Raw genomic sequence first — 72,089 nt, forward strand, 5'->3', positions numbered from 1 at the left:
GGTCAGATGAGTTGCTGTTGCTTACCAAGAAGTAGAGGGGGAGGGTTGAGGTGGCGGAAAGGTTGGTGCCGTGCAAACCCAGCGGATTGGTTCCACTGATGCATTTGCACTGTGCCAACCTCACTGACGCCTTGCCCCTCCCCCTCTGCCTCCTGAGAAGCAGCAGCAACGCGACTGACCCAAAGGTCAAGGGAGTGCTTTTGAGCCACCGTGCCATCCGCTGCTGCCACGAAAGGAACAGCTAACCGTTTATATAAGTTAATAAACTTAATGAGAGAGACTCATGTAAATGAAAAATTGGTAGAAAACAAGAAACAGTTAAAGAGGATGAAAGGGTGTTGCAAACCACTCTCACCCCTTGCCTGCCTGCCAAAAGAAGGTGGGAACTTGCAGGAAAGACACTGACAATAATTGATACAGATAGAACAGTGTTTGATTCAAGTTAGGCCAAATTTAGGGCAGAGTGACATATAAGAATGTGGAAAAAAGAAATCTGAGGGAAGCAAAGGTTTAGTGTTTCTAAAACACAATAGAAATGTAAAGATGTATAACCATATAGAAAGTTTGCATAGCAGACAGAGGGTGGCTGATGAGAAATTAAGAAAGATGCCCTGGGAGAACAGCAATGTGTGGCACGCTGCCTCCTAATGACCCTTGAAATGACGCCTCTCACTTTTTGCTGCTCTCCCAATGTTGTCAGTGCCCTCAGGCCCTCCATTCTCTCTGCCACAAGCAGCTCAGCCTTTGCTGGAAAACAGCCCTTTCCTTAACAGAGGTAATAGCTGCAGCATTATGGAAATCAAGGCCATTTACATAATTTCCTTCATGGGCTGGCTTGAATTCATAGCTTCCAGCTGGCATCCACAATCCTTCCTAAGAAGATGGATGCGTTTGGGCTGTCATTTGTCAAGGCAAACATTTCCTATGTGGTATTAGTAAAGTGGGATCTGGGGAAGCTGCCCAAAAAAGAAATGACGGCCAAGAGCAACTTAATGAAAAGGTTGGAAGGGGGAGCTGGGGTCTGGGCATTACGGCGCAAGTTGCAGTAGAAGAGGAGGCAGCCAGTTCAGATCCTGCAATTCCATAGAGCTGTGGGCTAGGAGTAGAGTCCTGCTTGCTATAGCAGGTGTGGGAGAGCATAGGTGTGAGGACAGGTAAACACAACCGGAGAAATGCAAATAGGACCTGCAACAAAATGTTGCAATGTTATCTTGACCTCCCCCCCCCCCCCAAAAAAAGAGGAATGCTGTGGTTTAGCATGCTAGGCAGGCTGGAACGGGCCTTGTAGTAGTGTTCAGGCCTCTGTATATGGAGGGGCATCTTCCCTTCTTGAGGCCTCTCCCTCCTGTGCTGTGTAGCAGTAGAGGGCACCCAGCCCCAAAACTTGATTGTTTTATAGCCAGTGTTTCCCTCAGGGCAAGACTGTTTGGACAGCTGTCCAGGGCCTCACTCAAAAGAATGAGCAGGAGGGTCTCTAAATCAGTAAGTCTGGTTGATTACATTTAGAAGTAAATGATGTAATTAATACAATTACCATCTAAAGAGGGGTGTCTACTGTTATCAATTCTCTGTAATAGGCAGTTAAACAAAATCTATTTTTCTTTAAAAACAAATTTACAAATTTTTGTACTTCTAAAGATCGAGGGTGTCTACCAAGTATGTAGAAGCCACAAGAACTTTATTTTTTGGGTGGCCGTATTTTGCTTCCATCTTCGTTTGCAGTTCACAGGAATTATGGCTGTATGCTCTCCTGCTGCCGTGGAATGTTTAAAGGGATAAGCAGGATCTTGTGTGTTGTGATGAGGGCTGATCGGTGTCCTCTACAGCACTTGTGAAACTGAAAGAATCCAGCAAAGTCAGTTTGAAACTGGGTAGGGGGTGGAGGGGTCTTTTTCTTTCTTTTTTGCTGTGGAACTGAAAAGTTGTTGTTATATGCCTTCAAGTTGATTATGACTTATGGCGACCCTATGAATCAGCGACCTCCAATAGCATCTTTTATAAATCACCCTGTTCAGATCTTGTAAGTTGAGGTCTGTGGCTTTCTTTATGGAATCAATCCATCACTTGTTTGGCCTTCCTCTTTGGTCTTCCTCTTTTTCTACTCGTTCTGTTTTTCCCAGCATTATTGTCTTTTCTACTGAAAAGACATTGAGTGAAACGTAGTACCATCCAGAAAGCTCTGGATGTCGTCTTGCTGTTCTGTCCATTTGTTCCTACTAAATTCCCATATTTAATCTCATTATTCAGATTTCTTGACGTTGAATCTCATTATTCCAAACAAATGCCTTTAAAAAAAAAAAAAAAAAAGATAAAATGAGAACAAACTAATTTGTTCTCTTCCTACAAAGGGCATTTGGTCTTCAATGTTATCTCTTAAAAGGGAGAAATAAATAGAAAGGTTAGTAGTTTAAATAAGAAATTGCTCATACTGTCATATTAAAAGGAAATTGCCATTTATGAAGGTCATTTGTTGAAATTAACTTCAGTTAGGCCCCCATATGCTATGTGATGGTTTCAACCTGCTGGCAACATCTATCTTGAGTTAATTTCTGGCTTCTTTTTTTAAAAAAGAATTTTAACGTTCCCCCTCCCCGCCGTTTTTATTGCAAGTGACCTAGTATGATAGAAAAAGATCTATGTCACCTTTCACAAAAGTTTAGGTCAGTACTTCTCAAATGCTGGGCTGTGGCAAACATGGATGAATCGCTCTCTCTGCAAATGATGGGAATGCAGGGGTATGAGGGGGGACCCTCCAACCAGGATTGCAAGGTGCAGAACTACGGCTTTTCTTTCCTTCTTCTGAAGGCAATGAAGATTTATTGTAGAGCATTATTCAATCCTGGCATCTCCAGGTAGGGCTGGAGAAAGATGGGAATGCTTTCTCTAGTAGAGGCCCAGTATTTATTCCACCCTACAGATCAAGCTGTGCCCATAGACAGGACACTACAAGTGACAACTTCAAGTACATATGGAGCCACCAATTGTTATACCAACAGTCAAGCCAATGGTTTATCTAGCCTATTACTATTAACAATGGATGAATGAATGAATGAATGAATGAAATAGTTTCCAACCAGGCTACCCAGAAAGATCTTTCTCAGCTCTGTCTCTTGGAGATGCTAATAAGTCTACCCCGGGCCTCAGGCAACTCATAATGTGCTCTAGCTTGCCTGCCCACTTGCTAAACAAAAAGTGAGTATTGTTATATCAAAGAGACCCCTTGGCCACATCAAAGAGAGCTATAATATGTCAACTGAGCCCACAGGAGTGTGCCACAAAGAGCAGAGTTGAACAAAGGGCCAGTAATACCTTCTGGGCACGGAATGCACTTGATATACATCAATTCACTCGTTCAAGTAAATGAGTCTTGGCGAACTCTGGTGTAGAGGAAAGTAGAAAAATTTCAGTGTTTCAAATATAGTGGGCCCTGAGCATAAAAACAAAGCTCATCATGAATTCATCATGCTCATTAAGAAATGTTCACCTCCAACACAAGGCAAAACAGATTACTTGCATTTCTGTACCCCATCCTGCTGATTTGATCCCAGCATTTTATAACAAATCCAGAACAAGTCATCGAAAGAAAGGCTGAAATCCTATATAGTTATATTTCAGAGTTGCCAGAAAAGAGTTGGCAGGACTTGTCCTGATCAAATGTTAGTCAGATAGCATATGGTGATTCTTTTCATCCTGATGGGAGCCAAATATGTAATTATTATGTGATAGCCTTTCTCCAACAGTGTTCGGTATTGTGCCAGCAAAGGCAATGAGTAGCAGAATAATTCATTTTCATTGGTTCATTCTCAGTTTGGAGTGTTGCATCCATGGCACCATCTCTTTAAATCACTCTTATATCACTTTAACTGTCATGGCTTCCTCCAAAGAATCATGGGAACTGCAGTTTGTTTGTCACAGAGCTACAATTCCCAGCACACTTAACAAACTGCAGTTCCTAGGATTCTTTGGGGTATAGCTTCAATCATGTCAAGCTACTTCCTCTGTATTTAGGCACCTTCTGCAATGCATCTGCTGTTTGAATGCAGAGAGTGGTTGGTCCAGGAGATGCTAATGGGAGGGTGGCCTTTTTCCATGGTAGTGGACTAGATCACATGGTCAGTAACGCCAGCTTTCAGATTCTACTTTCTTGTGCAGAAGGGAGGACGCCTGAATGCTACATTGCTTTTTACAAGCAAATTATTCCTGAACTGGCAAGTCCTTTTTCCTTCTTTTCCTTTTTATCCAGGCAAACCCAGCCCATCACTGTCTCCCAGAGCAGGGAGTTCCATAGTATGCTGGATGTGGGGGGAAAATAGTTCATTTTCCTTTTGGTATGGTTTTAGTTCCCTTAGCTCGGTTATCATGTAGATTATGTATGCTGCTTGATCCCCAGTGCCACTTTTCAAACCTTTCATAATTTTATATAAATGATCACATCTCTTGCTACCTCCACACTTCCAATCTGTCTGTTTGGCAAACTGAAGAGCCCTTATCAGAAATGAATATTTTTAAGAGGTCAAGAAACAAGTTCTCCTTTCTGGATTGAAATCTCCAGGGCTCTTTTAAGTCTCTTACCATTCCTTTCAACCATATGTTGAAATAAATGGGAAATAGCTTGTGTGGGTTTTTTAAAAAAGTATTTCTAAAGTTTTGTTAAGAGTTGCAAGCTTTGAAAACTCCACACACACACACACAGACTTTCTTTACACAGTAAATAGGAGGAAAAAGTATCCTAACAAGTCTTCCCAGAGCCAAATTAATTATTACATCATAGGGGAATTACCCTTCACTTTGCTTCATGTCTTCATTCATTCATTGGTGTAAACATGTCAGTTCCTCCTACTCAAAACCTGACTAAGCAAGGCATTCTGCCGCCATGATGGGGCACTGGTTAGTCTTGAGTCCTCAACTGTATTCTGAAACAACTGCCCAAGCGCAGGCCTGACACTCATCTCCTGCATGTTGCATCACTTGGCCAAATGGTCAGTGTGAAACACAGCACTGAGAAAACATAGATTTGCTTTAATTGACTGGGTTCTGTGATGGTGTTGCTTTTCTGGAAAGACAGAGCATCCTCCAAGGTTGAGATTTCAGAGACAAAATAAAGACAACATCTTTGTTCCAACGGTTACAAGCCTGTAGTCCTCTGACCACATTCCTACATTTAATGGCATTATCCCCATATCATCATTTTTTTCTTTTTCTTTCTAAAGGTTTGTCAGATATTTCCCTACACAGGGTTCTGCTGCCTTAAAAATGAAGAGAAGCTTTGGGCAAGGGCCATGGTTCAGTGATTAAGAGCACATGCATTGTATGCCAAAGGTCCCAAGTCCAATCCCTGGCATCTTTACACAGGGCTGGGAGAGACCTCTGCCTGAAACCCTAGAGAGCTGCTGTATCTTTAAAAGTTGTGCAGGGGAAAGGGAGAATCCAACCTTGTGGTTTTTCTCATTACAGTGTTGCAAGAACACCTGCACTTGGCTGACTTTCTCTTCTCCTAAAGATACAGGATCAGTCTCAGGCCATGAACCAGGCAACCCTAGACGGGAGAGAGGCAGGGGCCTTGAAGTGGCCCATCAACATTTAGCCCCTGGGCAGCAGATTGATCAGGCACGCAGGGCACCGCATCACAGTTTTCCTTACTACAATGAGATGTATTGTCTTTCTATTTAAATCAGAACAACTATTTCTAAATTTGCAGCTATGCATATAAAGTGGCATATGCAAATCAGTGCCATTTGTCATTTTGTGTTAGTGGTGCATTTCCGAAGGACACTGCCAGTGCTCAGCAGAGCAGAGCTACCGAGCTGAACACAACAAACATCTCATCAAGAAACCAGTGGCAGAATCAGCCACGTCACCCTTAGGGTTGACACTGGCTTTTTTAAAAAAAAAAAAGGTTGTGCTCCTGTGCCTTTAATAGCTCAACAGCAAGAAGAAATTCAGCTGGTGAAGTTTTCTCTCTCTCTCTCCCTCTCCCCCAACCCACATCCCTGTGGTTGAAAAAACTTACAGCTGCCAGCTCCTGTTGGCTGTTCCCCTCTATGTCTTTCCTTGGCAGCTGAAGAGGTTCTTTATCTGGAAAAGCATTTGCAGGCTACTGCTGCATTCTCTTCCATTTGAGCTCCTTGAGCTGACAAACTGCTCCACTCTCTGCTGGTTTTAAGATTGTATTGTGATTTTAATGCCATATTGTTTTATTAGTTTTTTAAAAATGACAAAATTGGGTGGGAAAGATGACGCCAACATTTTATAAATAAAATAATTGCATTTATACATTTTATATACTGTACTACTAACAAGCTCATCCTTATGCAGCCCAAATGGCAACATCCACACACAAGAGGGAAGGATCAGCAGCCTTGGGAATGCCAAGGTTTGCAGGAGTACAGAAAAATCCACAAAGGGAGGGTGAGTGAGTCTAATAAGTACTGAGCATGCTTTTTGGGCATGGAAAGCTGGCTGACTGTTGGGGGAAGGAATGGAAAACTGAGTGGAATGCAATATCCTGGAAGACAGCATGGCTGTCTGGCTGTCCACATTTTGTTGTAGGTCCAATAGTAAAAAGCATAATTCCCAGACTAGGAGGGAGGTGGAGGCATTCTAAAAGGCACCGTTCAGATCCTTGCGTAAAATGTAAATAATAGCTGAAACAGCTTATTTGATTATACAAAAGCCCAATCCTGTGTAATATTTCTGAGCTCTGTGACTAATATCAAAGGGGGTGCTGTTTGCACTCATCTGCTGCTGGGAGATGCAGAACAGATTTGTGGGACTGATGCGTCATGCTCCCCTTTCACTTCGCACAGACATCCTTTATGGGAAGGGGGTAGAGCTGAGTGGTACAGCACATGCTTTGCATACAAAAATAAAGGAAAGTTCCATATTCAATCCAGTTAAAAAGGAATCAGGTAGCATGTAGTAAGTAAAGCGCTCTGCTGGGATTCTGGAGAGCTGCTGCCAGTCAGAGTAGACATTATTGAGCTAGATGGACAAATACTCATAACCTGGTAAAATGAGGAAAGGTTGAAAGTGATGGGTATGTTTAGCCTGGAGAAAAGATGGTTAAGAAATTCTGGGATAGCAGTCTGATAGAACAAATTTATTTTATTTTGGTCCAGAGGGGTTACATTACAAGAAAGTGGACTTTGAGTCACTCAACATTAAGAAGAACTGCTCTTCAGTGTTGGAAATGACTACCTCAGGTGGACTCCCCTTCATTAGAGATTTTTAAGCAGAGGCTGATGTTGTAGCAGCAAATTTCCTGCATTGGCAGGGAGGGAGTGGGAGAAGAAGACTTGAAATCCCTTCCAACTCTATAACTCAATTCCTTTGAAACCCCGAGATCCAGATGCGATGAGACGTTAGTGGACTTGCCAGTCAAAGCTGCTGGAGTGGTGCAAATAACTGCGGATAGCAATACAATGGAAGGAAATGGATGTTCTCAGCATGGCACACAAATGAGCACATTTTAATAACTTGTTCCTTGGTTTATCTCTAAGCATGCCGAAGAGAAAACTAGAGTTGCAATGGATTAGTTAGTGGACGATAAATGTGTCGTGAGTGAGCTTTACATTGTGTCAATTTATTACTCAATATTTCTATTTACCATTGAGATAAACAAGTGCTGGATTCTGCAATCCCAAAATTCCAGAAGCAGAATATGCCATTGATGTAGAATCCCCGGATGCTAAGGCACACAGGAGCCAGGGCACCAGAAGCTTATGAATCGCTATTGCTTTCTAAGCAGTGCTCTGGGCCCCTGTTCCTTATCCTGCTTGCCAAGTCTGTCCTGTGACATTCTAAACTCCTGCCCTATAAAAATCTGCATGGCTCTGTAATATAAATACTTGGGAGTTGATTTGGTCAGTACATTAATTAGCTAAGACTTTCATTGCAGATTGTCCCCCAGTTAATTGGTGAGACGGAAACGGAAGGGCACACCATTGTGCAGGCTGCAGAGAACGCTTCCACGAGGCCACCTCTCTTACTTACTCACAATCTGCCTTTTTGATGAAGTCCTTGCCACAATCCTAACCCCACATACTTGGGAGTGAGCCCTATTGCATTCAACAGGACAGTTCAGAATAAACATGGTTAGGACTAATCCCCATATCCTGCATAAGCCTAGGTATTTATAACTGCAGCCACATATTCTTCCCTTATTTACTCCTGCTTCCATTTACTTCTGCTTCCCCTGGACTTCTCCAGATGACCTGTTCTTTGAGTATTCATCCTGATTTGCTTGCACAAAGCTTACGCAGAGATTAGACTATGCCCAATCTTCACTGAGCATTCATTCTGATTTGTTTGTGGACTGGTTAAATGACAATGAATATTCATCCTGATTTACTTGTGGGGTGTATATCTGTCTTCCTGTTAATCATTTGTTCATTCCGCACTTTGCAGTGCATTTTCCTATAGCTTTCCTAACCGCAAACAGCCCTTCAGAAAAAAAAAAGAAAAATCTGCACTAGGGCCCCAGAGCACTTTAATCCCCTCCAACTGCACAAACCTACATTTCCTGTGTGTGTTTGAATACTTCCTGCAAAACAGTGACAGTCTGGAGGCAACCTTAACGTCAGTTTCAAGCTTTCCAGCCATTTGGGGAAGAGACCTATCCTCTCACTCTTTGTAAAGTGTCATACACATAGAGGTTGCGCTGTATGTGTGTGTCACATACTGTATGTGTGTCAAATTCTGCCAGATAAACTAACGTTTTATCACATGATCAGTTTTCTTCGAAGTTTGCCCTCAAGCAATGGAACAGTATGATACACATTTAAAACAAGGACTAATGCATAAATATGAGTGGGCTTTCTAGAAAGAAAAAGAAAAATGGAGATGAGGTGACAAATCAAGCTCAAACCCTTTGCTTCCAAAGCCTCTAATGCAGCTGCTGGTTGTAATATGAGAAATCACCGATCATCAAAGAGCCACATATAATTCAATTATCTTTCCCTCTTTCACCATGGTAGATGTTAATCACCTCATCACATGGTAGAGAATGCCTCCTCGCCCCAAATCTCATTTTGAAAGGCGTGAAAGATAATGCTGTGTGCCATGAAGGATTAAACTCCTTTTCAAAAAATGACAAGTTTATAGAGCTTTTTTACAGGATTAGCTTGAATGGTGTCAAAAATAAAATGAAGCCAGAATATACAGGTAAATTGCAATCAAATAAAACTCTGATGAGGTGACCAGAAAATGAGTGCCTTATAAAGACGCAATGGCTAAAGAATGAATAAAGATGGAGAAGAAATTATATATTTTCCCCCTCAGTAGCAAGACTCATTTATACAACAAAGAATTGTTGAAATTAATAAAAAAATGCTTTCCTCTATAGAATTAACAATAACAAATACATAGATGATTGTCATAATTTCTTGAAAGTGGGGCAGCTTATCTGTGTTATTTTCCCTCCCTTCTTTATGTCAGGGACTCTGAGGCTTAAATTGGGAACCTCATGACCCCATACAGGAACTCACCTTAACAATCCCTGGCCTGGGACTGTGTAGGACACAAGTAGCCAATGTGGAGCTCTCCAGATGATATGGACTACAATGCCCACCATCCTTGACCATTGAATATATTAGCTGGGAATGATGGGAGTTATAGTCAAGAATAGCTTGAAAGCACCACAGTGGCTACCCCAATGTAGAACATGGGTGGGAAACCTGTACATTTTGCCACCAGGATTCTGAAAAACTGACAGAGACATGGGGGAGGGGGGAAGCAAAATAAGTTGGTTAACTGTTGGTCAAACAGGTAACTGTAACTTAAAGTCAAGAACAAAGCAGACAGCACCAGTCAAGGCCTGAAGATAAATTAGGTTCAGTTTTCAACTTTCAAAATTACATCACATAGCTGAGCTGGAAAAAAACATTCAACTACTCAAGCCTAATTTAATTGTATGGGGGGAAACTTTCATCTCCTCTCCTTGGACAGACAGTAACTCTGAGGCAAGATGCCTACTTGATGGGCAATTACCTGGCTCATTGACATTTGAATAAAAAATAAAGGCCATTATTAGAAAAAATGAAAACAATAGGTAATTTCTTGGCAATGGAAAAGGGTGAACTGGGAAAGGCAGAGATAAGGTAAGTGCTAAACTACAGTACAAAGGACTGTAACCAGCTGCCAGTTCGTCAAAATGATAACTGAACCAGCACCAAACTGTGAACTACATCCATAGTCCCAATGGACCTTGGGCCGGAGCACACACACAGGGTCCAGATATGGTCCTGAGTCCAACTAACGCTGTAGACACCACCTGTAGATACCATTGCCTGACAGAAGCACTGCAGTCTGCTCTTGGCTTCACAACTGATCTTTGAGCCTTCTTTTTTAAATCGTATTTTTATGTTCCTGAACCCAGGCCCTGTAAGTAATCCCTCTCAGGGTGCCATTTAGGGAGGGCTGGCTTGGTTATCATCACCCCTCCCACAGTCCATTTTTCTGATCACATGTGATTATCTAGAAACGGCTTGCTCAGTTGCTGTTGCTTACCAGAAGAGGGAGAGGCAAGGTGTCGGGGAAGTCAGCATGCCACAAACATGCTGGCAGAGTGCCAGATTGGCTCTGCTAGTGTGTTTGCACCATGGCGACTTCCCTGCCACGTCTCCCTCTTCCTTCTGGTAAGCAGCAGTAACCCACCTGCTGAGCAGCTAGCATAGAGGCTGCACTCTACCTGCTGAGCTGCTTCTGTGATTATCCCTGATATGCACATGATTAAGTATAAAAAGCAACAGCAACCTCAACAAAATACTCTTAAAATATGTGGATTTGGGGGGAAATTCAGTCTTGATTATATCTAAGAGTAGGCACCCAAGCCTGCGAATCTTGCCCTCCAGCTTCAGTGGCTCCCCTGCTGGTTCTGGTGGCCTGACCAGCGTGTGGGGACAATGGAAAGGTAGACCTTTTATGACTGGTGATACTTTAGCAATGCCAACAGAAGGTAATTACATAAGGTTGAATCCAATTGTGCCCTTTCATTCACAGAAGGGCTTTTGACCCAGCAGAGGCTTCTGTTCGCAGAACTTGGGGAGGAAAGTGTGATTTCCCCTGCACCTCCAAATATCTGCTCTGGAGGATCGGTGGACAATCTGGAACAGCATGGTAGGTGGTGGTAGTGGCTGCAGTAGGAAGGGATGGATCTGTGAAAATAATCTCCCCTCCCCTTACGTTAGCAGATGCGAGCTTGCTAGATCAATAGCACCACTGGATTCATGCAAACCTTCCAATTTTACCATTTTCTCACCATGAGGTGGCATTTCTTCCCACAATCTAGCAATACAGTTGAAATGGCAAACTATCAGGCCTAGTAGGAGCTCTGACTGCATTTTCTTTTGAAAGAGGTTCAGTCTCTGCACTGCCAATAGCCTTCTTCAACCTTGGGTTCCCCCAGATAACTCCTATTGGCCCTGACCATTGACTAAGCTGGCTGGGGAGGATGGGAGTTGTAGTTTAACAACATCTAGGGGTGGGGCCCAAGGTTGAAGAACCCTGTCGTAGTATATATCTCACTGACACTTTATGCATTTGATTCTGGGGAGAGCTGGGCCCTCCTGTGATGCTAGTTCTCTTTAAAAGGACAAACGGCTCGCAGACCAGAATTCAATTAGAGAGTCAACCAGTTTAAACCTAAAGCCCTCCTTCTCCTGGTTCTCTTTTGTAGTTAATGCAGAGGTGACCCTGGCCTGAGCCAGAATACTCCACCAAGAGTGGTGATGACAAAGCAGGTGTTCCTCAGAGGCTTTAAATAAATAAATAAATAATAACAGCTTTTATTAGTTTCCCAGAACCTTTTCCAAACAATGATACAAACATACCACTAACAGGACAAAAATGTTTGTGTGTGCGTGTGTGTGTGCAGATCATTCTAATCAAAGAGCCATCTTACATCTGACAACATCAAATACATATAGATCTGAATATGAAGTCTAACGGTTATATCCAATGAAGTTGTCCCGTTAGCATGGGGTGGACAACCTTTGGCCCATGAGCCAAACGTGGCCCGTCATATCTCCCCATTTAGCCTGTGAGGCTATTTTCCTGAAACTATGCCCACCTGCCGCTCATCTGATGACATGGCTGCAGAAAATAGGATCGAACTCCCTGCACAGCTGATGCGCAGGGAGTTCAAGCTTGCTCTGTTTGAGTGTGCCAGCCAGTTCCAGTCAGAACCTTGCAGAAAACAGGACTGAACTCCCTGCACATCAGATGATGCACGGGGATTTCAATCCTGCTTGGACAATATCTCTCCCCTCAGGGCCATATTTTACTATTTCTCCCCCCATTTTTGTGTTCCCAAACATGTGCCACCTCAGATCATCATCCACCCATTTGTTTGCCTTGTCTAATTTAACTTCGTTATGGGAACTGACCAGCAGAGGGCGCCGTTCACCCACTGGTGCTTCATTATCATGATGTCGTCGTCCCCTTGCAGAGTCCTTCTCCTATTTCACAAGTGCCTTTGTACTGCACTCTCCTATGAAGGTGCCCTTTCCAATATCTCACTCCCACCGCCAACAGGAGACTTTCAATTAAACCTAGTGCAGGTCAGCTCTGACAAGCAGCCTGCCTTGTAAATCCAGAGGGTTATCAGCCGATGTATTCCTGAAATGCATCTAAGGGAAGGCAGGGAAGAGGAGCTTTCTGCTGTGTTTCAGTGCTGATTTTTAGACAATTAATTGGTAGGTTTCTCTTTGGCTACATATATCATTTTTGCTTCTAATGTAAATTTCAGGCTCTCTTTTGTAAGCTGCTTGACTGTCTTACGAAATATTAGTAGTAAAATATACAGAAAGAGGATAACAAGACTCCTGAGGTTTCCTTCCACACCTTGAGACACATTTAAAATGTAAAAGGGGTTGGGCTCCAAAGGAATGAAGGGAAGGAGAAGAAACGGCATGCAGATAGCATTCCTGTCTCGAACAAGCCAAGGCTTTCCCAGGCATTAAAACCTGCTGTTATGTGACTTGCCAGAGGCAGAGCACTTGAAAACAACCCAGGCATGGCTTTGTCACTTTCATGCTGCGGTTCTGTGATGGGCAAAGTGAAGAGATGGCCTTCTTGTTTTAGATCTTTGTACAGCCTAGGCTGGTATTACGAAGTTGAACAAGGAGCCATTATTCATGAGTTAGTCGGCTATTCCAAGCTACAATATCACCAGTAACTGCCTGAGTAGCGGATTGGAACGCCAACCTTGGAAGGTAGACCTGAAAAAGTTTAGGTTTAAGGCGGAGTGCTGTTCAGATGTTGCTTTGAGACTGGAGTTGTATACCCCTGTGCCTGTTTGTTTTCTACTTCTTCAGCCTGTACATTTGTAAATAAACAGGCAATTAGAAGTTGGCAGTCCTCAACAAAAGATTATGTCACAAGAAACTGGTAGTCCTAAAGGTGTCATAGGATTCTTTCTTGTTAAAGCTATTATAAAGTCTCACCATCGATTTTCAATATTCTCTTGTCTCAAAAGAAACAGACCCCATAAAAGACCTCCTTGAACTTCCCACTGCTCAGGGCAGGGTGTAAAAGAGTCTGCTGCACTGAAATGGATATAGAAATAGTGTTTAGCAGAGTTGAAAGTGGGAGGAGAGAGGCATCAATTCCTATGTCCTATGGTATACACGCACATATTTGTTTTGTCTCTAGCTAAACTGAGTTTGTAAACTAAACAGTTTACAAGTTTCTGACACAAATCAAAAGCATGCAGAACCTATTTACTAGAGGCAAAAAGCAGAATAAGTGTACACGCCATGAGTAGTGATCCTTTCAAAACCATCTTCAACTCTTGGGAAAATAAAATGCCACCAGCGTCCAACCTCTGCTAAGTCTTAGAAAAAAACAAGTGCTGCTGCTACATGTTAAAACTGAGCAGGTGTCAATCTACTCAGTGCCGAGATGGGAGACTGCCCAAGAAAAAGATGAATTAGCTTCCCTAAAAAGATGACGACGACGACGACGACCTAATACTACCTTGATAGTTAGTCTCCAAGGTGCCATGCGTGGGTCAAATTATTATGGTATAAACCACAGACTAATACAGCCCTGCACAATTTATGGCCTGCCAAGCTGAGAGCAGCCCAGCTGAGGCTTGATAAAACTTTTTCTGCTTTCCTGGGACTGCAACAGCAAATCCAGATGTGTGTATTTAATAACGCCTGGTAGGCCACAACAGAAAGTTGGTGGACTGTGTTTGGCTTGAGGGGTGGTACATGTCACAAGTCAGTCTAGTGGGCCTGAATTAACACACCTGAGTTTTCTGGAATCTACATCATGAACTCCCAACTTCAAAAACACACAAAGACTGCAGATCAGGACAAGATGTGGGATTCTTCCAGTACAGACTACACAAATTGCAAATGATAAAACACAAAACTTGTCTGGTGCAGAGAAATACCACAAGAAGCAGAACTCACACTAGGATAAACCAAATATACAGTTATAAGATGGGGAATACTTGGCTCAGCAGTACGACATGCGAGAAAGATCTTGGAATTGTTGTTGATCACAAGCTGAATATCAGCCAACAGTGTGATGTGGCTGCAAAGAAGACAAATGCTATTTTAGGCTGCATTAACGGAATGAAGTACTAGTTCTCCTCTGTTCAGCACTGGTTAGGCCTCATCTTGAGTACTGTGTCCACTTCTGGACACCACACTTTAAGAAGGATGCAGACAAACCGGAACAGGTTTGGAGGAGGGCAACAAGGATGTTTAGGGGACTGGAAACAAAGCCCTATGAGGAGACACTGAAAGAATTGGGCATGTTTAGCCTTGAGAAGACTGAGGGGATATATGATAGCTCTTCACGTACTTGAAAGGTTGTCACAGAGGAGGGCCAGGATCTCTTCTCAATCATCTCAGAGTGCAGGACATGGAATAATGGGCTGACGTTGCAGGAAGTCAGATTTTGGCTGAACATCAGGAAAAACTTCCAAACTGTTAGAGTGGTATGACAATGGAGCCAATTACCTGAGGAGGCGGTGGGTCTCCAACACTGGATGTATTCAAGAGGCAGCTGGACAGGGACCTGTCGGGTAGGCTTTAGCTTGGATTCCTGCATTGAACAGGGAGTTGGACTCAATATCCTTATAGTCCCCTTTGAACTCTACTATTATAATATGATAGCGAGGTGCCAAAGAAGAAAGGCCTCCAGCACCTTTAATAGTTGCATATATTACAGTGTTCCTCAGCCTCAGGTCCCCAAGTGTTGTTGGACTACAACTCCCATCATCCTCAGCGAGCCTTAGCCAATGGTCAGGATGAGTTATAGTCCAACAACATCTAGGCAACCAAGGTGGAAGAACCCTGGTGCAGAAGAGGGAATTTCAGCAGTTGTTATGCTAGCTTTCTCCTACAGAAGGCCTGTCCTTTTTTGCATCTGGTCATTACATGTGAAACTATGGATGTGCCGTGCAAATTATGCTTATTGAAATTCTCTCTTCTGCTCAACTGTTAAATGGTGCAGGAGTTCCCTGTCCTCTTGGGCATCTGGCTATCCCAGTTCAGGATGTGTAAAGGACAGAGAGCTCAATCAGCAGTCAGGATGGCAGGGTCTCATGAAGCACCGTTGACCCTAATATTATCACAAACCTCTTTCACTACTAACAACCCCCAGAAATGTGTAGATATAGTTGAGTACTTCATCACTACCCAGTGAAGTCAATGGAAAATAATTTGAAATAAAGCTTTGGGGGGGAGGCATAAAACTTCATGCGCTGGAGGCTGACACACACAGAGGCAACTCTGGCCATATCTAAACCACCAGCTGGAATTGAAATTAAAGTCCCAGCATGCAGTGCGCTGCACAAGCATCACGGCAGCTCATCCTTTAATTCATCCTGATTCTGCTGAACAAACCCAGAGCCTTTTGTCTGCTACATTATGAGTGGCAGCAGCCTGGACCGGGAATTAGCTGAAGTTGTAGGAGAGGTTTTTCTTTTCTTCCAGCCTGGCACTTGTGGAAGGACTTTTGCCGCTGGCTGTTCTAATGTGCAGACACAGCTACTGGCTTGTATTAGTCAACCTGCTTATCTAGCATGGAGAAAAAGGCAGCTTGCCAGTTCAGATTAATGAACTTCATTTACCAGTGGCCAGAAGGAAGGATCCACACAACATATTGGCTAAGCAGAGATGTGTCTGTGGCGGAATCCAACATTTGAAGATACCAAAACATTATCAGCTGAAGCTGATGGTAAACGTCTGTGTTTTTTGACTGAAAGAACAGCAGAGCTAAATTGAGTGTAATACCCAAGACTTGAATCTCCTTAACTGCCTGTTCAAACTTACAGAGGTGGATTTCTTTCATTGTCCTGATCAGTAAAGGCTGGTCCATTAGGGCTGAAGGGGTACTGCTCTATCAGTCTCAGTCTGCCCTCGGCCAGCCCCCACCTGCCTCCCTTCTTACTTTCAGCCAGTCCAGGGGGTGGCCCTGCCTGCCTGGGTCCTCTTCCGTAGTCCCCATGTTGCCCCTTGTAGGACTCAGCATGAAGGAGGATGGGCACAAAACTAGAATTAGTTGGCTCCACCTACTGTTGGGCTTTCCTTCCTGCCTTGCACCCTACCAGTTCCACTGGCTCCAGCCACCTCTGGCCATAATGTAACCTAAAAATCTGTATTTCACCCCAAAGCGTATATTGAAATTTCTGAGCCCAACACTCTGAATTGGAAACAATGAACATAGTACATACTTTCTTCCAGGGTAATTGTCAGTTTGTGGGCTAGTGTAGTATTGTGGAAATACAGGATTTAGTTGGTATGGAAGAGGAACAGTCTTTGTTACTTATTTTATAAGTAACTGCAGATAGAGCTTTTTTGTGATAGTTTGCTGACACACAAAGCAAGCCACTATGGCACCACAGGGACAAACTACAGCTGACAAATACAGATCCCCTAGAGGTTTTTGCAATGTATCATGGCACATTACAACAACTAGGGCAGGGGCATCAACCCTTCGCTCACGGGTGCCATGGCTCCCATGAAGGCCTTCAGTGGTACCCCCAGAAGGTAGCCCAGAATCAAAACTTTCATTTATTTTTTTTAAAAAGTAAGTCTCTAGCTCTCCTAGAAAGAAAGCTGTGGAACAAAATATACAGGCACTCTTCTGAGCCATTTACGTGAAATGAGCCAGCCTAACTGCTCCTGCCTGTATTAGGCAATGAGTGAAGTAAGAGCTGTGATTGATAAGTGAGTTGTTTGGATGCCAGAAAATAGGTATCCCTGGGGTCCTAAGAACTGCTGTTCCCCCCTCCCTTTTAGTGCACCTTTCCTACTTCTGTCTTTCCCCCCCATGTCCTTTGAATCTCCATAGTTTGCCCTTCCTTTTCCCCTAGCAACCAGGATGTATCTTTCCTGTGCTGGGGTTCACCTGAGATCAGGTATGCCCAAAATTTATTTTCTGCAAATATTACTACACAGTAAGTGTGGGTGAATGTTAAAGGATCTCCCCCTGCCAAAGGCAAATGTAAAAACTTCACAAAGAGGCTTAGGCATGCCCCCTGATTTGCAGGAGCTAAAGACCAGGGACTCATTAAGAATTAGATTTAAGGTTGGGGGAAACACGGTTCTTTTGCTTTTAACAGCTGTGTGGCAGGCAGAAATTCAACAAGTCAAGCCTATGCTAGTATGGAAATACTCATTATTATTATTAATTACTTGCCCTTCACCCAAAGGTCCCAGGGCGGTCACAACAATTTTAAAATACACCATTAAAAACAGTTAAAAACAACCTAAAATCGAATCACAAAAAATAGGATGAGTCCTAAAAATATACATCTCAGGTGTCAAAGGCCAGGGTAAAGAGGTGCATCTTCAGCATTCTCAAAAAACTGAAGTTGCCAGACACACTTCTGCAGGGAGGGAGTTCCACAACTTAGGGGCTACCACAGAGAATACCCTCTCCCAGACTGCTGCCCCCCTCCAAGCTTCTGAGGATGGTGGAACTACCAAAAGGGCCCCCTCTGCTGATATCAACACCTAGAGGATCTGTAAGGAAGGAGGCAGTCTTATAGATATTTGGGAAGTAAGTTGTTTAGGGCTTTAAACACTAATGTGAGCACCAGAAATGAACTGGAGAAGCTTATGGGAAAAGCTTCACCATGATTACTCACTAATTTGTGTTATGCCATGCCTCCATGGTATGTTACGCATGGCAGCCGTGGCATCCATTTTGTGATGAATGTCCCCAGCAGCACTCTCAAAATTTGAAATGTGTCCTCTGGTCCAAAAAGGTTGGCAATCCTGTAGCACCACATATCTCTGGAAGAAATCTGGATGTACAATCGAGGAGGTTTAGGATGGCATGTGCATGGCCTCTGTCCCATAATTCATGTCTCATACCCCTGATTTATTGGGGTGCTTATTGCTTCTGCACACTGTAATTGTATAGTATTGGGATCTGCAGAACTTGAAGCAGAGGCTTTCTGATAATAAGTTAAGAAATGTTTCACTCTGTGTTCAAAAACAGCACTTGGGGAAGTTGTTCAAGTTAACCAAAACAATCCAGCTTGTCACACACTCCTGCTCTGCTCTAAAGGACCTCCGCCGGCTCCAGACTGAGGAAGGTCCTCCATGTTGCCTGACCAGCGGAATGCCATTGAACTGAGGCCGCCCGAGTCGCACCGAGCCATGGGCAAGAAGGGTTTGGGGTGGGTTTGTTTTCTTCCCCTTCTGCGTTGTACCGCCTTTTTCTTCTCCATGCTGAGAGCATATCTCTTTAGGCACCGAAAAAGCCAGCGCCTCGGTGGGGCCTGAAAGAATTAGGCAACGCGTTTATACGGATATAAAGAGGCCTGGAGGTTGAGAAATGAACCTGGAATGCCTAATTCAAGCCGCAGCTCAGCCGCAATCTCCAGTGGGAGCTTTGAAGAAGTCTCTTGACGTTCTTGTACAAGGTCAGCATGGCCAAGAGGAAATGTGTCCACTCAGTTCATTGTATGGTCATGGTGTGTGTGGGGTAAAGAGAATGATTTTGCGCTCCCCCCTTTGATCCCAACTGAATACTTTAAACTCTTTCCCAAGAATAACCTCAAACTAGTATCTCGCCAACAGCCCACTGAAGACTGGACCATGTTTCCTCTGGCTGAAGCCAACTTCTGGGCAGGCACAACAACAAAAAGGAAGATGCAATACATACCTTGGCTGGCGAAAGCACACTATGATCCCCTTGAACTGAGGAGCCCCGATCTTTCTCTCTGCTGTTTTTGGCCCCCAGCTTCGTCCACTGGAGCTGCTGCTTCAGTTTAGCAATCTAAGGAATGAGAAGATGACCTCCATTTAGAAGAGGAAAGTACTTCCCGGCTGGTCAGTCAGCTACTCCTCACAATTTCTTCTGCCCACACAAAAGTGCAGGTGGTAATTCTGCAAGGCTACATTCCACTACTGATTTGTTGCCCAATCATCAAATCATTGTGATAGGACTATTTTTTTTCTGCATAGCCAATGTCACAAGTTCACCTGCTGCCTATTCTTTTAAGTAACTGAACGCACACGGAGAGAGCCGGTTTTTAAGAGCACAGCCAATGAAGTTGCCAGGGAAGCAGCAGCAGCTCTGCTTAAGCTTCCCGTGGGCGACCCAGCCTTCTCTGGTTCACTTTGGAATACACAGTGCTGATTCTTCTGTGCCACTGATTTTTAAATACTCACCTGGCCCTCTGAAAATATTTGGGACCCTGCAAGGCTTAGGGGAATCCACCCCAGCACTGTGGTCCAAACAGGCAGAGTTGTTTTCCCCCCCAAGTTCTTCAGTGATAACCTTACATCCTTTGTTACCTAGTGGAGGGGCACTTAACTGTCTAATCCTGACACACAGCCAAGCCCACAAGCAGAACAGCACTCTCCCTACTGGCAATTTCAAGCAACTGGTAATCAGAGGCACACTGTCACTGACAGTGGAGGTCGGACATAGCCATTGTGGCTAGCAGGCATTATTTATTTATAAGAGTATATGTACCACCCTCTAGCAAAATATCAGGGCAAGCACCGTAGGAACATTTAAAAACAATACAAAAATAATCATTAGAATGACTGGCTAGTCAAAAAACATTTTGGACAGCAGAGTAGGCCTGTTGGCACAAGAAAGTCTTCAAGAGACACCTGAAGATCAAAAGCAGCCTGTAAGCAGCAGAAGTATGGCAAAACTCATCAAGAGGGCTTTAAACTAAAGCCTCTGGGGGATGGAGATGATAGCTTAAATACCGACCCAAAGACAGCAGGTTGTAAACGCAAGGATTTGAAGGGTACAGGAGACACTGGGAGAGAGAAAGGGATGCACGGCAAAGCTCAAGGTATATTAACAGAGGAATCCAATCAGGACAAAAGAGACTTCTGGTGTCTATATACCAATGCGCAGAGCTTGGGAAACAAGCAAGAGGAGCTTGAAGTCTTAGTGCATCAAGGCAAATATGACTTCATAGGGATAACAGAGACTTGGTGGGATGACTCCCATGACTGGAATATAGCCATTCAAGGATATAAACTCTACAGAAAGAATAGAAGCAACAGAAAAGGAGGGGGAGTAGCGTTATACGTCAAAGACAAATACACCTCTATGGAAATCCAAGAGAGCGAACAAAGTGGTCTGGTAGAGACCATTTGGGTAAAAATAAATGGAGAAACAAATAAACCGACATGGTAGTAGGTGTCTACTACAGACCCCATGGCCAAGAAGAGGTGGAAGATGAGGCCGTTCTCAAACAAATCTCTGAAATCTCAAGGAGGCAAGAAGTGTTAGTGATGGGGGACTTCAACTACCCGGATATCTGCTAGGAGACAAACTCTGTGAAGCACAAAACCTCCAACAAATTCCTGATGGGCCTTGCTGATAATTTCCTCTTTCAAAAAGTAGAAGAAGGAACAAGGGGATTGGTAATCCTGGACCTGATCTTAACTAACAGGGACGAATTGGTCACGGGAATTAAAGCGGTCGGTACCTTGGGGGAAAGTGACCACGTAATGCTGGAATTTGTGATTCTGGGGAAAGCCAAAGAAGAATATAGTCAAATATGGACCTTGGATTTCAGGAAAGCCGATTTTAGCAAGCTCAGGGAAATGATGGGTAGGATCCTGTGGCTAGATAGACTAGAGAAAAAAGGAGCCCAAGAAGCGTGGGAGTTCATGAAGAAGGTATTACAAAAAGCGCAATCGCAAACAATTCCAAAGAGGAAGAAAAACGGAAGACATCGGAAAAAGCCAATGGCTACACAGAAGACTGGTGGAGGAAGTAAAAATAAAAAAGAGCATGTATAAAGAATGGAAGGAAGGACGCATCACCAAGGAAGAGTACCGACGAGCGGCTCGGCCTTGCAGGAATAGCGTAAGGAAAGCTAAAACCCAGAATGAGCTGAGGCTGGCGAGGGAAGCGAGGAACAACAAAAAGGGGTTTTTCAGATATGTTCGAAGCAAGAGAAAGACCAAGGAAACGGTGGGACTGCTGCTCAATGAGGATGGCAAAATGTTGACAGATAACAAGAAAAAGGCAGAACTGCTCAATGCCTATTTTGCCTCCGTTTTCTCCCAAAAAGGGAACAGTGTGCAACCTTGCATCGGTAGCAATCTCAGTAAGGGGTCGGGATTGCAGTTCAAGATTGATAAGGAGATAGTCAGGAAATACCTAGTTAACCTAAATGAGTTCAAATCTCCAGGGCCTGATGAACTGCATCCCAGAGTATTGAAGGAACTTGCTGATGTACTCTCAGAACCTCTTGCCATCATCTTTGAGAAATCCTGGAGAACGGGAGAGGTGCAGGAGGACTGGAGACGGGCAAACATCGTCCCGCTCTTTAAAAAGGGTAAAAAAGAAGATCCGGGGAATTACAGGCCAGTCAGTCTGACTTCAATACCGGGAAAGATATTAGAACAGATAATAACAGAGCCCATTGGCAACTATCTAGATGACAATGCTGTGATTAGTAGGAGCCAGCATGGGATTGTCAAGAAAAAATCCTGTCAAACTAATCTCATCTCTTTTTTTGATCGGGTCACTAGCTTAGTAGATGGTGGAAATGCTGTAGATGTCATCTATCTAGATTTCAGCAAAGCGTTTGACAAAGTCCCCCACGACCTTTTGATTAGCAAACTGGTCAAATGCGGACTAGATGGAAATACTGTCAGGTGGATTCACAACTGGTTGGAAAACCGTACTCAAAGAGTGGTCATCGGTGGCTCTGCTTCGGACTGGAAGGAGGTTTCGAGTGGAGTGCCACAGGGTTCTGTCCTGGGGCCGATACTCTTCAACATTTTTATCAATGACTTAGATGACAGGGTGGAGGGAAGCCTTATGAAGTTTGCGGATGATATGAAACTGGGAGGGATAGCTAACACAATGGAAGACAGGAATAAAATCCAAAGGGACCTGGATAGACTAGAAAATTGGGCTGAAATTAATAAAATGAAATTCAATAAAGACAAATGCAAGATTCTGCATTTAGGCCACAAAAACAAAATGCACGGGTACAGGATGGGAAATACCCAGCTTAGCAGTAGTGCGTGTGAGAAGGACCTTGGAATTGTAGTGGATCGCAAGTTGAACATGACCCAGCAGTGTGATGTTGCAGCAAAAAAGGCAAACGCGGTTTTGGGCTGCATAAACAGAGCTATAGTTTCCAGGTCGAGGGAAGTAATAGTCCCACTATATTCTGCATTAGTCAGGCCTCATCTGGAATACTGCGTTCAGTTCTGGGCGCCTCATTTTAAGAAAGATATAGACAAGTTGGAGCGGGTTCAGAAGAGGGCGACGAGGATGTTAGCCGGTATGGAGAACAAGGTTTATGCGGAAAGGTTGAAGGAACTTGGCATGTTCAGTCTGGTGAAGAGAAGGCTGAGGGGTGACATGATTGCACTCTTTAAGTACCTGAAGGGCTGTCACATAGAGGAGGGTACAGATTTGTTCTTTGCTGCCCCAGAGGGTAGGACTAGGTCTAATGGTTTTAAGTTGCAGGAGCGTAGATTCAGATTGGACATTAGAAGGAACTTCTTGACAGTAAGGGCAGTTCGGCAATGGAACCGACTGCCTAGGGAGGTGGTGGGATCCCCTTCGCTGGATGTCTTCAAGCAGAGGCTGGACAGCTATCTGCGGGAGATGCTCTAGCTGTGGATTTCCTGCTGTGAGCAGGGGGTTGGACTCGATGGCCTACAAGGCCCCTTCCAACTCTATGATTCTATGATTCTATGGATGTACCTGAAGAAAGCTTTTTTGTTGCTTTTGGCATCTCTCACTAAATTCAGCTCATTCTCAGCTTTAACCTTCCTGATGCCATCCTTGCAATTCCGTGCTACCTGTCTGTACTCTTCATTTGTGGCCTGGCATTCCTTCCACTGTATGTGCCCTTTTTTGTTTTCAGGTCATCTCTAAGCTTTTTATGAAGCCACATTGGCTTCTTCTTCTGTCTTCCCCCTTTTTTCCTTGATGGAATTATTTGCCCTTGTGCCTTTAGAGTTTCCTTTTTAGAAACTCCCACCCATCTCTTCCCCTTAATCAACCTCATCCTTGCCATTGAGCCACTCCGAAAATTGGCTAACCTTGAAGAAAACTGAGATCAAAAGATAAGCCTCCTAATTCATAATCAGCAGATGCAGTCAGCCTTCCCATCTGCTCAGAAAGGCTTATGGAATCCAGACAAGTAAGTCACCCCTTAGGAGTCTGTAATATGCTGACTGTACGCGCGAGACCTTTATTTTCTCCTCGCCTTTGCTCTCCCCCCCCCCCCCCGGCCCCTGCCTGATTAGGAAGAAGTGTCATCAGGTTCTTGGTTTTACCAAGTCACATTGTCTAAGCCTCCCAGAAGGCACCACAGGCTGGTTCAAACACACACACAACTATGATGAAAAATGAATACCAGGTGGTTCATGGATCCATGTGCAATTTAGCACTATACACTCCAGTACACCAGAGCAGGAGAAGCAGGCCCCTTGGCCTGCAAATACTCTGAATGCCTGCAGAAGAAGGAAGCAGATGCACTCTGCACACATTTCATCTTATTTATGGTAGTTGCAAATATGTCTCCGCTGTGTTTGCAGCCCGGGGGGCCCATTTGCTTTACAGTCAAAATAATTTGCATCTCGATTTGGAGCAGACGTCACTGTGAGCCATGAGGGGAAAACACATGGACTAGGATTGCTGCCAAACCCTGCTAAAAACAAAATTTGGCTTGAACTCTGCTGTAGTTCTGTTAAAGCAGAGCAGGGTTGTGAAACAGCTGGCACACTTGCCAGGGGCCACATTCCACCATACATATATTCCACTATCATTCCACTTTAAACAGTCATGGCTTTCCCCAAAGAATCCTGGGAAGTTTAGTTTGTGAAAGGTGCTGAAAGGAGACCCCTATTCCCCTCACAGAGCAACAATTCCCAGAGTTCCCTGGGAAGAGGGACTGATTGTCAAAGCACTCTAAGAATTGTAGCTCTGTGAGGAGAAAAGTCTCCTAATGACTCTCAGCACCCTTCACGAACAACACTTCCCAGGATTCTGTGGGGAAGTCATGGCTGTTTAAAGTGGAATAATTGTGGAATAAATACATGGTGTGAATGTGGCCAAAATCTGCAGGAGCAATTTGGAGCAGAGAAGTGGCGAGAGGGGTAAGAGTTAAGTGTCCTGTTCTTGCCATTTCTTCACTTCACCCCTTCTGAAGCAACTCTTCTCAAAATAAAGAAGCCATCACATAGGTTTCAGTTGCACGTGATTTGCATGTAACATGTAGGTGGGTTCTAAAACACAAATATTCAGTTCTGGGGTGCATGGCATTCTCCAACTTACTAAGTAGGCCTAACATCATTAGCTGGTTAGATTAATTAATTGCAAATATTTTGTGGGACAAAAATGTGCACTGATTAATTGACCAGCAGATTTTTTATGTTTGTTATTTTTAATAAAGTACTCAAACAAACTGCAGATGGGAAGCACCATGTTAAAAGAAACATCCTGCAACAAACCGCAGGGGCTCTTCTAGGATGAGGTCTGTTATGACATTTCTGTTCACCTTCTGAAAACAAGAAAATATGCTTTTTGCTTCAAAACTATTGTTTTTAGTGATATGCAAATTCATTTGCTTAACCCAGGGGAGGGGAAACTTCTTCTTTTTTTGACCCAAGGTCCACATTCCCATCTGGGGAATATGCTAGTGGCTGAAGGGGTCAGAGGCAAAAGCAGACGGAGCAAGGAGTGTGAATTTTACTTGAGTCTGATCTCCTTGTTTTCTACACATGCTCACACACCCCTCTTGATCCTCCATCCAGGCAAGCAAGAGGCATGATCAGAGTTCAAGGGCACATTCCATCCAGGCAAAACCATTCAGGGTATGAAGTGAGGCCCGTGAAGGGTGTGGCCTGGGGAAAGTTTCAAGGGCCAGGTACAGGGGATTGGAGGGTGGAATTTGGCTCCTGGGTTTGAGGTTCCACACCCACAGCTTTATCAGCTAAACTCATCTGATTAACTGGCTTCGGTTTCTTTAATCAGATGAGAGACAGCGCGACCATGAAGTAAATATCAGTCACCAAAAATGAAGACAGATCTGGTCAAGCTTTATATTGTATATTCACTAACAGGGCAATTCAGAAATAAATGAGTTCCCATCAGGACCACAAAATGAATATTGATTTTTGCCTAATTTGCCTATTCATCCTTTCAGAGCTTCGACATTCAGCATTCAGCATTCAGAACCTACTCTTCTCCTATACCATCCTCAGGTATGATCAGCAATGTCAGAGATCACAGCACTGATTACCTGCTAGGTGGGTTGGAAGCTCTGCATACAACATCTGGATGCTGGATGTGCTTATTCTGTCCCGCCCCAAAGCACCATCTTCTGGTAAGGCAGATCTGTCTATAGACAGAAATGTGTTTCCGCATGAGGATAGGTGTTATTAGATTGGCCACATCAAAGTTATTTCCCAAAGGGTGGAAATTCAGATATACAGCAAATGAAACACACAGTCAAATATGAATGATGAATTTGGAAAGCTCTTTTCATGTCAAATCTATCCAGATCTGTTTGATTGTGTTTTTTTATACCATGTAGAAATCCTTTTTAAAAACAAATATCCTCATCCGAAATGGAGGTGTTTATTTTGTGTAAGATTTCTAGTTAATTTCAAAAATCAACTCACCACCATGTGGTGAGTGAGTATTATGTGACAAGAGATCTTATCCCAGCTTTGTTTTCAGTATTCTTTCTCTAGTGAATGAACCACACTCTAGGCCAGCCTTTGCCGAAATGGTACCCTCCAGATATGTTGGAGTATAACTCCCCAAGGCCTCAGCCAACATAACCTGTGCTGGTTGGGGCTTTGGGGAGTTGCAGTTCAAAATAAAGGGTACCAGGTTGGTGAAGGTTGCTCGGGACTCTTTCATGAGGACTGTGGAGCTATTGCTACATAAGTCTGGTGATGCCTGTGATGTTCCTGCTTATATTGTAAATATGTCAAGTGCTGGTTATATAGAAGACATATGATAAGTGGAGTGAAAGAGGAGGGGGAGTACATGAGCAGCAGAATGCTGGATGATTGGCCGAGCGTTTGAATGGCTGGGATTGTAAATGGAAGAATGGCAGTTGAATCAGGGTGGTGGATGTTGGAGGTTTAAAGAGGTGAAAGAGAGGTTTTGGTGGATGTTGGAGGTTTAAAGAGGTGAAAGAGAGGTTTTGGTGGTGTTTGGAGGCTGTTGTTGTTGTTGAGAGTGAGTTGGAGTTCTGAGGCAATTAATGAGAAGTAAAGTACATGTCAGAACATATATGAAACCATAAGCTTGTCAACAAAGTAATTAAGTAATCTTGTTATTTTTAGTGTTCAATAAATATTTCTTGGTTTACAAAAAGCCTGATTCTTCAGCTGGGATACACAATCCAGGGGGAATGGCAGAGTAACCAAGGCTGAACAGTAATTGTATCGAATGGTGGCAGCGGCGGAGGAAAATATATTGTATTCAGTACCACAGAGAAATCCTGGGCTGTAAGCTTCAGTGCAAGAGGCTGCAGGGGGGTTTGGGAATTACCTATACCCATAGACACAAGGTATCGAGATAGCCTGGCAGAGACTAAGGCACAGTCTAAAGGTTATAAGAGATACAGAGTGTTGGGTAGTAAGGCCTAGCAGGGGGATCTTCTGAGAACTGTGCTAGAGCTGTAAAGGGTAAGAAGAAAACCTGACGTTCTTGTCTGCTGGTAGCCACAAGTGAAAGCTTCACAGGTGGTGCCGTGGAACGACATCACAATGCTGCATCAGCAAACATTTCCATTTCCAGGGAAGAACTACTGATGACTTCTGATTAAACAGCTATAAGACATTCTTGAAAAATAGCAACTCTCAGACTTAGACTCCCCCTATGTGTGAAGATAGCTTTGCTAGTGTCACAAGTATCTTTTGCAGGGGGATGAATTTTTGTAGCTCTCTGGATGTTGCTGGACTACAACCCTCATCATCCCTGTCCATTCGTCTTGCTCTCTGGGGCTGATGGGAGTTGGAGTCCAACAACATCTGGAAGGCCACAGGTTTTCCATCCCTGATCTATTGGAGGGGCCATAACAATATGTGACATGAAGCATCACAAGATGACCACAAACATTTTGCCTGTGTTTTTTCTCATTGGGAGCTATGTCCCCACATTTCACTGTGCTGGACAGCGTGCATCCTACAATTAATTAAAAAGTAACATTTTCACCTTTGGTAATGTAGCTTACCATCTTCAGGAAAGGTAGCTTTGTCTCCTGTGTGGGCAGGAGGAGTTTGCTGCTGATAGCTAGAGCTAATACAGTACTATCATAAAGTATTACTTCAATGGGAAAAGATGTCCCATCTGGAAATCTTAAGGTTGGCTGCCATCTACTTACAGTACTTGTGCCTTTAACAGCTGCCTGACATAGGCATTTGGGAGATAATTTCCCCCTATGTATCTATATATCAAGTTAAGCTTCATTTCTTCAGGTTCTTCAGGGAAGATGTTTGTATACTGGGAAGATATCAGGACTGCCTCCTGATATCTGTGGCCTAATTCATCAATGGAAGCTCTTTTCTGAGTGCTTCTTCCAGTTGAGGTACAGAGGATGGCTACAAGAGAAAGGGTCTTCTCAGTAACTTATTTATTTATTTTATTTATTCTTTGATTTATATTCTGCCCTTCCTCCCAGCAGGATCCCAGGGCGGCAAACAAAAGCACTAAAAACACTTTAAAACATCATAAAAACAGACATTAAAATGCATTAAAACAAAACAACTTAAAAACATTTTTTTAAAAAGCTTTGAAGACTTTTTTTAAAAAAAGGTTAAAAACATTTTTTTAAAAAGGTGTAAAAGCATATTAAAAAGCAGCTCCAACACAGAAGCAGACTGGGACAAGGTCTCAACTTAAAAGGCTTGTTGAAAGAGGAAGGTCTTCAGTAGGCACCGAAAAGATAACATAGATGGCGTCTGTCTAATATTTAAGGGGAGGGAGTTCCAAAGGGTAGGTGCCGCCACACTAAAGGTCCATTTCCTATGTTGTGCAGAATGGACCTCCAGATAAGATGGTATCTGCAGGACACCCTCACCTGCAGAGCACAGTGATCAACTGGGTATATAAGGGGTAAGATGGTCTTTCAGGTATCCTGGTCCTGAGCTGTATAGGGCTTTGTACACCAAGACTAGAACCTTGAACTTGGCCCGGTAGTAAATGGGCAGCCAGTGCAATTCTTTCAGTAGCAGGGTGACATGTTGGCGATACCCTGCCCCAGTGAGCAGTCTTGTCAGCACATTTTGCACCAGCTACAGATTCCACCAACCTCAAGGGCAGCCCCACATAGAGTGCGTTACAGTAATCCAGCCTGGAGGTTACCAGCGCATGGACAACATTCTAGTCCAGAAACGGCCACAGCTGTCTTACTAGCCAAAGCTGGTAAAAGGCACTCCTAGCTACTGAGGTCACCTGGACCCCTAGTGACAGATGGATCTAGGAGTACCCCCTGACTACGGACCTGCTCTTTCAGAGGGAGTATGACCCCATCCAAAGCAGGCAACTGACCAATTATCTGAACTCAGGAGCCACCAACCCACAGCACCTCTGTACTGCTAGGATTCAGACTCAGTTTATTGGCCCTCATCCAGCCCACCACCGAGTCCAGGCAGTGGTCCAAGGCTTGCACGGCCTCTCCCAATTCAGATGTTACAGAGAAATAGAGCTGGGTATCATCAATGTACTGCTGACACCTTGCCCCAAATCTCCTGATGACTGCTCCCGAGGGCTTCATATAGATGTTAGCATGGGGGACAAGATGGTACCCTGTGGCACCCCACAGCACAACTGCCAGGGGGCCGAAACTTATGACCCTCATCTATGGAATGCTCTTCACAGAGAGGCCTGCCCAGTGCCTCCTTTAATGTTGTGTGTGAGAGAGAGAAGAAAGGTGCACCCAAAACACCAGGGGGCTGCAGTATGAGGGGAGATTTACAAGATTTGTAAGTAACGGGGAATGTGATAGAGATGTATAAAACGTGTAAAAGTGTGTGTGGCAAGGAGAAAGTGGATGGATGGGGGAGGTGTTTTCCTCCCTTTTCCATAATACTGGATCCAGGGGTCATCCAATGAAACAGTGGTGGGAGATCCCAAAAAGGAAGTACTTCTTCACGCTATTACGCTCTAACATTTCCACAGATTGATCACTACTGAGCATCTAATAAGTTTAATAAATAACAGAATACTTATTTATTTAACAGCAACTCTCTTGTAAAAAAAACAGAATCCAGGTTGCATGGACTCCATATGACAATGAGGCTCTTTCAGTCTCCTTCCCGTGTGGCTGTGTTCATTTCAGTAGAAAGTAACTGTGACAACACTTTCAGGGAGAAACTGATCTGTTATGGTTATTTCCCAGAAAATGTGGGGGACCAACCATAGGGCCTTTTAGATGAATGCCCTTGAGGGTCCTGCTCCTCCAACCCCAGTCCACCCACTAGCTACACATCCTGCCAGCAGTCACATATTTGGTGGCAGTGTGAAAGGGGGTCTGTGCTTGTACTGGTGTACATTCATACAGCTCCTCCACGGGAATGGAAAGACAGACTGGCCATATCCCACTCCTGTATGGAGAAGCTGTTGCTGGAGAGCACCAGTCCAACTTCATTTTGGCCTCCTATGTTATCTGTTTGTCTTTCAGGCTTCCATTTTGTCTGGAAATGTTACCAGGCAAGGTTTAGCAAATTAGGACAGACTGCATTTACAGATCCCATCAACCCCCTCTATTGAAATGGAAGAAAGAACGTCTCAGCCCTCTTGGAATTGCTAAAGCCAAGGCTGCAGACATGCTAGTTGCTTCAAAAGCAGCTGGTCCATTTTCTCTGGCTGCATCTTGAAACGACTCTGCCCACAGCTGGAGACATCTCCCTCCCTTCTCTGCTGCTGATTAGGACTGCCCACAGCAAACTGCTGGGAACTGCCTGAGCCTACAGCAAAGTGTTTTCATTGGACAAAGCTGGGTGGCAATGGGGTTGATGGCCAATCAGTTTTGAAGTCTGTGTGTGAAGCTGATTTCAAGGTAAAACGTACTGAAGCTGCAACTTTGGAGTAGAAGGGGTGGGGTTTGACTAATGTCATATTTCCCTGTGTTCGGAAGACAAAGGTGGAGGAGCACTGAAGTCAGCACAGCCACAAGTATGTCCCTACTCCAAATTTCCCATTTCCTAATTCGATCAACATTATGCCACTTATCAATTGACTGCTGGGCGCCCCGAGCTCTTGTGTTTCTACCAGCTAGCAATAAAATAAACCATATCGACTCGAGAACCCTCCTTTGCCAAGAAGGATAGTCAATCATCCTTCTTCTTTTTGTGCACCTGAAAATCTTCCTTCCTGTTGCCACTCCAGCCTTTTGTTAGCTTTGTCTGCAACTAGTTCTAGGTAACTGAACTCAGTATAACTCCAGGAGAGCATTTCTGCTGAGATAAACTCAGCCTGACTGACTCTCAGGTTTGGGAGTCCATCTCTCCACCTCCTCGTCCAGCAATCCCTGCCTGGTGAAGCCGCTCTGTGGGTGGGAAATGCCTGTTCTTCCTGCTTTTTTTTTTTTTTTTAAAATCACCCTGATACTCTCTCCTCCTTCCTTTGACGTCTGTTTGAACAGATCATAAGAAGGAAAAAGCATAAATTGTTCCATCTCTCTCTCTCTCTCTCTGTTTTTTCAACTATTCCTCCTTTCTCTCTGAAGTCTGAAGCATCCCCACACAGTGTGTGCCCTTTGGCTCACTAGTGCCTCACTTCTTAGTCTCTTCCTAACCCCTCACTTCTCTCGGACATTCCTCAATAGTTCATCCATAAATTGCCTATTATTTTCTCAACAAAAACTCATTTTCATCTCATCCCTGTTGTTTCTTCTTGAGTACCTGGTGAGGGAACTCTGCTACCTAGAGTAAAGTTCCTAAAGTTACACATGCTGTGCTCCTATGTATTTTGGTAATTATGCTAGTTTCTTGGTCAGCATCACTAAACCAATAGCACTGTCCACTGGCAGAAAGGAAAGGTTTCCATAACACTAGAGCTAAACTTCCACCAGTCATTCCTGTTCTGGAAAGGCTTATTCCGTGAACATTCATTCATTCATTCATTCATTCCCCACCCTTCCTCTCAAAGGAGCCCAGGGCGGCAAACATAAGCAAAGCAATTTAACAATAAAAAGAAAAACATCCTAAAAACAAACATTCCAAAACACAATTACAATTAAAGACATTCTAAAGCACAGTTAAAAATATTCTAAAACACATCTTAAAAACATTCTTTTATCAGTGATTTTCAGGTTGCCAAGAACAGCCATCAAAAGCCTGGGTAAATAAGAACTTTTCAAATTCCTCTTGAAAGTTAATACTGATGGAGACAGACATGCCTCACTGTGGGCATTCCACATATGGGGAGCCACCACAGAAAAGGCCCTGTCACGGGTCAGTGCCAACTAGGTAGTGCTCGGTGACAGCACCACCAACAAGGCCAAGTAGGTTTCAGATGTGTATAGACTATAAAGGCATTCTCCTAAGCAAGTATGGTAACAGAGCCCTACTCGCATGCATTTGTATGTGGCATGCACATAGATCTCCTCCTTTCATACCGATGCTGAAGATGTGGTTGCGGGGGCAGGGGACATGACCAGCAGGTATGCCTGTGTTAGAGGAGATTAGCTTGTGGATGCAAAACTGCTCCCCTCTCACATGGACTCATGAGGTGCTTATCTGAAGAGCTCTCATGTGTGAAGAGGATTTAGATTTTCATACCTTCAAATGAAGACCCTTCAACACAAGTGTAGTTTTTGGCAGCTGTTAGACCATTAATAGAATGGTCAAACTGTGCTGCCTCTCAGGTACCAAGATAAGGAGTTATTGTAGTTAATTTGCCACAGGTACAAAATACCCAGAAATTCAACAGGTACAGCTTGTTTTCACAGCGTGGATATGTGTTGGTGGGAGAAGCGGCTATTTTTGGATTTCTGCTTGCCATATAATTGTTAAAATCACACAAGCTCTGTCAGAAAAAAAATGTGGCAACCCTAACCGGCACTTATTTTAAGCTCCTACTAAAGGGAGAGATGAAGACAATATAAATAAATACATAAATCTTAAAAACTAGATAATGTGGACTGACAGTCCTTTCTGCCACATTTCCACATTCTGACTCAGTTTGTACCTCATTCTCCCCATAACAAAATTTTGTTTTTCATTCATAATAAAAGGGAGGGAAAAAATCCCCTCATGATTACAAGAGTGTGGGCCTCCTGCAGAATGCCTGCAGAAAATAGAAACAACCTACAAGAGTTGGTAAAGAATGGAATAATTTAGTAACTCATTTTCTATCAAGTAATTATTTCTTAAAAACTGGAATTTTGGGAAAAGTAGCTCAATTTTTTCATTAGCAGTACAGAACAAAGTGCTTGTGTAATTAGTAAACATTTGGCATGTCTGCAAATAGGTTTTTAATTACCTTAAAAGGACACTGTCAAGGTGTTTTTAACGATTTTCAACATAAATTTCTTTGATGGGCTGCTCCTGAAGAGCTCTGTAAAAACCAATTTCCAAGAGAAAGAGATATCCTATTTATTCAGCTTGGTGGTTGGTGTCTTGCTTTGCTTTTGCTGGTGTTTCCTCTGTCATGAACCTGTAAATTTGTTAACCTGGGTTTTGTATCATGGCTCGGATACAGGGAATTGTGGGAGTTACATCTTGGAAGGAGACAGGCCTCTGCGAGAGGAAAATGTTAAGTTTCGTTTCCAGCTGCAAGCAGTTGGGAGGCCTGAACAGAAACACCTGTTTATCTCTGCTAATCTGCTGGGAGCCTGGTACTCAAGGCCATACGGGCTGGAGAAGGTTGAGATCAGAGATGGGAGGGGGGCCTGCAAGGCGCGAAAAAGCGAAGAAGCTTTGGGAATAGGATTGCATCAGAAAGCCCCTGATTGGCTAACTCATCCTGAACTGTTGTGTGCCTTTTCCCCTTAAGTATAGGGGTTGTGACCCATAGCTTTGTTCCCCCTCTGGACATTCTACTGGACGCTCCTCTGGGTTAGGGTTGCCTTATTCCAGTTCCACAAATTTGGGCAGGCTAATTTGCATATTATGCAAATTATTTGCATATTATTTGCATATTAATATTTGGTGTCCAGTTGTTTTGTTTTTGTGCCTAGGAATTACCACCAAAAACTGGGGAAAGATGTGAGAAATCTTTTTTTTAAAAAAACTTAACATTTTCAGCATTAAATGCCTAGACTCTAGTTTCCAACACTATGGAATATTGATTGATTGATTAAGAGGATTTATATCCTGCCCTTCTGTTGTTAAAAACAGAGCTCAGCACAGCTTACAAATATAATAAAAACAATAAAAATACACAATCAATATAAAAACATAATAAAAACACAAAATAGCAACAAACAAAGTAAGTCAGGGCAGCAGTACGGTTAACCATTACATATACGATATATTTCAGAGATGTGGTGGGTGGAGAAAAACAAGAAGCCAAAATGTTAGGAAAAGGAGTCTTTCACACTACATGCTCAGTTGTAAATACTGTTGCAGTAAGTTTTACAAGTTCCTCCAGTATTCCACTGGTGCAGGCACCCAGACATTCAAAGTATCTGTATGTTTCTTAGGTTTTATAAAAGCAGAGCTTTGCTTAACTCAAAATTTCTTCTCCCTTTGATCAACCACATCTACATAGGTTCCACCTCCATACTCAAAATGAAACTGGGCCTGGAAGTGTGCAACAACCCCACACATACCTTGCTAATTAGATTACCAATGCCAGGATGTCTGTCTTATCGACTACTCTCCTGTTCCCCCACCCCACCCCACCCCACCGGGCATCATGAAAGACACAGTCCTGGGCTCAGAAAGAAAATAAATATCTGGTCCTCTTCAAAGTACTGATAAGCCTCTTGTTTTAATTAAAATAATTATAAGTTCTTGCTCTTATCACTAATGGGAGTTAATTATCTTGCATATGCTGCTGTTGCTTCTATGGCTGTAACGGAGTGAGGTTAAAGATAAGTGAAATACAAATAGGGGGAAAAAACACAGAAGGCAGTAACACTTTCCTAAATGTAATACCATACCAACCACAACAAGATTCCTATAAGGCAGAAAACTAAGCATCTCACATCCAGTCAGGATTCCTAACCAAAAACCAAAAATATGATAAATGAAGAAATATTTATATAAGCATGACTATCAAATATATTTATTATTTACACAAACTGTAAAGATATTTATAGTGCAATCCTAGGTTTATATATTCAGAAGCAAGTCCCAGTGTATTCAGTGGAACTTACTCAAATTGGGACAGACCTGCAACCTCAAGTGATAAGCAACTTCATTCACACAACCCAAAATTCTGAATCATGCCACTTTACGCTGTTTTGCAACTGTTTATACTTGTTTTTATGGTTATTGGATTTTAAATGGCTTTATTTCTTGTTGTGAGCTGCCTTGGTTTCCAACCCTACCTCACAGGGTTGTTGGAAAGACTACACACACACACACACACACACACACACACACACACACACACACACACACACACACACACTGCAGATGTATAAATACATACAGCCCATATAATAGTTTATTGTCAAACCAGTTGGTCATTGCAGAAAAATCAGTATTCGTTTTAAAAAAACCAGTATTAGTTTCCTACAGAATAAAAATTGTAATACCTAAGTAAGCCCTGCCTACTTGCTTTAAAATAGGACTGGAGGGGAGTGGGGAGGGGAACAGAAAGAGAACACAAACACAATTATTTTTACATGCACTCTAAAGTCCCATTGATTTTCAGCACATTCATAACCATGTCTACTCAAAAGTAAATCCTATTGAATTCAATGGGATTTACTCTGGACATATGGGATTAGCAATGCTTTTACCCCCACAAAAACAAGTATTGGGAAGGTTTTCAAAACACTGCCCAGGATCTGACTCCTACACACAAGAGGGGAAAAAACTGAAATGTATATACTTACCCAATTTATGAGATTTTCAGATAAACAGGGGGGGAAACCACAATTTTCTGGCCTTGCAATGAGGTTTACTAGACACTGCCACAGGTCAACCAAACGCTTCACTGATTGGCTGCAATCCTGAATGAGCGGGGTTAAAGCTAGGAAGTGCTATACAGTAGTTAAAAAAAAGATTTAGGGGGGCTGACGTTTTTATGTATATCTCGTGAACCGGACCACCTAGAAACTTAATTTTTTAAAAAAATTAAAACTGAGAATCCGGGCCAGCTAAGGAGCTAAACGGGCGCCGGGTGGCATGCAAAGAATCCGGGTAAAACCCGGCTAACCGGGCAATATGGCAACCCTACTCTGGGTGTTCTGGGGATACCTATATGGGGTTCCAATGCTTCTTACCAACCTGATGCTAATCTCTCTGAGGAGAGATGAGATTTACCAACAATCACCTCTTCAGTAAGTAGAATAGGCTAGTTAATTTATTATTTTCTGTTGTGTGTTGAACTCCTTATGTTATACCTAAACCCCTGGTTGGGTGTGGTTTTGAGGAATTGTTTTGCTGCTATGTCTATATTAAATGTGCACTTACATTTTTAATAAAGCTACTTCTTATTAACCTGGTGTATTCATTGAGCGAGATAAGTGGGTTCTGAATCCAGCACCTTGACCACTGACCACAAACTACCAAGAAGTTAAACAGGAGTGTATTTTGGTTTTACCAGAGGTTATTGAACAAGGAGCGTTTGTTTGGCTCTTGTCTCTTTGAACCTTGGTTTACCTATTTCTGGGCTCTGAGTTCCTCTAGCTCAGAGTGGAACCAATGAAGGGGTGGTGGCAGCCTATCTTCTACCTTGCAGGGTTGGTGTTGGTTTGCACAGCCTTGGCAAGGGGAATTCGGTGATTGGGTTCCAGATCAATTGCCCAAGGTGAGGGAATTGGGTCTGAAGCATGCAACTCGTGGTTCTTGGTCATGACATCCTCCACCGCTCTAAGCAGAGTCCTGAGACAATGTCAGTGGGATCACTGGTGTCCAGACTTTTTAAAGGGACTCAAAGTACATAGCTGTGGCCCTAAAGCTCCCTCCAAGCTTTTCTCCATGGCAGAATGTAACCATAGTTGGGACAGAGCAATACTAAGATAGTATTGGTATACTACTGTCCTGTTCCGCAGAAAAGACAGGCATACCTCAAAAGGTGGTATGAAACCTTTATGTTTGCTGTTTTTGAGTATGAAATATTGCTATTCTCAGAGGCGACTGCAGAACTACTTAAAACAAATGTGTTTTACTCGATATATCTTTTAAAAGTCTATGCTATTAAGTGTTTGATTACCTTTGCAAGAACTGAGATTCAGCACACTCTGTTAAATATGCCCACATCCCATTGGATGCTGTGATTGGATGCCCACCCTCCCCTCCATTTTGAACAAATAAGAGCAAAGAGCTTTTCTTTGTGAACTAGCAAGGTAGTGGCCGACATAAGTGCCTGTTTCCCCATTGATGAGGGGGGCTAATGGAGTTGTCCATCAACAGTTAGTACCTGGGTAGCAGTTGAGCAGGCATGCAAGTCACCTGGTCCCAGTCTTCCCTACTATGGAGAGATGGTGTGCATTTCTTTTTAAATTATAGTAACTATATCTAAATTTGAATCTATACACATAAATTAGCATATTGAAATTTTGTGCAAATCCATTTCCTCCTTTTTTGTGATATGTTTCCTCTTTTCTGGCAATATATAACTGGCCATCCTACATGACAGGGATGGGGAAATTGTGGCCCTCCAGATGTTGTTGGACTACAACTTCCTTCATCTCTGACCCCTGGCTATGCTAACTGGGGCTGATGGAAGCTGGAGTCCAACAACTTCTGGTGGGCCACAGGCTTCCCATCACTGCAATATGGCATTTGTACTTCAGCTAATTGAAAGGATATTTCCCCAACTGAGAAATATGCCATTTCCCCCCCTCACCTTAGCATGTGTGTCATCTATCAATTTTCTTGTCTCAAAGTTGACCACATCTAATGCATACTTTTGACCTTAAATATCAACAACAGCTAAGTTACACATTTTTCAGTATCAAAGATGCTTGCTCCTGTTTGATCAGAAAAATGAGTGTCTTTCTGATTTTTGTTGAATCTAAATTGATGCCATGCTGGATGATGCAACTTGCATACTCTAGAAATAGACAGATGGATCTCCTTTAACAACAACAAAAATGGTCCACCCCCCCCAAGCTTGTCCCCAGAGCCAATTCAATTTTATTGCAAAGGTCAGAGAATTCCAGCACTGTTTTATTTTTTATTTGTTTGGTACAATCCTAAATACTTTATTATTTTTAAAAAGAAATATAAATATTTTTAATATAAAGTACAAAAATGTAGACATAGCACTTAACATATAAGACAAATACAACAGCTCCAAAAATGCACAAACAACATTTCTAAGCTGCTAAATTCAGAAGATATTCAGGATTTACAGCAGTTGGGACCACTGTAAAGGACAAGTATTGCAAAGGTTTCTTTCTGATTCCTACTTCTTTTTGAAGATGTATAACCGTGCAGTCTGCATGATCAAACAGGGCCACTGTGGGTTGGACCTAGGAGACATAGAAAGCTCTCTTATACCTATTCAGACAATTGACCCATCTTGCTCAGTACTACATTGATTGGCAATGACTTTCCAGGGCTTTAGCCTTTTCTCAGTCCTACCTGGAAAGGCCGGGGATTTAACCTGGGGCCTTTTGTATACAAAGCATGCACTCTGACTGAGCGACAACCCTTCCAGGACATTCTACCCTCACCTCCCTCAGTGACATGTGAGAAGTGGAGGATACTAATTGGATTGTGTATGCGCTGTCCTAAAGAAAAATTCTGCTCCATGGTGACCCAAATCCTGTGGAAAGAAAAAAGGGAAATTTTCAGTCCACACATAGAGTTGCACACATTTGCATAACACATTTTATGTATTTATTTTTCAAATGAATATGCCAGAAGTAGTCTGTTTCACAATACAGTCCATCAAACAAGGTGAAAAGGATTAGCACCAACAATAAACAGTAACATTCCCAAATCCCAAAATAATAAAGTATCAAGAAAATCAAAGTTTCATCACCAACTTCAAAGCAGTGACTGAGATTAAAAGACAGTGTGTCAGAAGTATCAGCCAGCCAATTTTATTCTGACATCACTAATTGTGGGTTGGACTAGGATGTGGAGGCGCTGAAGACTCCTTTCTGATCCCATGGGAGATCACTCTGGTGTCTGGGTGTTGTCACCAGCTACTCCCTTTGCAATAGCAAGGGCTAAAATAGGAGAGATTCTCAGGCCTCTACACTCAGCAACAAATTTTATGTTTGTGTGGAACTGCAGAATGTATTGGGAATTAGATAGTACTAGATTTGGATGCAGCTCACTTCTGGATAGAGTTAACCATGCTTAAGCCCATTTATTCCTTTTGGCTTAGGTGTGCCTACCTCTGCATGGGCTAAGTTTTGAACATTTCTCTCTACTAATGTGTGATCCTGCAGAAGAGGACTGAACATGGGCCCCTCCTCTCCAGAAAATCCAGAATCCATGCAGTTCAAGGGAAAATGGAAGGCCTTCACATGATTTATTTAGGTTCTTTTTTATCCTATCCCTCAAACACATCCCCATGGTGTCTTACAAAGTTTCACACTAAAACAATGAAAAGAAATACAGTCACAACCATCAAAATGGACAGCATAAAACAGCAAGTGAGAGAAAATAATTAAAATAAGCAGGTCACATTTTTCATGGGGTGGAGGCATGGAGCTAAACCATCTCCTAATTCTAACTGCTGCAGATCAAACATCTCTTAAATGGACAGCTGCAGAGGTTGCTTCAAAAGTTGGCAACCTTAGAGGCCATCTGCCAAACATCAGAACGCATTTACCTCTCAGCTTCATATATTTCTTCAACAGTGGTGCCTAGACAGTGGAAAATGCTTAAAAGCAGAAACACAAGAAATGAGATCGGATACAGGCACTGATGTTCATTTCCTCCACAGCCAAAGCAAATAACCAGGTGAGGTAAGATGCTCCCTTTCCTTGCCACTTTCACCCCAACTCCTTCCCTCTCCTGGCCTCCTAGTTCATTCCCAATAATGGTCTGGTTGTCATGCAATGCTAAACTGTGCTTTAGTGCACTATGAATGAGCTTCCATAGCCCTAGTGCAGTGTTGGGCTCATGTGCTCTCCTCCTCCTGCACAGCTGGTACAAGGGCTTGTGCTGAGTTTAATTTCACTTTCAAAGAATTTCAGCTTAGTGTTTAACATACAAATTGGGTGTGTGTTTGCAACAAGCAATGGCTACTTAAACAAGCCAGCTCCAACACCCCTGATTTAAAGCTGGCTTGTTTAGCAGCCATCCACAGGTTTTTTGTAAGCCTGATCCCCATTCATACATAATGCTAAACTGGGATTCTTTAAAAGTAAAAGTAAATTAGGCAGGAGCTTCCTTGCTGTGCCAGAGAAGGAGAGAGGAAGGTGAGAGTGGTCATCCAGGTAGCACAAATTTATGGTTTAGGGTTATGTGTGAAGTATCACTACTGCTGTGAGGGGCAGTTCGGTTTCTACAGTGAGGATGTTTTGTGGAGGGGAGTTGGATGGCATAGTTCTGTGATTTACCTGGTCTCTTGCATATGCTTTGTACCCATTCAACACCCAATGGCTGTGCTTTGTCCCACTGCACCTGGGAAATGGTATCATGGTCTTAGGATGCCTCCAGAAGTATGGGAGGGATTCAAGCATGTACCACAACTTTGTGCAGTTAAAGTGGATTATACCACTCTGCTCTAAAAACGGGTTTTTTTGTCATTAAGAAAGTGATAGGGAAATGCATTGAAAAGTGTGGGAAGAATGAATTAGAAACAGGAAGACATAAAAACACCCAGCAGTCAAATTAGGATATATCTCATTGTTGTATAACTAAAATGTAAATTTACTGCCTTCAAGTCGATTCTGACTTATGGCAACCCTATGAATAGGGTTTTCATGGCAAACAGTATTCAGAGGGGTTTACCATTGCCTCCTTCTGAGGCTGAGAGGCAGTGACTGGCCCAAGTCACCCAGTCAGCCTCATGGCTGTGTGGGGATTTGAACCCTGGTCTAACTGCTCTCATACAAATCAGAGTGAATGCTCACTAAAGACCAGATATAGTCTAACCCACCATTCTTCGACCTTGGGTCCCCAGATGTTGTTGGACTACAACTTCCATCATCCTTGGCCATTGGCTAAACTGGCTGGGGCTGATGGGAGTTGTAGTCTGACAACATCTGGAGACTCAAGGTTGAAGAACAGAGGCCTAACCACTGTGTGAACTTTGTGAAAGCAAATTGGGATGAATACTGAATAAACAGGTCTTCTGGAGGAGCTCTTTGAATGTTATATAATTATAAATTGATGATAGAAATTGGTTGTTTTTGTTATTGAATATTTCCTGAAACATTTTTGTAAACATAAGAATATAAAAGAAACCTACAATAACTTCCTTCACACCACTCCTCCCCCCCCAACCCAGGAAATGTAGAAGAGAAAAAGAGACAGGAGGAGGAGCGAAAGTGGCTAGTTGCTGGAGATACACAGCTGTGACAAGGATCAGAATTCAAAGCATGCTAAAAATTCAGACCAGATGCCATTATGTTTAGATTCATATCATGCCTATTCAATACTGTTCATTCTTTGACGTCCATGTCCAAAGGTTCTTCCCTCAAACTTTCAAAATGCTTTCCATCACTGGAGTGTAAGGCATTCAACTCTCATTGCCATATGCAAGACCCTTTTGAGTATTCTGTCTGTGATTACATGCTGTGTTAAGTTTTCTAGGCCCATCCTCAACTGATCTGGTTTACTGTCAAAAGAGCCAACTGTATAACCTAAGTGTTATATGGTGTAAATCTAGATTGCCAGAAAGGAAAGTAGGTAGCCATAATTTTGACATTTTAAAGGAGCTGGATAATCACTGCATATTCTGAGTGTTTTCAGAATGTCTTGTTAGAAATAACAGTATTCTGAAGATGGTGGGATATCTTAATTTATAATTTATTTATTAATTATTTGATTTATATCCCGCCCTTCCTTCCAGCAGGAGCCCAACCTTCCCCAACCGAACATGCTTCAGATGTTTTGGACTCCAGCTCCCAACAGCTCCAGCCAGCATGACCAATGATCAGGGATGATGGGAGTTGTAGTGTAGTTCACAATACCTGGAAGGCATCAGTTTGGGGAAGGCTATCCTACTCCAGCCTCAGTCTGAGAAGTTGTAAGGGCTCATAACATTGGTTGGAAACCATATGAAACCACCCCAAAGTTTAAACACAGATCCTTCTGGGCCTCCACCAAGTGTTTTTACTACTGAACTGTACAGACCCTTTTCTATTTACAACCATAATCAAATTGTTCTACTAAGAGTTCACATTCACATGCTTTAATTAATAACTCCCCAATAGCTGCAGTAATATTTCCATATCTTTCTAAAACATTTCCTAATGAACAAGACTGCCATGTCTCAGAGGTGGGCTATATAATCCACGTCTGGGAAGAGAAGGTGGTTGCTTGCTCAGTCATCATGCTTCAGGCTTGGCTGACCCCTGTGGACTTCATGTTTTCTATTTGTCTTCTGCCTCTGTAGCTACCAGGCACAGTTCAACAGCAGATGTGCAGATGGTTGGTAAATGATAAATGAGGCACATGAGGGCAAAGCAAGCATCCATCCGCATCAAACACTATTTGTCTTTCACCCGTAGCCAGGAATTTGATTTCCAGCTTTCTCTCTTTAGGAAGACTCCATCACTGAAATATATGGAGTGACTGGTAATGGCTGAGGATTTTTTTTAAAAAAAGCTGTGTCCCAGAGACTTAAGGGAAGGATTGGCATGAAGCTAGTCCATGCAATCTGTCTAGCCAAAGGGAGTTTGAGCTTTTCCCAAAATCAAGCTAGTATCTCCAGCATACACAAACTCCTAGCACAGGTGTGTGTTTGCTTCTCTGAGTCATATGACTGTCTGTAATTCTTAAGAGTGGTTTAACAGTCAATCCCTCTTCCCAGGGAACTCTGGGAACTGTAGTTCTGTGAGGGGAATAGGGGTCTCCTAACAACTCTTAGCGCCCTTAAGAAACCGCAGGTCCCAGTATTCTTTGGGGGAAGCCATAACTGTTTCAGGGGGTATGATACTGCTTTAAATGTAAAGTGTAGATGGGACCATTGTGTGTATATGTAATGGCTCCAGGGTGGATTACAAAAGAATAACCATTTAAAACAAATACAATCTGCATTAAAATCACAAAATAAAACCACAAAAGAGCAATAACAAAACAAGAGAAAAGCAACCCAGGGCAGCAGTGTTGACTTAAAAAATGTCAGGTTTTGTACAAAACATTGTAACAGTAAACTTGAAACAAACAAAACACTAAGAATACAAGGTGTGTGTGTGTGTCGGGGTATTGCATGCCTTTTTCAGTCTCATTCTTGAATCAGCAATGCATTTGTCTGCAGGGGATAGAAGAACTCAGCTTTATTTATTATTATTTGATTTATATCCCGCCCTTCCTCCCAGCAAGAGGACAGCATGTCTCTTCAAAGTGAGCCCTGGGATTTTGGAGGTCACATGTTATCACATGCGGAATTTTCATATGAAATAAATGGATACCATGTATTTTAAAAATAATATTGTTCAATTTCTCCCCTGGCTACCTTACATTGTTAAGTGTTTAGCTTGTGCCTTCTGTCTCTTGTAAATATTCTGTCTGGTCCCATCATGTATGTTGCATAAGTATGTAACTATGTGTATTTATTGATCTGATTTTTATGAGAACTGAATAGCCAGCCAGCCAGCCGGCCATCCATCCAGGAAAGATCTGTCAATTTCAGTTCTCTCAGTTTCCCAAACTTAATCCATTTCTGTAGCAATGTGATTTTTTTAAAAAAAAACCCTCATGAAAATTCTTCAGTATTTTAGTGTGAGTTTCTTCTAATAAACACATTTTTATCTGCAGATTTGAATAATGTTCACATTTTGGTAAGCAATTTCTCCTAATATTATCCTTTTTTGTATTTTATTTTCACTAATATATTAATTATACCCATTTTCACTTAATACATGCATTTTTGTAACCACTGGTTGGAGAACTGCCTCACACAATTTGCATAAGTGTGATTGTTTCAGGATAGCTGTGTTTCAGTTCTCAAGTTATTTTGGAAAGTGTGAATTTGATAGATTTGGCCTTAAATGTGAACTGAATAAAATTTCTACCCTACCACTCACTCACTCACTCACTCACTCACCCTTAGCAGTAACAAAAAATCAGATACTGTAGTTGGCAGCATTTCTGGCTTCTGCACACACGCTGTAAGCATGTGCCCTTTATGAAGTAGCTTGATGTGTTGACATCCAGTGGCTTTTGGTTTGTTTGCTTTTGGATTAGCAACAAGGCTAGAAAACTGATAAAATACAACCTGTTGTTATGTACAAACTGACGGTGTGGGGTGGGGAAAAGACTTGGAAATCTTAGAGATGTTTGGTCAGGGCTCTCCAGGGCCAAATATCACACATAATCAAAACTCCAGAAATAAGGAAACCCCAAGGCTTTTGAATGCAACCCTAAACAGAAAAAAAGGGAGTAAGTCTCATGGAAAAAGATTGTGAGACTTACATCTGAGTAAACACACATAGGATTGCTCAGGGTGGCATGTGAAATAGGGGGTTGCCACTCTATTCTGTGTTGCTAGCATGTTCTGGAGAACCCCAGAACCAATCCTTTCAATTAAAAAAACCTCTGGTGTCCCTGAGGTTATTTCTTCCAGAGCCTAAAATGCGAAGGAAGATGTATCTTCAGATCTTTTGTGAAAGGGGAAAAATGTAAACAACAACAACAAAACTCTTTAATAGCAAATGCAGCCAAGATCTTAGTTTCCAAGGAGACAGACATTCACACATACAGAGCATATGAGGTGAACATCTTTCCTAGTCCCACATTAAAAGGAGAGGATCAGCTGCGTGAAAAGCATTGCACATTACATATTCTGATGTTAAAATGATACTGTGATGCAGCATCTCTCCTCCAGTGTTGTGTAGTTCCAGGATTTCCACAGTCCCTTACTCCTTCATAGAAAATTATTTTCCCCTCCTGTAGCAGAGATGCTTGAGAGTGAAAGATTCATCCTCTGCTATTGGGGAAAGAGACATACTCAACTTGGCAAGGGGCAAAGCACCATTGAGTCTGCTTCCTCACAGGAGGAAATGCAGTACTTTGTCAATTTTTTTAAAAAATAAATGTATATACCGCCAATTCACAAATATAACATGGTGTACAGCAGTATACACAATAAAATATAAAACATCCATAAAAACAGTACAAAATGATTGAATGATCAATTTTTAAAAAACAGTTGCATAGGTCTGTCTACAAAAAAACAATCTTCAAGAGACACTTGGAAATTGTGTTGTGTTGTGTTGGTCCTGACTTCCGGGAAGGGTGACTTAGCCTGTGCCTGCTTTTGAGACGGGCTCCTGCCTCAAAAGAAGCTTATTCAGATATATCAGTCAGTTTTTTCTCTTTTTTTTTTTTGACTGATTAAACTTCTCCCGGGTAGGGAGAAACGAAGAGATTAACCTCAAAGCCTATTTTTGTTGGGACGACCAGATCTCATTAATTTATGGGACGAGGTCCAGCCGACGAAGGTGGGACGGATTTTCAACAGCAAGCTCTATCTGTTAAAGCGAACGTTCATCTTATCTTCTAAGAGAGAACGCACTAACAGGCAAGCACCCTTCTTTCTATATTTTTCTTTTACTTGACTTAAATTGTTGCTGTTTAAAAGAGATTTGCCAGATTGATCAGTTTTTGACATCTCACTGGGGAGCCATAACTTCTCTCTGCTACGCACTAATTAATAGCTTATCTCTGTTTTTGTTGCAAAAAGCTGTCCTGGATTTGCATTCTAAAGATATACACAGAAGAGGGATTTCTATTCCAGATTTTTATTTTGAAAAATATTATACTGTTTTGAGACTACTCTCTTTTTGGTCTATTTTATTTTGACGAATCTGTTTCTTGACGATTGCCATTAATTGTTTCGATCCTGGGAACTGCATTTTGTTTACTTAACTATTGGAGAGATAAGGCTGTCTGCACTGTTTATACTGTGATGTCACCAAGTTTGGAGTATTAACCCAATTGTTGCTGAAATAAGAAGTGGTTTTCCTATATTTTTCTTTTAAAATGGCAATTAAGAAAGTGGCTGAAAATCTGGAAATAACTATGTTTCAGAAAATAATGGATGAGATTGAGATAACGAAAATTGAATTGAGTAAAATGAAGCAGGAGATTAAAGATATAAGGGTCCCTGTGAGAGAGGTGACCCTGGAAGGGGTCCCTGTGAGAGAGGAGACCCCGGAGATTGGAACAGGGGTTCCTGTGAGAGAGGAGACCCTGGAGACTGGAATAGGGGTCCCTGTGAGAGAGGAGATCCCGGAGATTGGAACCAACGTGGAACAGGAACAAGATTTGGAGTCTATGGACTTTAGAAATAAAATCTATTGTTTGGAACTCAATGTTATCTCTGAAGAAATGAATGAAGATTCTAGAGATAAAGTTATCAATGGCATGGATAATCTTCTGGACTGGAATGATGTGATGGAGCCCAATATAGAGAAAATCTATGGAATTAACTGCAGCCATGTGACAATGGAAAAACTTTTAAGAGATGACCCAGTGCATTTTGAAAAAAAGAACAGAGATATGATTTTACAGCAGTATTTCAGCAACCTATTCAGAATGGATGGCAAGAAAATATTTGGGATAGAGGTAATTCCCATCAGACTCTTACTATATGACTATGGCTTTGACAGCAAGATTATTATGGAATACTGATAATGGAAGATTGGATATTGAAATTACTGGACTTAACAAGACTACTGAAGATGGAAGATGGAAAATGGAACTAATAGAGATAATAGAACAATGGCTACTGAAATTATTGAACCTAACAGATTCTGATGTGATGGATTAATTGAAATGTTTATTTTGACTATGGTTATGACAATAAGATTATCATAATTAGTAATGAGATGGATTAATCGATATGCTTATCTGGAAAAAAAAATTGATAGATATATTTCTTAAAGAATTGAAACCTCTCTTTGACTTTTTGTGGAAAGAATAAAGTAATGTTTATGAGATTTGATGATTAAGTAAGATAACTACTGGAGGAAAGTGATTTTATAATATGACTTAAGAGACAGGATTGTTATATATTATAGACTTATAACTGATTTGATCTTTGACAAATGGGAAGTCAATATTTTACTCTTTATTTTTTATTTTTGTTTTTTTTTCTTTTTTTCTTTTTGTTTAACTATTTTTGATTTTGTTTTTTGTCTTTGAATGTTTTATGATTTTGTCTTGTATGTTTTATGAAAATCTGAATAAAAATTATTGAAAAAAAAAAAAGGAAATTGTGTTGTGTTGGTCCACGCTGAATCTGACATATTTGTTGATGAATGCCAGGGAGGAAGGATACCAGAGTAGATGGAAATTGACCTGATCTTCCAGAGAGTCTTTTGCATCTTCAAGTTGCTCTTGTAGCTGCAGCTTCATACCTAGGCCAAAGGTGTCCAGAATGCCCCAGAGAAGCTAGTTGATGCTCTCTTCTTTCCTTTCAGAGTTTTAAAAGCATTTTTGTCTCAGTCAGCACAGGCAAAGCTCTTTGTGTGGGAGGATGTGATAGTCACAGCTTTGATGCTATCTTGAGGATTTATTTTAAAATTTTCTTTTTATTCCCTTGAAGTGCCAGATTGTTTTATTTTTAAAAGTGGATTTTACTCTATGTGTGTGTATGTGTGTGTTCAGGGTGGGGAGAGATAAAAAGGTTGAGATGAATTTTGCATTTGAATTCTTAATATTAACAGCAATAATGAGTCTCAGTATTTCTATCTATTTAACTATATAATATTTTTGTAAGCCATCACACTGTCACACCTGGGGGTGGCGTGGCAGGACGGCAGGCAGGCGAGGCGAGAGAAAGAGGGAAGCAAGAATAGCAGGTGGGGAGTTGGATGGCTGGCAGGGGCATGCAGGCAGGGGGGTGGAGTGGGCAGCTGGAGGACAAGGAAGCAGGTGGGTGGGTGGGAAGTGAGCAGGCAGCAGCGACAATGTGGGAGGCAGGTAAGAGGTCGAGGTAGGGTGGCGGTGGAAGCAGCCTGGGCAAGTGGGAGGCCAGGAAACTGCTTAAATAGGGTAATGGTGAGTGGTGAGTGCATCAGGGTGTTTGGGGAGTTGCCTGGGGGATGGGGAGGCATTTTGTGTGTTGCCTTGTGTGTGTATGTTTAGGAGTCCCTGGGGGGTGGGAGTCCCTGTGTGTGTGTTTGGTAGTCCCTGTGTGTGTGTTTGGTAGTCCCTGTGTGTGTTTGTGTATTGGAGGTAATGTTTCTAAATGAGTTTTCACCCTGGATTCTGGTGTCGCTACCTCCACTTTGCCTTCTGCTACTATGTAATCCACTTCAGTTTCTCACTACAAGCTAAGAACCATGCTCGTACTTCTGGCAAGGTGTCTGATATGTATCTATATATATCTGTCTGTCCATTTATCTATTTATGGAGTGAAGCACAAAACATCACTTCCCTTTCTCTCCAACCAAAAGCAATCTGTTGCAGAATATGGTGGTCCAGTTTTCACACGTTTATTTGGGGTCAAGCTCCATAAGAACATAAGAGCCTGCTGGATCAGGCCAATGGCCCATCTAGTCCAGCATCCTGCCCTCACAGTGACCAACCAGATGGTACCTCAAGATGACCCAGTTCAGATCTCCACAAATCACAAATGCACTGCATTTCCTCCTCAATCCAAAACAGATCCAGTTTGGCCTGCTAAGTAATCCTAGGCCTGTCCAACAGCCTCTAGGTCTGGCTATGTCAATGACACAATGGCATTAAGTATTCACATGATCCTGTGTTGGCACTATGATGTGGAAGATGCACTGTCTTGAAGGTTAATCTCAGAAGAGGTCACAGCTAAGGGAGTTCACTCCAGCAAAACAAAACTAACCCAATATTGGAATGGGTCTCTGTCTTATCATAGGTGGAGAGTCCATACACATTTCAATACATTCCTGCACTCAACCCACCTCCAATTGTATTGGAAGCAGTCCTTATTGAGGATTTATTCTGTGACATTATGGAGAGACTCTCCTGGGAAAATCTCAGTCTCCATGTCACTACTCAGGCTTTTATGGCAGACCAAGCCCACAGAGAAGTCACTGGGTTCAAGCCAACCAAGTATTGCACAAATGGAATGTGACCTTCCCCCATCTGCTCTGGAGGGTTAAGAGTGCAGGGAGCCCATAGGGGGAGGAGAGGGAGGGGAAATTCTATTGTTTGAGCAGAAGTTGTTAACTTGTGCAATGACTTTGTCCTTGCTTTCACCAAGAGAAGCCATGCTAACCCATAATTTTGCAAAGATAGGTGGTTGCTAACAGTAACTTGTAGGTTTGGAATAAAAAAGTTCCCCACTTCCTGTTTCTTTTTGTCCTCCTCTACCTCTAACTTCAGAAGGAAAAGTAGAATCTATGTATGGGGTGGTATCTAATCAAAGGTGGTTGAGACTTTTACTCTTCATCTATAAAACATAACCACAGGCTAAAGTTTGCATGAATAATTCATGCAAGCCAGCAGGGGGATTGTCTTCCCAGTAATTATCCTTGGACTCCTGGAGTTCAGTTTATCCACATGCAGGACATGGGTCACTTCTCCAGGCACAGGGAAACACAGAAGCACCTAGCTATGCTGCCTGATTCGCTGCTTATATCTCACCTTCCTCCATTTGCAGAATTTGCCCCCCCCCCATGCCAAGATGTGCTTATTCCCTTTAGGTTCTTAGCATTATTAACAATTCTAATTAAAGCTGTTCTTATGGTTGTACTTGGCTTTTTGTTTGTCTCAGTATCGCTGATCAAGGCAAAGGAGCCATTGAGTTTACGTGAATCACACCTGGGTGAGTTCTTGAAGAAATGGAATGAGCCATGAACACAAATGCAAACACTCAGCAATGAATCTCTGGGCGCTGCAAGAAAAATAAATGAAAAACAACACAACATTAATGTGCTGTCACCAGATAACTTCTGTGCTTTATCTTCATGCTGTCAACTTCAGAAGTATTTTGTTTCTCATAAGTTACTGCACGGGCTGCAAAGCATATTGGATTGATGCACACTCCTTAGTCTTCAAGTCTGCTGTACTCTGTTGTACTTTGTTGGCATTTACATCAGGGCTAACTGTAGGTGAGGCACACTTGAGGATAATCCACACTAAAAACATTACTTTTCATCCAAGGAGCTCAGGGCAGCATACAAGGGATGATTCCATTTTATCCTCATAAAAACCCTGTGGGATATATTGCAATGGAGAGATACCGATCTGTCCAAAATATCCCACTGAGCTTCATGGGTGAGGTTGGAGGGAGCTGAAGCCAAGCTTCCTTGGTCCAAGATCAACACTTTACTACAGAGATGAGGAGCCTGTGGCCCTCCAGTTGTGCCTGGACTGCAACTCCCGTCATCCCTGACTGTTGGCCATGCTGGCTGGGGTTCATGAAGCCCAACGACATGTTCCCAATCTTCAGTGCCCTCACATACCTCCTAGTCCCACTCATTAACAGGTTCCCTATCAATGGTTTATCCACTGTACTGGCTCTCTACAATAGAATTTCACAGAAATACACAACACTAACTGGTTGCTGGAGCAGTAACACATGGACAATAATAATAGCAGATGGAAAGTAAGAGGCTTTAATAGTACTTTGTGAACCTCTTTTAATCTTAAGATATTAATGCTGCAGTCCCACATCCACCTATCTGGGAGTAAGTCTCACTGAACTCAATGAGCCTTACTTCTGAGTATAAATGTATAGGGTTGCATTGTAAAAAAAGATAAAAGTAAAGATATTTATTGTTGAGAGGGCAGAACCAAGGTCAGCTGAGATGAAACGAGACAATTGACTCGGTGACAGGGACAGGGGGTGGCAAACTGCTGCCCTTCTCCAGGCCTTCCTCTTGCCTCATAATTAGCTTGACTGGTTGACTGGATGGCAGCCTGTCCATCCCCTCCTCCTACTCCTTTCCTTACCTTGCTCTGAGAAAGGTCCTTTCTCAGAGCGAGGCCTTCTGGACAAGGTGACCAGGAAAGTGCCTGAGCTGCCACCACAGTTTGCTATGGTGGCTATGAAGGCTATCTTAAATGTAGATTTTTATAAAGTTAAAAGTAACTTTTAAAAAATTCACCAATAGGCAAAAAAAACCCCTTGTGGTTTAAGAATGTACATATAGCCAACAGATACTTTAATCAATATCAAACTTTAAAAAGTGAAGAAATTAGGCACCAGGGTAGTCTAATTACTATAATTAGGAAATTATAGTAAATGCACCAGGGGAGCAGGAGATCTGACCTCCTCTCTGAGATATTGTACTGCACTACAAATTTGTAAAAATGCAAATACAATTTGGGTTGGTCTTTCACAGTCCAATCCATATTCTGTGTCGCTTTGAAGAATTTGGTAACATGTCCCTCTGAGCATATAGTGCTTCAATCAGCCTAAATAACAAAAAGAAGATGTGCTGCACTGTGCTGATCTTGTTTTAGCAGGGAGAAAAGAACAATATTGATGTAGTTCAGATATTCATTTTTGATATGTTTGATTTACTTTGCAGTTTTAGTGAAGTTTCCTATGTTAAATTATTTCTTTTGCTTCTGTTTCTGTGAACACATGAAGTATAGCAACATTTTGCATAATTTACACTAAAGAAATACCAAAAACAGTTGTGGAATAATGGCACTGATTATTCTGAAGAGCAGTTTCCAATGGACATGAGGAGTGTCTCAGTTTGCACAAGATAAAACAGTGGGAGGTTAAATATATTGTATTCCATATATTCCACCATCCTTTAAGTGGTGTGATTTAAGCATAGCAGGCTGAAAATATGTATCTTGGGCAGGCCAAGTTTGTTTTTTCCCAACAGCTAGATTCATTGCTTAAGTAGCAACATATTGTAATCAGTCTAATTTTCCATCAAAGCTGCACTTTCAGATTCAACTGTTAATGCACTCAAAATAGCAATAGAACATAACCTCCAGTGTGAAACACAAAAGGCTGTCTTCATCATCATATGACATTAACCAATAAAAAGGCTTTGAAATTAATAAAAATAAATTTGACTAGATTTCTAGGATGAATAATGAGAGAAATATAATTTTCTAGGTTAGACGCTCTGTAGAAACAATAGTAACACAGGAAAAAAGCGAAGTAAGAAGAACACCAACAAACATACAACAATGTAATTCTCCATCTTTACAGATGCAGGGGGGGAGGGGAGGAAGGGGAGGGGTAGAGAGGAAGGGGGAGGGGAGGGAGGGGAGGAGATTGGGTGGATGGGCACTGGGCAGAGGGAAAGCCCCTTTCTTTTCCAAGAGGAAAACATTGTTAACAGTATCATTATTTTTGGGGTTCCCCTCCACCTTTTTATTCTACAGTGAACATACATAGTCTTCCACCCAAATTTAAACCAAAGCTGTCACTGGCCACATCCACACCAGACATTTATTCCACTGTAAACAGTCATGGTTTCCCCCAAAGAATCCTGGGAAGTGTAGTTTGTGAAGGGTGCTGGGAATTGTTAGGAGACACGCTATCCCCCTCACAGAGCTACAATCACCAGAATTCTCTGGTAAGAGGGGCTGACTGTTAAGCCACTCTGGCCACTGGAGCTCTGTCAGGGGAATAGGAGTCTCCTAAAAACTTTCAGCACCCTTCACAAACTACACTTTCTAGGATTTTTTTTGGGGGGGAAGCCATGACTGTTTAAAGTGGAATAAATGTCTGGCATGGGTGTGGCCCCCTAATTAGCCAAGCCAAAGAGCTGTTAATCTGGCTTTTAGAGCATTGATAGTTGGTTCTTACTGACCATGCTTGCACTATCATAGACACCAATGCTAATTTTTTAAAATTAATTAAAAATCAGCCATGCATTTTTTAACTTTACACTGCAGAAGATGACGGTCAGAGTATGGGGCAAGGTCAGTAAATAGGATTACAAGTACTCTATGAACGTGGCTGATTTTTAATTAATTTCAACAAATTATGAGAACTCTGACAGAAAAATGTCCAACAGGGGTCTGGATTTTTTTCACTTGTGTTTCAGACTTTAAAGTCTGGATTCTCTCTGAGTGTTTTGTATATCACCATGAAAACTTGGAGGGTTGTTAAGTAAGCATTTCTGAGTTCAGGACTATAAGTTTTGTAAGGTTTTGTTTTGAAATGAGCTTATGGGAAGCAGCAGAATGGCATGGGGGTATTTTCAATGTAACATAGTGTAATGTGAAAAATCCATGCTAGCTATAGCATACAGCCACTCTCGTGAGTGTATAATAAGTCTGAAACAGTTTTTCCAGCCACTGTGGGAAATATATTAGAGGCAGCACCGGTGGTTCCTCCACTGCTCCCTCCACATCCTCTGTCTTGCCTCACTCTGAGAAAGGACTTCTTCAAAGCAAGGCCTCCTAAGTGTGGTGACCAGGAGAGTTACCTGACCTCTTGCTGAGGTTTGCCAATGTGGCTACAAAGGATGTTTTATTTATTATTAGATTTAGATTAGATTTATATCCCGCCCTTCCTCCCAGTAGGAGCTACTGTTCATTCATGCATTTTTAGATAAAATTATTACGCCTTCATTGGTACTCAGAAACATTTTGTTGTCATTGTTGCAATTTCTCTTTTCTCTGCTATTTAAAATTTTGGGTTTTAGTAAACAGTAGGAATTTTAAACTTAGTTTTTTTAAAAAAAGTTAAATAACTTTTGAAAGGACAGTCCTGTAGTAAAAGGTGTCCTGTTTTTGAGGACTGTCCAGTCCAAGTGTGGTTTAAATATAAGGAAGCAGAGAAATGGAGAGGAGTAGGAGCCTTGAAATTGCCCATCAACAGTCAGCAGACTGAGCAGTCACATGGTGCCTTCCTCAAAACAGTGAGAAGGGTTGCATTTCTATTTAATTTATAGTAACTATTTTTAAATTTGTGTCTCTACATATAAATCGTATGTGCATTGGTGCCATCGTTTGCCCTTTTTCTGGGTGATACCAGTCCTCTTCTTTTGGCCATGCATAACTGGCCATTGTAGTCTCTTTTAATAATGGTATTAGAATTAATCTGCTATGGATAATAGTATGATTCCTCATCCCACCCTGTAATGCCTGCTGTTTCCTAGCTGAAATGATGATTTTCAAAGAACTAATTCTATGTGGTTTAATTAAAATGGAAAAAGGCAAAAAGTCCTTTTGAATTATTTACCAGCTTCTTGCAGACGTAACAATAATAGCAAACATTCTATTACAGGTGGTTGAAAGGAGAGGAGCAAAAATAAAGTGCAGCATTTGCTCTGTGCAAGAAAACTGGTGGAAGAACTGAAATTGGATTGTTCGTTCATGCGTTTTTAGACAAAATTATATTATGCCTTCATTGGTGCTCAGAAAAGTTTTGTTGTCATTGTTGCAATTTCTCTGTTCTCCGCTATTTAAAACTTTTGGTTTTACTAGACAATGCTTGGTGTAATAAAATGGGAAACATCTGTTTCATTCCTTCAGTCTTGTTCACACACTATCGTATCATACTTTTTCACAATGGAGATCAATGAATTGCAGGATGACCCAAGTACAGTGCCCAGATGCAAAGGAGGTTGGACAGAGCTCCAGTAACAATGGTATAGAAGAATGAATTTAGCCAGGTTCAGTTGGTCATGTACAAATGTGGATAGATGCACCTGCTGAAAGTCCTTCTTCTGAACAACCACTAACAGTGCAATCCTAATGTTTACTCAGAAGTAAGTCCCATTGAGTTCAAGGAAGCATGCATAGGATTTGCAGCATAACCTTCTGGCCACTTTTAGTACCCAAAGTCAGGATAGGAATCTGTTGTGGTGATGCATTCCCCTGCCCTCTGCTCCCTCACTTGCTGCTCTTGTCACTCATGCTGCCAGATGATTATTGCTGTGCCAGATTGCAACTGCCAGTATTAGGAAGCTGCCTTCATACAGAATCAGACAGTTGGTCCATCTAGCTTACCACCATCTACCCTGACTGGCAGCAGTTCTCCAGGGTTTCAGACAGGGGTCTGTCCCAGACCTACTGACTTCTGTTGTCTATGCTCTGGTAATCTCTAGGCTAGACTACTGCAATGCATTATACGTGTGGCTGCCTTTGAAGACCGTTCAGAAACTACAGATGGCGCAGAATTCATCAGATTGCTCACTGGGATAAGAAGGTCTGAGCACATTACACCAATCCTGGCACATCTGCACTGGTTACCAATTAGTTTCTGGGCTCAGTTCAAAGTGCTGATTTTGACCTATAAATACTTATATGGCTCAGGATCCCCATACCTCAAGGACTGTCTCTGCCTCTTCCCATATGAACCACCCCAGACTCTGTCTGAGGGCCTTCTTCATGTGCTCCCTCCGAGGGAGACACAGAGAGTGGTGAAACGAGAGCAGGCCTTCTCAGTGGTGGTCCCCCACTTATGGAATGCTCTCCCAAGGGAGGCATTCCTGGCAACATCATGATGCTTTTTCAGGCACCAGGCAAAAACATTTCTCTTCTCCCAGGCATTTGGTTCTTAATTTTAGAGGGCTTTTGGAGGGTTCTTGATGCTGTAGTCTCTTTTAGGGGATGGCTTTTTCCACAACTGTTATATTTATGTATTGTTTTTAAAATTTTCGATTCTAGTTTTTGTACTGGTTTTAACTTTTTTCATTGATTGTAAGTTGCTTTGGGTTCACTTTTGTGAAGAAAAGCAACCAACAAATTGAATAAATAATAACAATAATGATAATGATAATAATGATAATGATAATAAATACCTGGAGATGCCAGGGATTGAACCAGGGACCTTCTGCATGAAGTGCAGTGTGGATTCTCTATGACCTTCCCCACTGATGTACCTGCTACTTTAAAAAAAAAAGTCGATTCACTGCAAAGAATTAAATAGTAGCAAGTTTTTTATTTATTATTACTGTTATATCCTACCTTTCCTTCAAAGAGCTCAAGGTGATGTACATGCCCTCCCTATTTATTATCCTCATAACAACCCTGTGAAGTAGGTTAGGGTCAGAGTTGATGACTAGCCCAAGGTCACCCAGTGAGTTCCATGGCTGAGTGGTAGTGTTGCCAGGTCTCCAGTTTTTGCCCAGAGACTCCAGTTTTTTTGGGTCCTCTCCAGGTGACTCATGTTAATCTCTGGACTCTTAGCTTTCATTTTTGAAAAATTAAGTTTCTAGGTGGTCAGATTCAAGAGATAGACACCAAAATGTCAGCCGCCCCCTCCCCGCAACTTCTGTTAGAAGCCGGCTGCTCTAATCCCTGCCCTTTCAGGTTTTTAGTTAATAAGTGAAGTCAGGGTTATGATTGACAAGAGACTTGCTGACCCCCAGGCAAGAGCTAGAACTCATTGCAAATCTTGAAAACAGTTTCTTTTTCCTGTTTGTCTGCACATCAGAAGTTGAGTGAGTGTATAATACATTATTATACAGCCACGAGAGTGGCTATATACTATAGCCAGCATGGATTTTTCACATTCCGCAATGTTAAATTGAAAATACCCCCCATGCCATTCTGAGGCTTCCCATAAGCTCATTTCAAAACAAAACCTTACAAAACTTATAGTCCTGAACTCAGAAACGCTTGCTTAACAACCCTCTCAATTTTCATGGCGATACACAAAACACTCAGAGAGAATCAAGAGTTCAATGTGTAAAAAGAGAGAAAAAAATCCCCAGAGCCCTTTTGGACTTTTTTTCTCTGAGAGTTCTCATAATCTGTTGAAATTCATTAAACATCAGCCATGTTCACAGAGTACCTGTAATCCTAATACTGACCTTGCCCCATACTCTGACTTTCATCTTTTGCAGTTTAAAAGTTAAAAAAATGCCTGGCTGATTAATATACACCACAGCTGCACAATCTGAGGCGGGAGGTGAGACGACTAGAACGCCGGTGGCGGAAATCTCGCTCCGAAGGTGCTCGGACACAGGTCAGAGCAGCAGTAGCTGCCTACCAGGTGGCAATAGAGGCGGCAAAGAAGGATTTTTTTGCTGCCTCTGTTGCATCCGCAGAGTGTTGTCCCAGGAGGTTGTTCCAGGTGGTCCGAAGCCTGGTCGGTCCAGTTGCTCAGGTACCCCTGGAACATTCTAAGACCTACTGTGACAAATTGGCAAAACACTTTGCTGATAAAATCGAACACCTAAGGAGCTCGATTCCGTGCGCCGTGGATGCAGTGAAGGAGCCAGAGTTGACCATCTGCAATCTGGTCCGGTGGGATCGGTTTCGGCCTCTCCCTTCTGAGGAAGTGGACAAGGTGCTGTCATCTGTGAAGCCTACCACCTGTCTGGGTGATCCTTGCCCATCATGGCTCCTTGTGAATTGCAAGGAGAAACTGGGCGAAGGGATTAGGGCGGTGGTAAACACATCCTTAGTGGAGGGTGTGATGCCACTGACCCTCAAGGAGGCAATTATAAAACCTATCTTAAAGAAGTCCTCCTTGGATCCCCAGGTTTTGAACAACTTTCGCCCTGTTTCGAATTTGCCATTTTTGGGCAAGATCATTGAGCGAGTGGTGGCTAACCAATTGTCAGCACACTTGGATGAAATGGATTATCTGGATCCATACCAATCGGGTTTCAGGACTGGACATGGAACTGAAACAGCCTTGGTCGCTCTGATGGATGATATGAGGAGAGCATTAGATAGGGGAGAATTCACCTTTCTTGTCCTCCTAGATCTTTCAGCAGCTTTTGATACCGTTGACCACGGTATCTTGATGGATCGCCTGGAAGGACTGGGAATTGGAGGCACTGTTTTACAGTGGTTCCGTTCCTTTCTCTCTGACAGGCACCAACAGGTAGCATTGGGAGATGAGGTTTCAGACCCTTGGCCCCTAACTTGTGGAGTGCCACAGGGTTCTATCCTCTCTCCCATGCTATTTAACATCTATATGAAGCCACTGGGATCTATCATCAGGAGATTTGGGCTGCGGTGTCACCAATATGCGGATGACACACAGCTCTATCTCTCATTTAAGTCTTCACCAGAGTTGGCTGTGGAGACCTTGTCCAAGTGCCTGGAATCCGTAAGTGGATGGATGGGAAGGAACAAGCTGAAGTTGAACCCCGATAAGACCGAGGTGCTGCTCGTGGGGGACAAGAGAAGGTTGGGAGATGTTGACCTGAAGTTCAATGGGCTGAGTCTACCCCTGAAGGACCAGGTCCGCAGCCTTGGGGTTGTACTTGATTCCAGGCTGTCCATGGAGGCTCAGATTTCGGCAGTGAGTCGGGCAGCCTGGTATCAACTACACCTCATACGAAGGCTGCAACCCTACCTTCCTGGAATCCGTGAGTGGATGGATGGGAAGGAACAGGCTGAAGCTAAATCCTGACAAGACCGAAGTACTGCTTGTGGGAGACAGGGGTAGGCTGGGTCCTGTTGACCTGAGGTTTAATGGGGTACAATTACCCCTGAAGAACCAGGTCCGCAGCCTTGGGGTTGTTCTTGATTCCAGGCTGTCCATGGAGGCTCAGATTTCGGCAGTGAGCCGGGCAGCCTGGTACCAACTACACCTCATACGCAGGCTGCAACCCTACCTCCCTGTTCATCAGCTCCCACTGGTAGTACATGCCCTGGTCACCTCTCAATTAGACTACTGCAATGCGCTCTACGTGGGGTTACCCTTGAAAACGGTCCGGAAACTTCAACTGGTACAGAATGCGGCGGCTCGTTTACTTACAAACAGCTGTCGCCGTGATCATATTACACCAGTATTATTTAATCTACACTGGCTTCCAGTAGTTTTCCGGGCCCAATTCAAGGTTTTGGTGTTAACCTTTAAATCTCTATACGGTTTCGGTCCGGTTTATCTGAAGGAGCACCTCCAGCGTCACCAACTATGCCGCCCGACAAGATCAGCCACGCAGGGCCTTCTCTCAATCCCACCAACAAAAGTGGCTAGGTTGGTGGGGACTAGAGAGAGGGCTTTTTTGGTGGCGGCCCCCACTCTCTGGAATTCCCTCCCGTTTGATCTTCGACATGCCCCTTCCCTGGATACCTTCCGCCGAGCCTTAAAAACTTGGCTGTTTGGTCAGGCCTTTGGGACTATTGGGATGGGCTAATTATATACTCAATGCCCGTTGCTATGTATTACATTTGCTGCTATTTGTCACTGTTGATTATTTGCATTTTATGGTATTTACTGTAATTACTGTATTATTGTATTTTATTGAATTTGTTATGTACACCGCCTAGAGTGGCTTCGGCCAGATAGGCGGCCTAAAAATTAAATTATTATTATTATTATTATTATTAATTAATTTAAGAAATTTTGGCTGGAAGCCAATGATAAGGGTGGGCATGCTCAGTAAGAACCAACTGTCAGTGTTCTAAAAGCCTCACAGCTGCTGGGCTTGACTAATCAGGGGGCCACACCAGACTTTGATTTCACTTGAGACAGCCATGGCTTCCCTCAGAGAATCCTGGGAAGTGTAGTTTGTGAAGGGTGCTGAGAGGCAACTCCTATTCTACTGACAGAGCTCCAGTGGCCAGACTCGTTTAACAGTCAGCCACTCTGATTGAAGGTCTGTGAGGGGAACATGGCGTCTCCTACCAACTCTCAGCACCCTTCACTAACTACACTTCCCAGGATTCTTTGAGAGAAGCTATGACTGTCCAAAGTGAAATAAAGGTCTGCTGTGGATGTGGCCAGGGACAGCTTTGGTTTAAATTTGGGTGGGAGGCTACATGTGCCTGCTGTAGAATAAAAAGGTGGGAGAAACGCTGAAAAGCAATGATACTGTTCACAATGTTTTCCTTTTGGAAAGGAAAGGGTTTCCCCCTCTGCCCAGTGCCCGCGCACCCACCCAATCTCCTCCCCTCCCCCTCCCCCTCCCCTCCCCCGGGTCAGTGTTGGACTAGGACCTGGGAGATCAGGGTTCGAATCCCCACACAGTCATGAAGCTGACTGGGTGACCTTGGGCCAGTCACTGCCTCTCAGCCTCAGAGGAAGGCAATGGTAAAACCACCTCTGAATACTGTTTACCATGAAAACCCTATTCAAAGGGTCGCCATAAGTTCAGTCGACTTGAAGGCAATCCATTTCCATTTTCAAACATGATTGCACAGAGAAATAAATCCCATTGAACTAAAAAAGTATGCAAATGATCAAACTAGGGTTGCCAGGTCCAGCCTCCAAGAGGTCTTCTATATCTTTAAAAGTTGTGCAGGGGGAAGGGAGAATTTCACCTTGTGGTTTTTCCCATTACAGTGTTGCAAGAAAACCTGCACTTGGCTGAATTTTCTCTTCTCTTAAAGATACAGAATCATTCTCAGGCCCTGAGCCTGGCAACCCTAGATTGAACTCACCCTCGCTTCTCCCTCCTATCCCCTCCCTCTTGCCCCTTCCTTCCCCCTTCCTTTGCCCCTCCCTCCCTATCCCCTTCCAATCCCCTCCTTCCCCTTCCTCCTCCTCCCCCTCCCTTCTCCACATGGTCAGTTTTACCTATCTTAAGCATGTTTGCACAGAAGTAAATACCATTGAACTCTATAAGCATGCAAATAATCAAACCTGCCCTCCCCTCCCCCTTCCTTTGCCCACCCAATACGCTCCTTCCCCTTCCCCCTCTGCCTCCCCCATGGTCAGTTTTTCCTATCCTAACCATGATTGCATAGGAGTAAATCCCATTGAAGTCAATAAGCATGCAAATGATCAGACCTGCTTTCCCCCTCCTTTCCCTCTCCTCTCCCTTCCTCCTATCCCCTCTTCCTTCTTCCTCTCCTGCCCACTCCAGCCCTCCCTCCCTCCCTCCCTCCCGGTCAGTTTTACCTATCCTAAGCATGATTGCACGGGATTAAATCACACTAAACTCAATAAACATGCAAATGATCAAACCTGTCCTTCTCCTCCCCTCCCCCTCCTGCCTGCTCCCATCCCAGTCCTCCCCTCTGCGTGTTCTTCCCTCCCTCCTCCTCCTCCCCTCTCCATCCTCTGTGGCCAGTTTCACCTATCCTAAGCATGATTGCAGGGGAGTAAATCCCACTGAACTCAGTAAGCATGCAAATTATCAATCCATTCTCAGCAAGCTTGCACAGGATCCCATTTCTTACCTCCTGGATTAAAAAGCAGGGAAATTCACTAATAGGCAAAAAACCTTGCGGTTTAAGAATGTACCTATAGCCCACAGATATTTCTATCAAACTTTAAAAAGCAGGGAAATTGGGCAGCTATAGTGAATGCACCAGGGGAGCAGGAGACCTGACCTCCTTTCCTGTTATAATGCTCAATTACTATTTATTACGTAGCTTTGAGTGTTCAAAGCACTTAAGACTCACAAAATTGAAGGGGAGACTTGTAAGTCATCTAGTACAGCCTCTACTTGATGCAAGAAAGCCAGAGAGATCCCCAACAGATGGCTGACCTACTTCTATTTGAAGACCTCTAGGGAAGGGGAGGGGAGCTGACTTTGGGTACATGGTCCAACCATTAATCCGCTCTTATCTTTTTGGGACATTTTTCCTTCAACTAAAATCTACCCTCCTGTAACTTAAGCCCATTAGATCCAGTCCTAACCCAGAAGTCTTCAGACTCTGTGGCAACCCTGGATTTACCTGAAGACTACCATCATGTATCCCCACTCAAGCCTTTTCCAGAATAAACCTACCCAGTTCACTTAAACTTTCATCACAGAACTTGTTTTCCAAACCCTGATGATCTCCATTGCTGTCCTCTGAACCCATTCCAATTTGTCTAGATCAGCACCCAGAACTGGATGCAATGCTCCAGCTGAGGCCTGACTAGTGCAACACGTCTACCAACGGAATACAGAGCACTGAGGAAGTGCTAGATTCTGAGCTAAAGGTATGGCCTCTTTAAGAGGCTGATTCCTTAATGAGGCAGTCTTCAGAGGGTCTGCACCACAGTCTAAGGCCCAGTGCTGATTTGAAGGTTGTTGCAAGACATTGCCTCCCAGGAAAGTGTCTGTTATATTGATCAGGATGAGACTGAGGATAAAATAAGAGCTTCTTTGTTTAATAATTCTTAAACAGTAAAACATCTGAGCTTATTCTGTGCTAGGCCTCACCCAGCACACACAAAACTGACTAACTCCGGTAACTAAATCAGTCTAGCTCTCCCTCCTAGGGTGTGTAATACCCTCTAGAGAAAGTTAACTCTTTCTTTGCTGTGCATCTAACTTAAAGACACATTTCACTACAGTGTCCATGTCCTAGAGAGATCCTGGGTTGCATCCAGAGAAGACTTAGCAGAACTCTGCTTGTGCAATGGGGCTTTCTTGACTTCCCCTGCATCCTTGAAATGGGAAGAATTCAGTGGGGCTATCTTGCACAAAAGAAACAGCTTTTCTACTTGTGCAAGAATCTCTGGATCCAAGCCTATGCTTCTCCTTTGCCTTGCTCCAGTCCAGATCCCTGCCTTTCATGAACAAGACCTTCTGCTTTGCTTCTATGGCTCTATGCCCTCCTCTACCCTACACTCTTTTTTCCAGCCAAGATAGGAGCCTTAAGACAGGGACCTGCAGCTTTTCAGACCTAGCGACCAGTTTTAACCTAAAACTGCAATGAGGTTCAGTTGTTCACTTCTCATTTTTTATGTCTTAGATCTGATTGTTTTTCTTTACTATATCCAGGTATATCAACCTACTTCCTTTCTCATTGTCATTCTTGTCTCTTCCTTCTTCTTCCATTGTATTTCTCCTGTTCTGTCTAATCCTTATGGTTGCAGAATAGACCCTGAGACTGAGATGACACACTAAACTTTATCCATGCATCTGATCAAGTGGAGTGTGATCCACAATAGCTTATGACATATGTGTGCTGCCTTGGGTTCCTTAATGAAAGAAAGGTGGGATATAAATGTAAGAAAATAAAAAAGTGTTGTTTTTTAAGGGACTCGTTTTAACTGTCAGTCACAGCTTCCATAAGGCTGCAACCATAAGAACTAGAAAACTGTTTAAATTAAAATTTTGATATAGTGACTAAACACAGCATTCAGAATCAGGGGTATGACTTCCATTGTCTGAATGGAAACTGATTTCCAAACATCACTTTCTATGGCCCCAAGATCTTGTTCTCTGCTATTGTACATTTAGAGTGGATTCCAATGTAATATGTTCCTGTGAGTACTTTGGAATGATTCCCATTAGGCTAATGCTGAAGATTAGTATGGATTTTCAGGAAAGACTGCAAGTAGAGTCTTGTTCATACATTTATGATGGTACATGAGGGAATGAACTGGTATGATTATAGCTGAGTTAGTTTGTTTAAACATTTATATCCTGGTTTTCAGACTCAGATTTGGTCTTACAACCAAATCAAAACAACTGCATTCTCATAAAAGCCCAAACAAGCAGAAAAACACAGTAGCAACAACAAATCACTATGAACAGAATTAAAAGAAGTTTAAAACCAGCAACAGAAAATATATTTAAAAAGTACTAAACTTTATTAAAAACTTATATTATATGCATATAACTACTATCTGAAAGCCAGAAATAAAGGCGCTGAGAAAATGAGCAGGAGGAGGATGTTCTGAAATTGAAGTGTCACAGATGAAAATGCCCTGCTGCTTGTTGCCATCCACCTCACCTAGAAGGGGGCAGTATTCTGAGCAGGGCCTCTGAGCAGGATCTCAATCATCAGGCAGTTTCATGGGTGGGGGAGGTATTCTTCAGGTATAATGCAAGTCCAGGTCCAAGCCATTTAGCCATAGTTGACTTCCACAGCCAAATGTAATAAAATCCTTTGACCACTGCACCTCATTGAGGGGATGGCTTTAGTTTTAAAATATGGAGAACTCGTTAGGATGGCCACTAGTGAAGCTGATGTGTGGGGATGAGAAGGGGTGCCTGCTCATGGCACAGAAAGTTTCTAAATGTAGTTTTCTGATATACCCATGACTTGTATTCTTGCCAGAGATGAATATAAAAATAGTCAAGGGTATTGTGCAACACTGTTTGATAGCATTCAAATTCCATTCCCCTGCCCCTCAAAAATAAAGTTAAGCAGAAGTAACTTCCCCACCTACAAAAAATAGACAAAAATACTACTTTTTGAAAACATTGCATTCTGTTCTATGGCCTCTTATTGAATGGTGTGCCGTAATGAATTGTGGGCTGTTTATCAACACTGGAGCCCACAAAAAAGTTTCCATATCTTTATCGATCCTTTGCCTTTGGGAAGGAGAATGGAGAGAGAAGGGGGAGTGGAAGAGAAAAAAAAGAGGGAGAGAAAGTGAGATGGAAGACAGAGTTGCCTTGGACACAGCAAAATAATCTGCTTAGCATTTGATTCAGAAAGCATCTTCTTTCAAAAATTATGATGTTATCGACTTGTGAATGCTTCAGGTTAGATAAAAGTCTTTTGGGGAGGAGGAGAGGGGGAAGAGCCATACTGATTGATTCAGCACACATCACGCTGGACAGCTCCAGAATGATTGAGCTTGGATGAAGCATTACAGTGGAGAGGCTCCAGGGAAGGAGAAATGGGGGCAGGAAGACTTAGGAAAAAAAGAAAAGAAAAAATGTCAGTTTTATGACTCTGGCTGTAATTTGCCAGAGCAAAGCATTTCCATTAGCCACATGTGGAGGGAAAGCGGTTTGATCTGCTGATCAGTTGCAAAATCTCTTTGAAGCTGAATTTTAAAAAAATGCACTCAAGCTGCTCCCACAGGTTTTACAGTAAAAAGGGGTGGGGTTTGACCAGCTTCGTGTGCCACCATTGTCAAAAGACAGAGATGGAGATGCACTAGAACTGGCAGAACAGTGAATTTGTCTCTACCCTCCTGATCTTTTAAGTTTTGGAAAGAGTATGTTGTAATGACAGCAGGCAATTTATGATCTGTGCTGAGAATTTCCCAGTGTAACTTTATCAGCACAGATGCTCCTTCTCTGTGAACACACTAGTCACCTATAGCAAAACGTTTCCATTAGTCACACCAGGAGGGAGAATGGGTTGATCTGCCAATCACTTGCAAAATATCTTTGAAGCATATTTTTAAAAAATGCACTCAAGCTGATCCCACTAGGTTTTACAGTAAAAAGGGGTGAGCTTTGACTAGAGTCATGTGCTCCTGGTTTCAGAAAAGAGAAGTGGGGACGTACTGGAACTGGCAGAACAGTGACTGTGTCTCTACCCTCTGTCTTAACCAATAACTTATTAGAGTATTGCACCTCTTACTCTACATCACTTTGCTCAGAGTCTGTCCATTCTTTCCAGCCTTGCAGGCGCTCTGTGCCATGGCTTTTGTAGAGTCCAGCAAGGCAGGAGCAGTCAGAGCAATGATAGAACAATCATGTAAGCAGATGTGAGTGCAGGCAGGCAGGCGAAAAAGGCAGGCAGAAGAAGCAGAGAGGCAATGAAGAGCAACCAAGAAGCTTGGTTCTTGCCTTGTGGCTCCTGACGCATCCCAATGTAGCTCAAAGTTTCCTTCTTGCTGAGCTCCATACGCCACACATTTCTCCAGGCCCTGGGAGTCGCTTCTAGTTTTGAAGCTAATATCTGAAAATCAATGAACTCTCTGTCTGAATACAGTAGGGCCCTGCTTATACGGCGGGTTAGGGACCAGGCTCCCGCCGTAAAGTGGAAATCGCCGTAAAGCGGAACCCATTGACTATAATGGGCTGCGTCGCGCAAAAATGTCGCAAAATGCAGTAAAATCGCAAAATCTGCTTTAAAGCGGGGAATTTCCCCGAATTGAAAGCCGCCGCATCAGCAGAATGCCGCAAAACGGAATGCCGGTAAGCAGGGCCCTACTGTACACAAATTATCACACAGCCATTCGGTATCCCAAGTGTGGATGAGCCTTGCCATTCCCTAAACTAGCATGAGCTCCCCTTCTTCTCGGTGCTAGGTCTCTAAGGCTGGGTCCACGTTATACAGCAGAATGGAATGGTAATGAGGTGGCAGAATGGCCTCTGCAACTTTAGGCTACAAGTGAGGGATTTCACTTCTGAATGGTCCCCGTGTAAAAAGCTCCCTGCAAACAGAAACCTAGAACAGCCTTGAGGTGCTGTTTCTGTCTCTGCAGGGAGTTTTTAATGCAGGAGAGCATTCCAAAATATAATCTGCAAGTCTGAAATGGTGTAATCCATTCAACCATCTCAGAATGCCTCCACCTCACTCTCCTGCATGCATAGGCCAGGTTAGATTCCAGCTACTTCAAGGCACGAGCAAACTCCTCACTTAAGTCTCTTTCAGTTGTTCCCCCGTGAGAGTGACATTCCCATAGAGGGGGAGGATGGAGCTGCTCCCAATGGTTCCACTGTCACAACCCCCACAGACCCTACTCAAAAGCTATGCATTGGAGGGGGGGCTGTAAAGGGGAGCCTGCTGTATATGTGTGCGTTCTCCCCATAATTGGGAGCCCTGTGCAGCCAGGGATCCAAATTACAAAGAGAGTGCTGTGACGTCCTTCCCCAGCACCACTTTGTGAAGCTCTCACTTGTGGCTACCAGCAGACAGGAACGTCAGGTTTTCTTCTTACCCTTTACAGCTCTAGCACAGATTTCAACAGATCCCCCTGCTAGGCCTTACTACCCAACACTCTGTATCTCTTATAACCTTTAGACTGTGCCTTAGTCTCTGCCAGGCTATCTCGATACCTTGTGTCTATGGGTATAGGTAATTCCCAACCCCCCCTGCAGCCTCTTGCACTGAAGCGTACAGCCTGGGTTTCTCTGTGGTACTGGATACAATATCTTTTCCTCTGCCGCTGCCACCATTTGATACAACTGTTCAGCCGTGGTTACTTGCTATCCCCCCTGGTTTGTGTTTCCCAGCTGAAGGAATCAGGCTTTTGTTTAACCAAGAAATATTTATTTAGTATTAGAAATAACAAGATTACTTAATTACTTTGTTGACAAGCTTATGGTTTCATATATGTTCTGACATGTACTTGACTTCTTACTAATTGCCTCAGAACTCCGACTCACTCTCAACAACAACACTGACCTCCAAACACCACGAAACCTCCAACATCCACCTCTCTCCAACATCCACTTCACCTCCCAGATTCAACTGTCATTCTTCCATTTATACTCCCAGCCATTCAAACGCTCCGCCAATCATCCAGCATTCTACTGCTCATGTACTCCCCCTCCTCTTTCACTCCACTTACCATATGTCTTCTATATAAACAGCACTTACCATATTTACAATATAAGCAGGAACATCACATTCCCCCCCCTCTTAAAATAACAGCAAAGTATTATTCCTGCTCTAGGATTCATACGACGCGTTAATAATAAAAAACAAGTCTCTTAGGGGAAAATGTCTTTTCACACCCACGTCTGGGTCACGTCACTGCAGTCCCGGCCACCTGCCTTGAAAGTCCATCGGCCAATACATTGTCCTTGCCTTTTATGAACTTAAAGTCCACCTGGTATTCTTGTAAAGCCCAGGACCACCTCTGCAACATGGTGTTATTATTTCTCATAGTCTCTAACCATAGCAATGCTTGATGATCCATTGTCACTGTAAATCTTCATCCCCACATGTATGGGCGCAACTTGCTCAGCCCCCACACGACCACTAGGCACTCCTTTTGGACCGACGAATAATTCTTCTCCCGCGATGTCAGCTTGCGACTAAGATACACCACTGGATGTTTGGTGCCTCCCCTCTCTTGCAGCAAGACGACTCCCAGCGCTAGGTCTGACGCATCCGTAGCCACTATAAATGGTTGCTTGAAATCTGGTGCTATCAATACAGGCCCTTGGCACAAGGCTTGCTTTAGAAGGTCAAAAGCCTTTTGACATTTATCCGTCCACACCACACGCTCAGCACACTTTTTCCTTGTTAGCTCATGCAAGGGGGTTGCTATTTCCCCAAAATCTTTTATAAATTTACGGTAGAAACCAGCCACACCTAAAAATGCTCTCCCTTGTTTCCTGATTTCCTCAAGCACTCTTTCATTCTGACTCACTTGTTTGTGTAATGAGAAAGAAATAATCGGGCTTGGCTCCTTTAAACTACTGGGATGCTTGGGTAAGGTACATGTTATGTCTGCACCATGAGGCTTTTTAACCCCATGATCTAGAGTCATTAGGATTTTTACTTCTGTAAACAGACTAGTGAAGAAATCCTTCAAGAACCCCAGGGTATCCTGATCAATATTGAGATGAAGTGGCACTAATGACACTCGTAAATAACACTCTTGTGATCTGCCCGACTCAGGACACACCTGCAATGCTTTGACTGTCAACATACTAGAATGTGCCTTTCTAAACATTTCTTTACTACAGTAAGGGTATAGAAATTTATTCATCTGAGATGTATCCAAACGATCTCTGTCCTCAAGATCTTGAACCACAACCACTTGACAAGAAACTGGTTGCTTTAACAAGTTGATCTCACATTCTGATTCGCCAGATGGATATACTTCAGGCTTGAATCTCACCCTGCTTAATTGTATTTCCATCAAGAAATCTGGGTTCCTTCCTCTTTCCCCACAGGATGTATTACACCCATGCCTCGTGGATGTATGAGAAGGAAAACTCTGAAGACTAATGTAGTTTTTAACCAAAGATGTAGGTGGTGCACTTCCAAAGTCCTTCCCCCCATAAAAGTACCAAATGGGTGAGGTTTCTTTCACAATATAGCACACCAATGGAATAGAAAATCTCAGTGGAGCTTTTGTTTTTACCCCACTTTTTCCCACTTTATGACATACCATACTTGATGAACAATATTGTTTGACATCTTCAGAAATGTTTGGCCAATAATAGTATGCAGCCAATCTTTTCTTGGTCTTCTTTATTCCAAGATGCCCTGAACATGGGACATCATGGGCTACCTCTAGCAATCTGGCTCTAAATTTGCTAGGTACCACCAGTTGTTTCACTGGTTCACATTCATTCTATCTCTCAGCAGGCATCCACAGTCTGTACAGCACACCATTCTCCCACACAGTTTGATCCCTCAGAGTCTCTGTAAAGGGGATTCTGTTTTGGAGGGCTTTTTCCTTTATTATATACAAACTGCTATCATTTTTCAGCTCCTCTCTGAACTGCTGTGTCTCTGTGGCAGACCCCATTTGTAACAATGTTTCTTTCACTCTAGGCACTCTAGCAGTTGTTATGGCAACCTCAGGCTCGATCACAGGTTCCACCCCATTTTTTTCAGCCTCTGATAAAATGGCTTCTGTTGCTTTGCCAAGTTGTTGTCTGGTCATCACATATATCTTTCCTTGTGCCCCCATAACATCTCTTCCCAGTATCACTGGTTCTTGTTGTTGGGCATTAATACCCACTTTACAGATCTCCTCCTTTCCTCTCCACTTTAATTTTATCAGGGCCATGGGTATGCTTTCTGGTTCACCCCCTCACTCCTTGGATTGTCACCATTTCCTGAGGTAATATTTCCTCAGATTTTATCAAATCTGGCCTCAGTAACATCTGAGCGGCACCAGTATCCAGCAATGCCCAGTAATTTGCCCCTTGCACACTCACTTCTTCCCTCAGACTCGAATCAAAGTCTTGTACATTTGTCCAGTTTATCTGGCAGAACTGAACTTTCTTTGTTTCTAACTCCCTTGGTTCTGTTTTCACTGCCCTTCCCTGAGCAGGATTACCAATGGGTTTGGTGACCTCACATTGGAAATGTAGGTGCCCCGGTCTACCACATTTATAACATAATTTCTCCTCCCTTTTGGGGTACACAGATCTACTCTGGGGTGTCCTGTGCCCTTCAGATTTTATTGGAGGGCTCACTCACTGTGGTACCACATCCTTGCTGCCACCATTATATGGTCTGGGTTTAAACTCTCTCGATGTTTTCCCCACCCAGCCAGTTCTATTTGAGGCAAAGTGATCTGCCAACTCTGCTGCCTCTTGAACAGATTTAGGGGAATGGTCTTTAACAAGGAGCCTTATTTCTGGTGGTAACTGATGGTATAATTGATCCAGTATCATGAGGCTTTTCACCTCTTCTACTGATTGAGCTTTGGCACTTCCCATCCACTTTCCAAATATGTCCTCCAATTTTGCTCCCAGTTCAACAAAAGACCTCCCTGCCTGGATCTGGCAGTTTCAAAATAACTTTCTGAAATAGTCAGGTCCCAGTCTGAATCTTTTGTACACTGCCTCTTTAAACTCGGAATATGTGACAGGCCTGTCTGAGGGGAAATATTGGTATACCTCTGCCAATTCCCCTTTAATCAAATTTGATAAATATTGCATATATTTATCTTACGGTAGCCCCCACATCTGAGCTGCCTTTTCGAAGGTGTTGAGGTAAATCTGTGGGTCTTGTCCAGGCTCATACACCGCAAAGTCTTTTGGTGTAACCTTGATTTTTGTTTCATTTCTGTCTTTCCTTGTTTCATCAGAATGAAACTTCTCTCTTTCAAATTTTAACTTTTCCACTTGTATTTCAGCATCCACTCTCATTCTTTCAGTCTCTAACTCACATTGCTTTTCCCTCTCCTCAGCCTCCATTCTCACTTTCACCATTGCAATCTCTCTATCCTTATCTTTTTCCTCACGTTCCCATCTTAACTTCTCTCTTAAATATTCTATATAAGCGTGATTGCTTGAGTACCCTTCTGGGGTCTCTTCCCTGACAGGTTGTTTGTGTTGGATTGATGTATGCGTTATTAATGCCACTCGCAATTCATCTACCCCTTTACCCTTGTGAGGTAAATTGCATGTTATGCACTTCTCCACCAGCTCCTCTCTTTTCATCTTTATATATTCAGCCATGTTTTAGGAGTTCACTCACTCTTTGCCACACACACTTTGCCAGTCACTCTCACAAGTAATCTTTGTTTGTTATTTCTTTTTGCCACACCACTTTTAGGGACTCTCTGTTGTTCGTATCCCACCGCTACAGCCACCACATATGACGTCCTTTCCTGGCACCACCTGTGAAGCTCTCACTTGTGGCTACCAGCAGACAGGAATGTCAGGTTTTCTTCTTACCCTTTACAGCTCTAGCACAGATTTCAACAGATCCCCCTGCTAGGCCTTACTACCCAACACTCTGTATCTCTTATAACCTTTAGACTGTGCCTTAGTCTCTGCCAGGCTATCACAATACCTTGTGTCTATGGGTATAGGTAATTCCCAAACCCCCCTGCAGCCTCTTGCACTGAAGCGTACAGCCCTGGGTTTCTCTGTGGTACTGGATACAATATCTTTTCCTCTGCCGCTGCCACCATTTGATACAACTGTTCAGCCTTGGTTACTTGCTATCCCCACTGGTTTGTGTTTCCCAGCTGAAGGAATCAGGCTTTTGTTTAACCAAGAAATATTTATTTAGTATTAGAAATAACAAGATTACTTAATTACTTTGTTGACAAGCTTATGGTTTCATATATGTTCTGACATGTACTTGACTTCTTACTAACTGCCTCAGAACTCCGACTCACTCTCAGCAACACCGACCTCCAAACACCACGAAACCTCCAACATCCACCTCTCTCCAACATCCACCTCTCTCCAACATCCACCTCTCTCCAACATCCACCTCTCTCCAACATCCACCTCTCTCCAACATCCACCTCTCTCCAACATCCACCTCTCTCCAACATCCACCTCTCTCCAACATCCACCTCTCTCCAACATCCACCTCCCAGATTCAACTGTCATTCTTCCATTTATACTCCCAGCCATTCAAACGCTCAGCCAATCATCCAGCATTCTACTGCTCATGTACTCCCCCTCCTCTTTCACTCCACTTACCATATGTCTTCTATATAAACAGCACTTACCATATTTACAATATAAGCAGGAACATCACAAGTGCCAATAGGCATACAGCAGATTCTTTCAACATATGGGTGGTGCGGCAAGCAAGGGACATGATGGTGGAGGCAAAGCAAGCCAGCACGACCCCACTCTATGCTTAATTGCATGAGGGCAACATCTGAAAAGGGCTATAACCTACTATACCTTTACCAGTTTGGGTTTCACGCCCTGAGGATCAATGTCAGTACCTGCCCATTTGAAGAACTTAAAAAGAAAAAGAAAAAAAGGAACACCATCACCATAGAGTGAAAGACCCTCTGAAAACTGACCAGCTCACCTCAATTCCTCACTGATGCAGTGATGTAGCTTTAATCATGTGTAAACACTTACAAGCCCAATTATAGTAAGTCAAATGAGAGTTTATTGAGTAAGGAAGGCTTTTAAAGCTAAAGCTTTTGCAACACAGAGCTTTACTGAGATTCAAGAAATTCAAGATGTAATTTCCCATACAAGACAACATTTAAACATGATTAAAGCTACATCACTCCAAAAACTGCTAGAGGCAAAAGTAACACTATTTCATTGATACCTCCTTCATGTTACATACTGGTTAGGTGAACATAGGCAAGTCCAAGAACATATACAAAATGCTTCTGTATACAATGGAGTTTTTAAAATGGGAAAGGAAAAGAGGAGAAAAGGCGTGTAGACATGATGGAACATGGGAGGGAAGAAGACAAAAGGCAATGGATTGATTGATAAGTCAGGGTTTGGGGAACCTACTATCCTCCAGATGTTGCTGGACTACTATTTCCATCATCACTAGCTCATTAGCCCTGATGGCTAGGGATGACAG

The 72,089-nt window shown here is 42.8% G+C and overlaps 1 long non-coding RNA gene across 1 annotated transcript; it reads right to left on the reverse strand.

The window, feature by feature from the left end:
- Positions 1-7,084: 7,084 nt before the first annotated feature.
- Positions 7,085-33,150, reverse strand: LOC133382152 (uncharacterized). The gene is made up of 3 exons (XR_009761811.1): positions 32,923-33,150; positions 19,135-19,248; positions 7,085-7,404 (listed from the first exon to the last, which is right to left on the reverse strand). It is a non-coding gene; the product is annotated as an uncharacterized LOC133382152 (long non-coding RNA).
- Between the last annotated feature and the right edge of the window lie 38,939 nt (positions 33,151-72,089).

The sequence above is a fragment of the Rhineura floridana genome, chromosome 3, assembly GCF_030035675.1.
Source record: "Rhineura floridana isolate rRhiFlo1 chromosome 3, rRhiFlo1.hap2, whole genome shotgun sequence".
Classification (NCBI taxonomy): domain Eukaryota; kingdom Metazoa; phylum Chordata; class Lepidosauria; order Squamata; family Rhineuridae; genus Rhineura; species Rhineura floridana.